Source organism: Mesoplodon bidens (genome assembly GCF_964165515.1).
Source record: "Mesoplodon bidens genome assembly, chromosome: X".
In the NCBI taxonomy this organism is placed as follows: Eukaryota; Metazoa; Chordata; class Mammalia; order Artiodactyla; family Ziphiidae; genus Mesoplodon; species Mesoplodon bidens.
In genome coordinates this window covers 10,731,136-10,803,224 of record NC_138163.1, presented here as the reverse complement: position 1 = coordinate 10,803,224, position 72,089 = coordinate 10,731,136, and the positions used below count along the sequence as shown (strand labels likewise).

Genomic DNA, 72,089 nt, shown 5'->3' with positions numbered 1-72,089 from the left:
AGCCTGGCGTGGGGCTCAGAACCTTCACTGCAGTGGGTGGACTTCTGTGGTATAAGTGTTTTCCAGTCTGTGAGTCACCCACCCAGCCATTATGGGACTTGATTTTACTGTGATTGCGCCCCTCCTACCGTTGCATTGTGGCTTCTCCTTTGTCTTTGTATGTGGGGTATCTTTTTTGGTGAGTTCCAGTGTCTTCCTGTTGATGATTGTCCAGCAGCTAGTTGTGATTCTGGTGTTCTCACAAGAGGGAGTGAGAGCATGTCCTTCTACTCTGCCATCTTGGTTCAGGCCCTGGAAGACTTATATCCTTTTTTTTTTTTTTTTATCTGCTCATTGTTCTCACAGATTGCTAGCCAACCTGATTGCAGTGTTGGATAAGCACGTTTGCTGCTTATGTTACCAAATAAAAACAATTTAAACTTTCAGAAAAGGAAGCTTTTACAATGCACTCACAGTCTCTCCTCAAGAAGAAAAACATTGTGTATCATGATTGTCATTGGACAAAAAAAGGGTCAGGTTGGCCTTGGCAACACTAGTGTCCAGCATGCATAACCCCTTTAGAGATCAGGATGTTTGCCCAGTCTGATCATTAGCTCCCTTCTGTTTCATAGCAGACAAAGCCAGGAAGACATATAATACAAACTCATCAACGGAAAATGAAAAGACCAATGAGAGGTAAACTACTCCACTACAAAATATAGATGGAATAAAGTCACAACTTCTGGAAAATGATGCAAATCTCTAAATCCAGGAGGAAAAAAAAAAAAGAAAACATTAATGTGCAAAACAAATTTCGAAGAAATAATTGAGCAATTTGCAGTACAGAGGTGCTAGAAAGTCTTCACTATTCCTTTTCTGAAAGTTTCTGAGGGAGCTGATAACAAAATATGACATGGTTTTTTGTGAAATTCTTGAAAATATTGTGGCTGAAGATGACTTTTTTAAGCAGGGGAAGGATTTAGCAGTGCCTCTAAGGAAAGGAACTCAGTCCAAGATTACTAGTCCTGATCATGTTCTTCATCACCAGATATTTTTATAGTGACAAAATTTAATAAATCAAAATATATTTATTTCCAGTCAAGAAATTCAGGATATTTTGGGAAGGGGTTGGAAGTAAAGACCTCCAGAATTTCAACAGAGTTGCACTTTGGCCTAATAACTAGTTGTCATAGAAAGTGTTGGAATGTGAATATATCTATAAGAACCAACTAATATGCAAGTATTTTGAGATCCTTATTTAGATTGACTTGAGTTGTCTATTTACTGACTTTAGAGGTAATTTTCCTTACTTAGGAAGCAGGAAGCTAATATTCTAATTTAATATTCACAGCAACCTGTTGTGATTAAGGGAACTCTCATTAATATATCCATTTTAAAGTTGAGGAAACTGAAGTTCACAGAGGGTGAGCTATTTACCCTGTTCCCACAGTTAATTTATGCAACAAACATTTTTGAGCCTCTAATATAAGAAACTGTGATATGCAGATATGAAGATGAATGACTCCAAAAAGCCTAGACAAAATGCTTAAAATGCTTGTCCTCAAAGAGATCATCTTCTATTGGGAAAGATACCAGTAGAAAAGTAATTGCAATACAAAGGTGCTATTATAGAGGTATAATATACAGGGAGCAAAGAGAAATGGGAGTACTTAGCTCTATATTTGGGGGAAAGTAGAGGGATCTTTAAAAAGACTTCACAGAAGAAATGAAAACTGATCTAAATTGTAGAGAATAACAAGACAATTGTCAGGAAGACATAATAGGGAAGGCATAATAGATGGAATAGCCCAAGAGATCTGTGCTTCTTAAACTTTAATATGCACATGAATTACCTGTGGAGCTTATCAAAAAGCTGATTCTGAGTCAGTGGGTGTGAGGTAGGGCCTGAGATTGTGGATTTCTAACAAGATCCCAGGTGATGCTGATGCTGTCTGTACTGAGAACCCACTTGGGAATAACAAGGCACTAAAGCACAGAGGTAGACTTTAGAAGTCCTCAGAAAGTTTTAGCCTAAGATCCACCAGTGGTAGACCTCTGCATAAGGACAGAACCCCAAGGAAGACTAAAATATAAGGTTTGAGATGAAGGAAAAGACATTAAGAAGCAGTAAACTGGTAGAAGAAAACCAAAAAGGAATGGTGTTTTAGAAGCTAAAGGCAGAGAGTTTCAAGAAGGAAGTAGTTAACTGTCTTAACTGTTCTATAACATTCAATAAAGTAAGAATATTAAAAATGCTCACTGGAGAATTCCCTGGTATCCAGTGGTTAGGACTCCATGCTTTCACTGCCGAGGGCCTGGGTTCAATCCCTGGTCAGGGAACTAAGATCACACAAGCCACACAGTGTGGCCTAAAAAAAAAAATGCTCACTGGATTTAGCATGTAAGTAATCAGTGTTGACCACCTCAAACACAGTTACTGTGGAGTGCTCTTAGCCTGTGCTGCCCAGTACAATATCTCTCTGGTAATTTTTATGCTGATTACATGCTTAAATGACAATATTTTTGATATATTGGATTAACATATATTAACCGTAATTTTACTTGTTTCTTCTTATTATTTTAATGTGGCTATTAGAAATTTAAAAAATGGCCATACTACCCAAAGCAATCTACAGATTTAATGTGATCCCTAACAAATTACCCATGAGATTTTTTTCACAGAGCAAGAACAAATATTCCTGAAATTGTATGGAACCATAAAAGACCCAGAATTGCCAAAGCAGTGCTGAGGAAGAACAATATTGGAGGTATAACCCTCCCAGATTTCGGACAATACTACAAAGTTACAGTAATCAAAACAGCATGGTATTGGTACAAAAACAGACGTATGGATCAATGGTGCAGAATAGTGAGCCCAGAAACAAACCCACACACCTACAGTCAATCTTTTTTTTTTTTTGCGGTACGCGGGCCTCTCACTGCTGTGGCCTCTCCCGTTGCAGAGCACAGGCTCTGGACACGCAGGCTCAGCGGCCATGGCTCACGGTCCCAGCCGCTCCGCGGCATGTGGGATCTTCCCAGACTGGGGCACGAACCCGTGTCCCCTGCATCGGCAGGTGGACTCTCAACCACTGTGCCACCGGGGAAGCCCTACAGTCAACCTTTGACAGAGGTGGAAAGAACATACAATGGAGAAAAGACGGTCTATTCAGCAAGTGGTGTTGGAAAAGCTGGACAGCAGCATGTATATCAATGAAGTTAGAACACACCCTCACACCATACACAAAAATAAACTTAAAATGGCTTAAAGACTTAAATATAAGTCTTAAAACATGACACCATAAAACTCCTAGAAGAGAACACAGGCGAAAGATTCTCTGACATAAATCATAGCAATGTTTTCTTAGATCAGTCTCCCAAGGGAATAGAAATAAAATAAACAGGTGGGACCTAATCAAACTTACAGTCTTTTGCACATCAAAGAAAACCATAAACAAAATGAAGAGACAACCTATGGACTGGGAAAAAATATTTGCAAACAATGTAACCAACAAGGGCTTAATGTCCAAAATACACAAACAGCTCATACAACTCAATAAGAACAACAGCAACAAAAACAAAAACAAGCAACCCAATCAAAAAATGGACAGAATCCCTAAATAAACATTTCTCCAAAGAAGATATCCTGATGGCCAATAGGCACATGAAAAAATGTTCCACGTCACTAATTATTAGAGAAATCAAAACTACAATGAGGTATCACCTCACACTGGTCAGAATGGCCATCATTAAAAAAAAAACTACAAATAATAAATGCTGGAGAGGGTGTGGAGAAAAGGGAACCCTCTTGCACTGTTGGTGGGAATGTAAATTGATACAGCCACTATGGAGAACAGTATGGAAGTTCCTTATAAAACTAAAAATAGAACTACCATACGACCCAGCAATCCCACTCCTGGGCATATACCCAGAGAAAACCATAATTCAAAAAGATACATGCACCCCAATGTTCATTGCAGCACTATTCACAATAGCCAAGACATGAGAACAACCTAAGGGTCCATGGACAGATGAATGGATAAAGAAGATGTGGTATATATACAATGGAATACTACTGAGCCATAAAATAGAATGAGAAAAGGCAATTTGCAGTAAAATCGATGGACCTAGAGGTTATTATACTGAGTGAAGTAAGTCAGAGAAAAACATATCATATGATGTCACTTACCTGTGGAATCTAAAATACACTATAAATGAACTTATTTACAAAATAGAAACAGACTCACGACATAGAAAACAAATTTATGGTTACCAAAGGGGAAAGGTGGGCAGGGGGAGGGATAAATGAGGAGTTTGGGATTAGCAGATACAAATTAGTATATATAATCTATATTTTTTGGCTGTACCATGCGGCATGCAGGATTTTAGTTTCCTGACCAGTGATTGAACCTGTGCCCCCTGCACTGGGAGTTTGGAGTCTTGACCACTGGACCACCAGGGAAGTCCCACAAACTACCATATATAAAATAGATGAACAACAGGAACCTACTGTATAGCACAGGGGACTATATTCAATAGCTTGCAATAAATTATAATGGAAAAGAATATGAAAAATAATACACACACACACACACACATACACACATTGGGTTGGCTGAAAAGTTCGTCCAGGTTTTTCCTTAAGATCTTACAGAAAAACCTGAATGAACTTTTTGGCCAGCCCAATATATAACAATCACTTTGGTGTACTCCAGAGACAAACACAATGTTGTAAATTAGCTATACTTCAATAAAAAAAGTACATGTGTGGCTCACGTATGGTTCACATTATAATTCTATTGGACAGTGCTGATCTAGGCAGATAAAAATTGGGCTAGGAATAAAAGTAAGCAAGGATGTGGATACAGTGAAGAGAGTGAAATGTAAGATCAATGCAGGAAAGCATTTTTATATATGAAGGGATTCAGTGTATTTATATATTAAAAGTAAAGTGCCAATATAGGGAAAATGTTAAAGACAAAGAAGAAAGTTTATCATTGATAAATGATAGAGTGGTTATAGAAAAGCATAGACATGGGAATACGTCAGACTTAAGGCTTAATTCCTGGCTCCACTACTTCTTAACTCTTTGACTTGGGCAACTTTACTTAACCATTCTAGGATTCATTTTCCTTACCTGTAACTTGGAGATGATAATAGTTCTTAAGCCATAGGGTTGCTGGAAGGAAGGATTAAGTAGATTAATAAACGTTAAGCATTTCGCACAGTGCTTGGCACACAATAAGTACTTAATAAGTGTTAGTTATTATTAATGATACATTTTAAAGGCAGAATATGTCAGGTGCAAGAATTTATCTTGGACTAGAAGAAGGAATTCTAAGTTTAGGACTTCTTATGTCTGATGACTAATTACTTCCAGTTGATCAGTGAAGTAAGAAGGAAATAAGGTCATTTGCTTAGAAAGAAAGGTAAACAACAATACTGAGAGATCTGATCAGGGACATGCTTCCAAGTAGTGTTGGTGGCCAGCTAAGGTTGGAGACCATGGGTTTGTGGTGGCATCTAACTGTAAAGTGCATGGTTTGTGTGTGTAGCGACAAAGAGGGCAGGTGGTTGAATTGGTTTGGATTGGAGGTTTGCTGAACAGGCACAGTACCAGCACAAAGAAATAGAGTGGAGTATGCTAGCAAATAGTGGTTTAAGTGATACACAAAAGGGTCTAGGTAAGTTAGATAGTGAAAGAAGTGTGATGAGGGAAGAGATAAAAGCACTGGAGGAAATAGAAGAGGGTAAGGAATGGAGGAAATGAAGTTAAAGAACGAGTAGAAAGGGAGCATTGGAATAAGAGCGTAGGAGTGGTAGAAAGTAATGGTTAGAGAATCACATATTTGAATTTAAGATGTCAGCAGTGGACCTTTTCCAGATGATGACAAAGTCTAGAGTATGAAGTAAAGGTAAAGATTACTGGAATCAAGGAACCAAGACAATGGTGTTGGTTGACTTCTTCCTCCAACTTCCACACCAGTATTAAATAGAAATAGAGATAGTGATGGTCTTTTCTCATCATAACTTTAATAGGAATCTCTCAACTGTTTGATCACTCAGTGTGAAGTTAGATGTGTGTTTGACACAGGTATTTTTAAGAAAAATATGGTAAGAAATTGTCTTTCTTTACTACATATGAACAGACATCTTTTATCAGGAAGGGATGTTAGATTTGTGTGTGTGTGTGTGGTACACGGGTCTCTCACTGTTGTGGCCTCTCCTGTTGTGGAGCACAGGCTCCGGATGTGCAGGCTCAGCGGCCATGGCTCACGGGCCCAGCCACTCCATGGCATGTGGGATCTTCCCGGACCAGGGCACAAACCTGTGTCCCCTGCATCAGCAGGCGGACTCTCAACCACTGCGCCACCAGGGAAGCCCTAGATTTTATCAAATATTTGAATTTTTATCATATTGGCATCTATTGAGATGATGATATGGGTTTTATCCTTTGACCTATTACTGGTATAAAATAAACTAAGAAATTACTTAATACTGAACCATTCTCAATATAATAATACTGAGGGAAATTTATAGCAGTACAGGCCTACCTCAAGAAAGAAGGAAAATCTCAAATAAACAATCTAACCTACCATTTAAAGGAATTAGAAAAGGAAGAATAAAGCCCAAAGTCAGTAGAAGGAAGGAAAAAATAACGATCAGAATGGAAATCAAATGGAAAAATCAGAAAAAAACTACAAGTAGACAAAGTAAACAGTAATTGGGGCTAGAGTGACCTATCCTAGCTAACTCCTCCTGGAGGGAAGTAGGAGAAGGGAGTTTTGGAGAGGTACATAAGGCAAAAAAAAATGGTATCATGAGTAGGTACTTAATAAAGAGTTTACCTGGGTTTATGATTCTGAGAGGATGTCCACATACTTAGGGGACTGTCGCTTCTCTCTCTGATTTTGCTAGAATCTGTGTGAGGTAAAAATTATATGATTATATATCCACATTGTGTCACTGGCCTACTCTGGCACCACTACTTTGGAAGAAACTCTAGAAACTAGAGAACTTGGACTAGGAAGAGATGCTCACTCTCCTGATACACTGCATGGAGGTCACAAAGTTTAGTTTGCTCTCCATGACTATCATCACCCTGGGTCAGGCCATCCAAGCAGGGGAGTGAGGAGTAGAACAGGAAATATACACATATTTTTCAATTAATCTTTGTATAAGACTGTTCAGAAGTCTGGTGTTATTCAGGTACCAGTAGAAATGCGTGTATCCAATCCAATGGGGAGAAAAAGAAAAAAATAGCTAAAAGAAATTGAAATATAACAGAGCATAGATAAAGTGCTAATACATAAAAATCCAAAATGGAATTCATTGGGGTTCTACACCATGATGTTATAGCAACATTGCCATTGTAGGCACAGATTCCCATATCTAGCAATGTATTTATTCCTTAAAAACTATATCTCAGGACAACAAATGATTAGTAGAGCTTTTCCTCTCTTTATTCAGCATTCTTTTTAGCTAGGGGAGAATACCACACCTATACACAATAATTACTATCAATCTGGAGGATAAAAACCTAGTTTAATCCATCAAGAGTAAATAATAATTGCATTTATACATGCACCCAACATTGGAGAACCTAAATAATAAAGAAAAGAAAATATTAACAGATCTGAATGGAGCAATAGACAGTATACAGTAATAGTGCGGTACCACAATACCCCACTTTCAACAATGGATAGGTCATCCAGAAAGAAAGTCAACAAAGGAACATTGGATATGAACCATACTTTAGACCAAATGGAACAGATATATACAGAACATTGCATCCAACAGCAGCAGAATACACATTCTTCTTAGTGCCCATGGAACATTCTCCTGGAGAGATCAATGAAAGGTCACAAAACATGACTTAGCAAGTTTAAGAAGATTGAAATCATACCAGGTATATTTTCCAATCACACTGGTATTAAACTAGAAATCAATAATAGAAGGAAAGCTGAAAAATTCACAAATATGTGGAAATTAAACAACACAGCTGAACAACCAAAGAGCCAAAGATGAAATCAAAAGGGGAATGAAGAAATATCTTGAAACAAATTAAAATAGAAGCACAGCACCTCAAAACCTATGGAATGCTGCATAAGCAATTCTAAGAAGGGGTTTTATAGCAATAAATGCCTACATTAAGGAAGACCTCAAATAAACAACCTAACTTTACACCTCAAGGAACTAGAAAAAAGAACAAAGTCCAAAGTTAGCAGAAGGAAGGAAATAACAAAGATCAAAACATAAATAAATGAGAGAGCACAAAAGCAATAGAAAAGATAAACAAAACTAAGAGCTGTTTTTTTGAAAGAATAAACAAGATTGACAAACATCTAGCTAGATTAACTCTGAAAAAAAGAGAGAATACTCAAATAAAATCAGAAATAAAATGGGAGACATGACAACTGATACACAGAATTACAAAGGATCTGAAGAGATCACTATGAACAGTTATACACCAATGGATTGAATAACCTAGAAGAAATAAATTCCTAGAAACATACTAACTCAGTAAGAGTTTTTTCTATCATGAAGAAGTAGAAAATCTGAACAGACCAATGGGAGGTGATTGAATCACTAATCAAAACCTCCCAACACAGAAAAGCCCAGGACCAGATGGTTTCACTGGTGACTTCTACCAAATATTATGGAAGAACTAACACCAACCTTCACAAATTCCTCCCAAAAAATGGAAGAGAAGGGACCACTCTCAAACTTATTTTATAAGGTGAGCATTATCTTGATACCAAATCCAGATATGAACACTGCAATAAAACTACAGACCAATATCTCTAATGAATGTAGATGCAAAAATTCTCAACAAAATATTAGCAAAGTGAATTCAACAGCACATTGAAAGGATTATAAACCACAACTAAATGGGACTTATCCATGAAGCAAGGATGCTTCAACATATACAAATCAATAAATGTGATACACCACATTATTAGAAAGATAGAAATCATATGACCATCTCAATAGGTACAGAAAAAGCATTTGACAAATTACAACATCCTTTCATGAAAAAATGTGCAATAAATTGGGTATAGAAGGAACATACCTCAATATAACAAAGGCCATATATGACAAACTCACAGCCAAAATTGTATTCCATGGTGAAAGTTTGAAAGCTTTTCCTCTAAGATCAGGAACAAGACAAGAGTGCCCACTCTCACCACTCCTGTTTAAAATAGTACTGGAAATACTAACCAGAACAATTAGGCAATTATTAGAAATAAAAGGCATCCAAATATGAAAGGAAAAAGTAAAATTGTCTTTTTTGTAGTTGATATCTTATATATAGGAAATTCTAAAGACTCAACCAAAAACCATTAGAACTAATCAATACATTCAGTATAGTTGCACGGTACAGAATCAACATACACAAAATTAGTTGTATTTATATACATTAACAACAAAACATTTGAAAAAGAAATGAATAAAACAATTGCATTCACAATAGCATCAAAAAAGTAAAATACTTAGAAATAAATTTAATCAAGGAGGTGAAATATCTGTACATTAAAAACTATAAGGCTTTGATGAAAGAAATTTAATAAGACACAAACAAATGGAAGGATATCTGGTATTCATGGATCAAAAGAATAATATTGTTAAAATGTCAGTACTACCTAAGGCCATCTATAGATTCAATAAAATCTCTATCAAAATTTCAAGAGCATTTTTCATAGAAATAGAAAAAACAATCCTAAAGTTAGTATGAAGTCATAAAAAACCATGAATAACAAAAGCAAGCTGGAGAAAGAGCAAAGCTGGAGGCATCATACTTCCTGGTTTCAAACTATACTACAAAGCTATAGTAATCAAAAAACTATGGTATTGGCATAAAAACAGACATACAGACCAATGGAACAGACTAGAGAACCCGGAAATAAACCATTGTATATACAGTCAACTAACATTTGACATGGGGCTCAGGATACTCAGTTTGAAACAATACTCTCTTTCAATAAATGGTGTTGGGAAAACTGGATAACCACATGTAGGATAATGAAATTGGACCCTATCTTACACCACTCACAGAAATTAACTCAAAATGGATTAAAGACTTGAAAATAAAACTTCTTGAAGAAATTATAGGAAAAAGTTTCTTGACTTTGGTCTTGACAATGATTTTCTGGATATGACACCAAAAGCACAAGTAACAAGAGCAAAAATAAATACATGGAACTATATCAAACTAACAAGCTTTTTTTTTTTTTTAGAAGATGTTGGGGGTAGGAGTTTATTAATTTATTAATTTATTTATTTTTGCTGTGTTGGGTCTTCGTTTCTGTGCGAGGGCTCTCTCTAGTTGTGGCAAGCGGGGGCCACTCTTCATCGCAGTGCGCGGGCCTCTCACTATTGCGGCCTCTCTTGTCGCGGAGCACAGGCTCCAGACACGCAGACTCAGTAGTTGTGGCTCACGGGCCTAGTTGCTCCGCAGCATGTGGGATCCTCCCAGCCCAGGGCTCGAACCCATGTCCTCTGCATCAACAGGCAGATTCTCAACCACTGCGCCACCAGGGAAGCCCCAAACTAACAAGCTTTTGCACAGCAAAATAAACAACAAAATGAAAAAGTAACCTACAAAACAGGAGAAAATATTTGCAAATCATATATCTGATAAAGCATTAATATCCAAAAATATGTAAAGAATTCATACAACTCAATAGAAAAAACAAACACACAAACAAAAACCTGATTAAAAAATGGCAGAGGAACAGAATAGACATTTTTCCAAAGAAGACATACCCATGGCCAACAGGCACATGAAAAGATGCTTGACATCACTAATCATCAGGGAAATGCAAGTCGAAATCACAATGAAATAATCACCTCACACCTCTTAGAAAGCTATCATCAAAAAAGACAAGAAATAACAAGTGCTGAGGAGGATGTGGAAAATGTAAATTGGTGCAGCCACTATGGAAAACAGTGTGGAGTTTCCTCAAAAAAAAAAAAAAAAAACTACCAGGTGATCCAGAAATCCCATTTCTGGTTATATATCCAAAGGAAGTGAAAACAGGATCTCAAAAAGATGTCTGTGCCCCCATGTTTACTATTCACAATAGCCAAGATATGGAAATAACCTTGTCCATGAGTCGATGAATGGTTAAAGAAGGTGTTGTAGATATACGTACTGCCATTTGTGACAATTTGGGTAAAACTTGAGGGCATTATGCTAAGTGAAATAAGTCAGGCAGAGAAAAGCAAATTGGTGTCACTTAAATGTGGAATCCAAAAAATGCCCAGCCCATTAAAATGGAGAGTAGAGTGGTGGTTACCAGGGCCTGAGGAATGTAGGAAATGTGGAGATATCGTTCACAGGGTACAAGCTTCTAGTTGTAAGATTGACAGGTTCTGAGGATCTAAGGTACAGCCTGGTGATCATAGCTAATTACTAATGCATTATATACTTGAAAGTTGCTAAGACAGTAAATCTTAAATGTTCTCCCCACAAAAAAGAAATGGTAATTGCATAATAGGATGGAGGTATTAGTTAATGCTATGGTGGTAGGTAATCATTTTGCAATATATTAATGTATCAAATCAACATGTCTTACACCTTAAATTTACACAATGTAATATGTCAAATATATCTCAATGAAGCTATAAAATATGTAAGTAAATAAAAGGCAAATGTGAATCCTAGGATAAGAATGTTATAATATGATGGTCTAGGCTGGAGAAAATGCTAGATATCTGGAATTTATTTGTACTCCTAAATTTCCTCAGGCTGGGGTAACATATCTAATTTTCCATCCAACTGTGTGTTATCTGAGTGATGTGCAAGGTAGAAGTCAAAGAGAGAGTTATATCTTTGATGAAAGAGGGAAAGGATTCTGCTTCCATTGTTCCCAAGTTTATTCCATGAATAAATAAGATCAATACCTATGTTAAGGTAGTATGGCCCCACTGCATCACTTAATCTCAAGGAAAACAATCTATTACATATTTAAGAATAGTCTGCCAGACTAAAGCCTCTGGTTGACAGAGTAACCATCAAAAAATTCTTTATGTGGGTGGAGTGGTGGAAAGCTCCTACCTCCATTGATCAAAAAGAAAGTTTAAAAATGGTGTTAAGAAAAAGCTGTTACAAACTTTAAAATAAATAACACATGTTAACATAAGAACATAGAGGTATAAGAACCTCTCATATAAGAACGAGAGAGGTGATTTCTAGTGTTGATTTTATAAAATGAATTATTAATCTACAATAACATGTTAGGTGAAATATTTAGGGTAGTTTTAGTTCCCTTTTATGGTAACCTATACAAATAGGGAGATATTAGTTACAAATATCTGTGTTCATGTAAAAAGGAGCAGGGAACAAAAAAATGCTGTTATGAAATCAGTTTTAAAAAATTGATGTCTAATTCCAGCTAAATTGTGTGTATATTTAAATACAACTTTGGTAATCTCACTAAGTGTCAGTATTTTGCCAAGTAAAAGCTCAAGAGGAAAGAAATAAGATTGAAAGAACTTCCTCTTCTGGAAGACCCATGAAAGTCACATGGACAGGTATCTTTTCCTGTTTATAATTCAATTTTGTAGGGTGCTAGATAGACCTAGTGACGAAGGGGTGTAATTTGAGAATAATGATGCACAATGCATGGCTTGTGTGGCACACCATTTTCTGCCCTGTACTTGCATAATCATACTTTTATGCTGATTGACTCTACAAGCTTAATACTCAGGATGTACACTTTACTACCTTTTCTGGGTATTTTATTAACAAAAAAGTTATATCATGCTGATCCAATTTCATGTTTCAGAGATCCAGCTGCAGAATAGATGATGAAGCCACATAAGTTATTAGCTTAGCTGAATGCATAAAAATTTAATCAATAATAAGTTTGCATATTTTAATGGAACCAGTGCAATGACTGTGATAATAAAAAATACATATCAAACAAATTTATATTCTTAGTTTATTCTGAAGAGTAAATTAGTGCTATTTAGGCTGGTATTTTCAAAGTAAATAGATATTTGTGAACTTAAAAAGAGATAAATTCCAGAATTTTTCTTCTGCAATTTTTGTTATTTAATCCTCCCTCTCCCCCCAGAAAAAGTCTCCAGATATTAACACAGAAACTCTGTTTACCAGATGGGCAGCAGAACTATCCCCAAACCTATCCAACCATGAATTTGTCAAACATAGCAACTGGGACCTTCTAGAAGAACATGATTGACAGAGACTCAGGGATGTAGACCCTTTGTTTGCACTGCTGCATACTTGGACCAAGGCTGATTGATTTCTGACTAAGAGGGTCAGTTGAATGGTTCAGGAATAGTTTCTTCACTACACATGTTGATGCAGTCAGTTTTCAGGGTATTACGTCAAAAATCTCAAGTGATTGGCTTAAAGTTTTAACTTCTGGTATCTAATTCAGCAAGCTTCTATTATACTACTATGTGCCAAAAACTATTTTAGATATTGGAGGTGGTATTGTGATCTTGTTACCTGTCTTCCAGGACCTTATACTTTAGCAAATTATTTAGGAAGACGGATGCTTGCATAGCTAATAGAACGCAGAATGATAAGCAATAGCATATAACCCAGGGTTATAGAACATAGAGGATGCGTGTGAGAGGGTCTGAAAGAAAAGGTAAAATTTGAGTGGGCCTTGAAGGTTAGAAAGGTTACTGACTCCAATAGCTGGCAATGACAGGCATTCCAGACAGAGTGGTATTCTTCACATTTCTTGAACAGCAGAGTCCTTTTTCATTGAAACTGGAAAAAAGGTTTTTGTCAAGGTTAAATGTACATTTAGAGATACTTTCATCACTTTTTCACTTTATAAAAAGTAAGCTGACTGCTGCTAGAAATCAGAATCTTGACATATCTGTTGTTTTCAGGTTGCTGGTTGGACAGCACTGCTGCCTGTACTGTGCGCTTGGATAACTCCAGCTAAAACTAGGAACTGGGCCTCAGCCACGTATGCAAGAACAGAATAAATGAGGCAGATGTTTTCCTGACTTCTGCTCTTTTGAATCTGCTCTGTGCAGAAGGGAGACGTTGTTTCCTTCCAATTATTTAAGTACAGCATTTGTCACTTCTGTAATTCACTTACCACCACCAGAAATGCAGTTACTTTAACTGCGAGCCACTTGCATCTTAGTCAGTTTTACTGTCTAAAAATATGTCAGCTTTTATTTGAAGAGCTGAGATTGAAATTGTCACTTGGGGCCATACGAAAACTTCGCTAATTGTGCACTTTAAGTAGAGTAATATTTGAATTAATTTTCCTCTTGGATTTTAAGAAAAATAATTACTCATGTCATGTTTTTCATTTATAACTATCTTTTTACATTATTATTATTATTATTATTATTATTATTATTATTATTATTATTATTTTGTGGTACATGGGCCTCTCACTGTTGTGGCCTCTCCCGTTGCGGAGCACAGGCTCCAGATGCGCAGGCTCAGTGGCCATGGCTCACAGGCCCAGCCGCTCCGCAGCATGTGGGATCTTCCCGGTCCGGGGCTCGAACCCGTGTCCCCTGCATCGGCAGGCGGACTCTCAACCACTGTGCCACCAGGGAAGCCCTACATTATTTTTTAAGAATGAAAATTGGGAATTGGTTAACATGAAAGGCTACACAACTTGTTCTACTGTTGGGTCTTGACTTATGACTTTATCTGAATGCGTTCTTTCTTGATGACTTCCCTGAGGATTTGATTAACTTCAGCTTATACTATAATCCTCATAAGCCAGTACTGCATTGACTTCCCTATTCTTCAGGGAACTGAGACACAGAGAACAATATAGCTCTTCAGTGAATTATATCTTTTTTACACTAAATGTGGCCCTGAGAAATTGAATCCACCACTTATGACTGATTAGAAAACTTCTAAAGAATGGTTTATTCAACTTCAAGCTAGACAGTGTGACCTAGAAGGGTTTAGGTCAGGTGATGGTTACCCAGAATAGGTTAAAATATAGACATGACGAGAAGGAAGTTGGGTAGCTTCATCTAAAATATAAGGGCAGAGATTTAATGTTTACTGGGAACACAGGGTGGTTTTGATGACTCAGGGATGAAGGGCCTGGAATTCTTTGCCATCTTGGACTATTTCCAGGGTAAATGAACCATGGGATGTACCCACTTTGTTGCTCATCTCACCAGCTGCCCCTGTTTTCTTTGCAACTGGGTGTGGGCATATTCTTCACCTTAGTTGGCTGGACCCAGTGCTGACTTGGAGAAACTTAGCAATGCAGAGTCTGAGAATGCAAATCTTCATTCTATGCCTCTGTGTCAGCCTTCCTATCTTCCTTCAGTTCTTCTAAAACGCTATGCTCTTTCCTGCCTCAAAGGATCTTCACATGCTGTTTCAACTGTCTCTCCCTCTCTCTCTCCATCCTTTGCCTGATCAATGTTTTGTCACTCTCCATATCTTACCTCTAAAAGTCACATCCTCAGGGAAACCATCTCTGATATCCAGAGGAGGGCAGGCCCACTTTCTGTGATTCAGAGCATCCTGGTCTTGTCCTTTGTAACAGACTTAAAATGGTAATAAATAATTTACTTTATAATTATTTTTTAAAGTCCCCTCTCTGAAATGTATACTCCTTGAATGGAGGGACTGTGCTAGTCTCTGAACTTACTGTACCCCTGGCTTCCAACACAGTGGCTTACACATGGAGACCCCTTAGTACCTATTTGTTGAATGTATAGCACAGATTGAAAGAAGATCTGATATCAATCTCTGTTGCACAAGTTTTATCTCACAATATATTTCCATTGTTTTGCTTGATACTGGGAATGGATTAAGAGCTCTAAGGCAGATGATGCAGTTGGTTTACTGTAAGCTGTATAGTCTTAGTGGCTGTCAGATTTGGATTTGAATCCTGTCTCTTCCACTTCAGTCAAGTTATAGTGAGAAATACACTTCATATCCCTTTACTTCCTTTTTTATTTGCATTTCTAAAATGGGAATTGGAATTACATCCACAGGGAGTGTGTAAGGGACAGCCTATATTGTTGTGTTACAGTGAGGACATAGGATCTCAGGGAATGCTAACTGACTTCCTTCCTACCCTCTTTCTTTCATCCCAAAGCACATTTTGGTGTGAGACAAATTAAATGAAGTTTAATATTTTATCTTGGTCCTTTAAAGAGCACAAAAATCACATCTAAAAGCATTACCTTTCAAATCAGGAAGAGTATTTGTGTTTTCTGAACGTTGGCCTGTTTACCATGAAGACTTGGAACTAACTACTTAATTTCTTTTGAGGATTATCAAATATTAAAATGATGGATTGCATTGAACTGTCTCATCAAGAACTGACGAGGGGAAGCAAACTATTTTGAAACCAATGTCATATAATATTTACAGTCTTTGCTGAATAAAGGAAACCATTTTTAGTTTTCTGGTCAAATAAGATATCATGACCCTTGCAAAAGAACACCATATTTATGGCCAGTTATTAATTCAGTAACTAACTATCGAGCATCTACTATATGGCAATCATTGAACATGTAATGCTGAGTAAAATGCTAGGTCCTTAGTTAACTGTGATGTTAAACAGAGCGTGATAATCACAGCAATAGAGGTGCAAAGAGACAAGCTATCTATAGGGATAGATGAGAGATTGAGAGATTGAGAATTAGGATCCATTTAATTATAGGTACAAATTCTACTGCCACCAAGTTTGTTTTTCTAAGATGCTGCTGCAATAAACCTTTGACACACATTTTTTCCCTCCATTTTGGAGAAATAGTCTAGTACTACTCATGGCCTATTAGAACCAGCGTTTCATCACTGTGGCAAATTTTTTAATTGGATAAATGTAGCTATTGCAGCATTTGACAAGGGAAAGGAATCACCCATAACACACTACCATAATTAATTAGTGCATTTTGTTTTTGCATATTTTTTCATCTTTGTTGACATATATCTATGTTTTAATAGTCATAGTACACTCAATCATTTTTAATTTTGTCTCTGTGTTAGTTTGCTAGGGTTGCCATCACAAAATACCACAGACTGGGTGGCTTAGATAACATATTTATTTTCTAACAGTTCTGGAGGCTATTAGTCCAAGATCAAGGTATTGGCATGGTTTTTTCTTGAGTCATGAAGGAAGGATCAGTTCCAGGCCTCTCTCCATGACTTGTAGATGGCCACCTTCTCCCTGTGTCTTCACATCATCTTCCCTCTGTATGTGTTTGTGTCAAAATTTCCTCTTCTTATAAGGACACCAGTCATATGGGATTAGGATCCACCCTAAACACCTCATTTTACCTTAATCACCTCTTTAAATACCCTGTCTCTAAATGCAGTTACATTATGAAGTACTGAGGGTTAGGATTTCAATATGTAAATTGAGGGGGGCAGGCACAATTCAGCCCATAACAGACTCTTTTTTTTCCCAGTCTTTTTTTTTTCCAGACACTTTTCTCTTTTGTTGTCACCTCTGTAGGGAGCATGGATTGATGGGGAGCAGAGGGTTCCACTAGGTTGATGCATTGGAATGTGCTTAACCAGTTCATCAATGTTGGGTATTTTAGGTTGTTTCTAGCTTTGTTGCTATCATAGGTATTGATTTTTTAAGCATCTTTGTGCATATGGCTTTTGCTTTTCCTCAATTATACCCTTAGGTTGAATCCCCAAGAGTGGGATTACTGGGTTGTTCTTATGGCTCTTGATACATATTGCCATATTGCTTTTCAAATAGGCTATACCAATTTATACAGCTACCAGCAGTATTTGAATATACAGCTTTGCTACAATACCGGCATTTGGTGTTATGGTTTAAATTCGTTAATTTAATAGGTGTAGAATGTTACAACATTGCTGTTTTAATTTGCATTCCTTAAATTACTACTGGGGTTGTTCACTGTTGGTTTTCTGTCACAGATTAGAATGGTTCATATAAAATATCAGAAAACGTTTATCCAAACACTAATTGCAGAAGTCAAATTAATGCAAATTAATTTATTCATTAACAAAATTACCTTAGCACACTTTTGATGAGCATCTGTTCTGTGCCAGGTACTGTGTTAGGGGGTAAAAGATACAAAGGCAAATAGAATCCTTGTGTCTAGAATATGAGATACATGTTGGCCCTTACTGTCACTTAGAAGTTTCATGGAAAAGAGAAGTTTAATAGATATCCCAAACTGACACGTTAACTTAAAATTGATCACTCCCCTGTGTCAGGATCCCACTAGAAAGAGATAACACATTCAAAAATGGTATTTGAAGAGAGTTCAATGAAAGGACTATTTAAAGGCAAGGTAACCAATAAGGAATAATGAAGCATCATAGAATTTGGCAATGGTGGTAAGCCTTGAAAACCATTTTCACCCCTAGGCCTAAAGGGACAATGGAAGACAGCCATTATTGGAATGAAGTAAGAGCCATAGAAGAGGAGCCATAATAAGGGAGCTACAGCCTTAGTGCCTAACAGCACCGCCTGCCAACTCTCTCTCTTCCCTCCAGTATTCTGCTAGAGCCTCCCAGGGGCTGAACCCAAAGGGAAGCCAGGGGATAAGGGAGCCTGAATGAGCCATCTAAGTATGTCCGTCTACCAGGGCTTAAAGAAGGATGGAGAAAGGCAGAAAATGTATCTTGATGGGCAAACAGAGAATATCCAGCAGTGTCCATCCCACACCCCCACCCCGAAAAGGAATAACACTCTTTCATGTACAAACAAGTAAGTTTGCAACATATACTCAGAAATTGACCTAAAATAACTTGCTTGAAACTAATGATGTCCAGCATCACTTGGGGCAGATTGCTTTAATGCTGCATGCCACCAGTAAGTTTGCTGCTGCTAAAGAAATGTTGTTATTTGGCAAGAAATGGGAATGGCAAGAGAGAGAAGTCTAATCAGATACCATACTGCTCCTGACCCAAGTGGGCATCTTGACAATGTAATGCCACATTGGGATAGTTTAGGTGTTTTGATTGAAAGTTAGTCTCACACAGGTTACCCTAAATCATGGAGTTATTATAAATTACCATAGTAACCCTGCTCTGGGGCTCTGTTTCTCTGGGCCACCAAAGTGTCACTGTTGATACAGGGCTCTCTCTCTCATGGAATCTTGACTTCTTTCTCTTCAATTACAAATATTTTCTTCTGCTCCCAACAAGCAGGTTATCTTATTATCCAGTCAATTACTGGCAGGAAGGAGTTTGATTGTTCTAGCTAATTACCTGATGGGGTTAGCCCTCCTTGAATCAGATGGTCCACTTGTGATACAGTAAGCGCTATTCCCTGCTCAAGCAGCTGCCCAGTGATGCTTCCATTAGCAGGAGCTATGGAAAGAGCATTTTCCCTTAGAAGAGGACAATGAGAGTGACAATATTGGCACAAAGTACTCAGAGCTAACTGAAAAGCCATAAAACTTTCTTATCTGAAACCAATCTTTCCCATATTCACACCAGTCAAGATTAATTGCTCCTTCCTATGGGCTTCCATAACACTTTAAAATAAGTTTATTGAGGTTTAACTGACATACAATATTCTGTACATGTGTAAAGTGTAAAAGTGGATGATTTTTGACATATGTATACATTCATGAAATCATCACCATAATCAAGATAATTAATATTTACATCAACATAAAATGTTCTCTCTGTTATTCCATAGAGGGATAAATGACAAAGATCCTGCCCTGAAGGAAATGAATGTCAGGTGAAAAACATGTAAAGAACTCATTTCAGATGGGCTAGACAGAATGAAACTGCATACAGTGCATTGTGTTGTGTTTTCTATTCAAGATTTTCAATTCCTGAAAGAAAGAATGAATCTTATTTACTTGGTATGGATCCTGTGCCCACCCCTGGATCAACAACTGTGGCCAAGGGATCAGGATCTCATAGAATTAACATGACCACTGTTGGCCTATCGCCTCTGCATATAGGGGCCATTCCCAGAGAAAGGAGAATTGTAAGCTGGGGCACCATTCCAAGAGGTGTTTACTATAGGATGATAGAGGTTAAGAGACAACCAACATCAAACAAAATATGAACCTTAATTTCCTCTTTCCTACTCTACCACATCTGCATTATACTGTTGAACTTTCTGTCTGGTAGAAATTTTGATTCATAATGATTTGCCTTTCTCTAGGAATTTGAAAACCCTACTTTTTTGACATAAAATTTGTGTCTCTAATTAGCTGCCTTTAATTTCTTGTCATTCATTTTTGAAATTGTCCACTTCAGAGTTAATGCCACAAAATCTGCATGTCTACTCAATTCTAACCCTCAATGAAACACACACACACACACACACACACTCACACACACATGCACACATACAGCCTGCCTCTCTCCAGGATTCTTTGTGTATCTGTTTTGTTTTGTTTTTAACCAGGCAATTTACCTATGTGCAATTGTGGGCATGATATAATGACTTTGTGTGTGGAGAATTCAGTTTGTATCAATCTCCAAGTAGTTCTAAGAACCAGGAATAGAGAAAATATTATAGATTCTGGAGCTGTTCCTGTTTTGATCCTTAAACAGGATTAAAGGAAGAAAAATTAAAGAGACTGAGAATGGAGTGAACTAGGTTTTGTCTGGTCTGGAGATATGAGGATCGGAGTCATCTTTTTAAGGTTTTAAAGGGCATGAACAATTTCTACAAAAGGAATTGGGATTAGTTGTTCTTTTTGCAGCAAAACATCACAATACAAGGAACTGAATTTACATCAAAGCAGGAAAATTGTTCCTTAGTCATAGGAAGGAACTTTTTGCTTGTTGGTATGTTAAGTTGGAAGAATGGGTAACTGAGGGTAAGTGGCATTTCTGCTTCCTGGAGAGCTCTAGAGAAGGGCAAATGATCCTACACTGTACCAAACTGTACTGATCCTACACTGTACCAAAGTTGAGGAAAACAGAAATTTTCTCAGACTTCTTTACAACTCTTCAACTCTGTTATTCCTGATGATTTCCAAATGCTACTCCATTAGCGGCAAGTATTACTTAAAGACTAATCTGGAAAGAGAGACCTTGTAGGCTCTTTTCCAGGTCTTTTGTAGTTTAGTTGTCTCTCAAGTCAAGTAAACATTTCCTCACTGGATATTCACTTATTTGCACAATGCATAAAAATTAGAGATTTTTTGGATCTATTTATATATCACGTGTTGGGCTTAATTAGCCTGAAGTTTGAACAAATAATAGCATTTTCTTTTATGGCTTTCCACCCTGGGGATTGCAATAATTATTAATAGCAACAAGGGATTTCAATAGTGAAGATATTGGTTTAATAATAACTCAGAGTTCTTTAAAGAGACTCAGGGAGTCCACAGAGGCTCTCCCCTCCCTTCTCCAAAGTCATAAAATGACAGTAGCAGAAGAATTGGAGTGTAAAGAAATTTAAACTATCCTCTGGTGAAGAGCAGAGATGTAACTGTGGGTAGGCCTTGGGCTGGAGTTTCTACAGTGCCCCCACCAACCAAAAAAAAAGTATAATAAAACCAGTCTGTTTAAGGGAATGAGGCCTCCCCTCATCTCCACCATATGCAGGTGTCTTTCAAAAGACTTGACCAGCCTGTGGGAACAAAGTATTTGACCTCTGAGACACCATACTAGCAGTGTTTGAAGGAGCTTGCTAATCTTAAGGACCATGCCACACATCAAAGGAAAGGAAAATGGCAGCTTTTTGACAAAGTACTCTAAAGGGAGGCTACCATGTGGTCTTTAGAAAGTTAACATTTGGCAGAGCTTGGCTAGACTGTGAGATCTTCAAGGGCAGAGAAGTTATTTGGTTTCCCTCCCCATAGAGGATTATGGGAATGCAACATAATGGTTAAATTATAGACTGAACAAAGCCTAATTTGTGAGATAAGGCTATAGCTAACAAGGATGTATTCATGTTTTCCAAAGGCAATGGCTTCATTCACCCATTACTTACTAAGTACTTCTGTGTTGTGCAGTGTGTTAAGAGCTAGGGATTCAGTCCTGATTAAGACATTATTCCTGTCCTAGAAGGTCTTACCTGCTTGGGTAAGGGGTGGAGACTGACTAGTAAACGGGTGATTAAAATGCAGCTAGTCAGGTATTGCCGTATGGGAAATATGGGGACAGTGGGATGGAGTACAGAGGAGGGGCAAGCACTTTGCCAAGACTGGGCAGGGGAAAATGGAGGTAGGCATGGATTTTGGAGAATTTGCTATTTTGTATGCTCTGTGCCACAAGTCCTCTCTGTTAGAATGACTAAGAAATGCTGAATGAATTTTAATTTTCTTTAAGGTTCCAATTCTTTTTTAATATTTAACTAAAATTAATTTTTTGCAATGCACCATTACAGAGAAAGAAAGGAAAAAATTTCCAATTCCTTATTCAATAGGTAATTTCCTACATGAATGAGATGGTGTCAAATGAAACACATTCATTCATTAAAAAAATTACATCTTAATGCCTCAAGAAGAATGTGAGCAAGAATTCACCAGACAGAACTTGGAAAATACTGCACCAAGCCCCACTGAGCTGTCCTTGCCAAGGCGAAGGACAGGTAATTTGTCGTGACTAATTGAAAAACATAAAGAACATTAATATGAAAAATGAAAGCATAATCCATGGTATAACAGGCAGTGAAACCATTCTCATAACTGATTACTCTTCAAGGTAACATGTTCTTCCTCTCAGGAATCTTTTTCTTTGGCCCAGTCTTTTAAAAGCCTGCTAAAGTGACATCACTTGAAAGGTCATGGGAGCAGCTGTCTTTATCCTCATGTCCAGAGAGTGATACTGGGACACTCATAATTTGAGGAAAGAATTATTAAAGAAAATATTTAGAGACCTTGGTGATGTTATATGTTCCATCTGAACATCCTGAGACATAATATTAAGAAACAATGATTGTAATATTTGTGCGTTTTAATTTGAAACTTTGTAGCAGGCTATTAGAGGACCTAGGGTTCAATCTTAGCTCCACTGCATGTTAGCTTTGTGTACTTGGACAAGTCACTTATCTCCATGTGATTCTCAGTTTCTTTATCAGTAAATTGGAGATAATATGATCTCCTCTGCTTATCTTGCAAGGTTGAGAAAAACCAAATAAAAGAGCACTGGTGAAAGCTTTTAAAGACCATAAAGATTAATCATAAAAGGATTATTAGGAAAATCCTGACTAATTTCTATGTTGTTAGGTTAGGTCATACCAGCTTATCAAAGTGAATTGTTTTGTATATATTCTTCTTGAAGTTCAAAGAATAGAGCAAATGATGTCCCTTTATGATATGGAAACCTTTGATCTTCTGAAGGTAGTTATTTCCATAGAAACTCTAAATCTGCTGTGGAGCATCCCAAATGCTCATTTCCTCCCATGGCTTTGGGTGATAAAAGAGGCAGATACAAGGCAGAATTGGGAAACACAGTAGCCATTGTGTGTTGACAGGGCCAAGGTGACATTTTTTTTTTCAATGTGTTGTGGGCCTTGATAGCACATTAATGACTGGCTAGTGTCCTTACCCTGTGTAATCTTGTATGGACAATCTACCTGAAGTCTAGAGGGTGGTATATTGTAATGGCCAAGAGCAAGAGATTTAAGGGAAGGTAAATAATTGCTTTAGATCCTGGCTCTGCTATTTAGTAGCTGTGTGATTGAGAGTAAGTTACATAAACTCACTGAGCCTGAGGTTCCAGGTTCCATTAAAATGGACATGACAGTAGTATACAACTCACTTAGGGATGTTGGGAGGATTGAATGAGTTAATATATGTAAAGAGGCTGAGCAGAGCCGCTGGCAGGAGGGCAGAGGGACCTAAGGAGGGGAGCAAGATGGCGCAGACTCAGGGCACCAGGGGGAAAGTCTGTTACTACTATGATGGGTTTTTGTGAGAATCCAGTAAGAAAATGAATGTGAATGTGCTTTGACACCATAAAGTGTAACGATGTGCAAGAGGTGAACTGTGACTTACAATAATTCTGAGTAGTGATGGTTATTTTTCTGTTGTGGGAGTGAATTCCCTGGAGATATAGTGAGGGGATGTTGGAAATTACATTGGATGTAGTTTCCAGTTATGTTGTATATTATGGACAAGGCCACCCAATGAAGCCTCACTGAATCTGCATGACTCACAATTTGCTCCTTAACTATGGCCTCGACTGAAAGATGGAAATTTATCACCCTCACAAAGCCAATGCTGAGGAGAGAACCAAGTACAACACTGATGACTACATTAAATTCTTGCGCTCCATCTGCCCAGGTAACATGTCCGAATACAGCAAGCAGATGCAGAGATTCTACGTTGGTGAGGACTGTCCGGTATTTGATGGCCTGTTTGAGTTCTGTCAGCTGTCTCCTGGTGGCTCTGTGGCAAGTGCCCTGAAAATAAACAGCAGATGGACATCACTGTGAATTGGGCTGGGGGCTTACACCATGCAAAGAAGTCCAAGGAATCTGACTTCTGTTACGTCAATGTCAATGATATCGTCTTGGCTATCCTGGAACTGCTGAAGTATCACCAGAGAGTGCTGTATGTTGACATTGATATTCACCATGGCGATGGCGTGGAAGAGGCCTTCTATACCACAGACTGAGTCGTGACTGTGTCCTTTCATAAATATGGAGAGTACTTCCCAGGAACTTGGGACCTACGGGATATTGGGGCTGGCAAAGGCAAGTATCAGGCTGTTACCTACCTGCTCCGAGATGGGATTGCTGACGAGTTCTATGAGGCCATTTTCAAGCCGGTCATGTCCAAAGTAATGGAGATGTTCCAGCTCAGTGCAGTCGTCTTACATTGTGGCTCTGATTTCCTGTCTGGGGATCAGTTAGATTGCTTCGATTCGACCATCAAAGGGCAAGCCAAGTGTGTGGAATTTGTGAAGAGCTTTAACCTGCCTATGCTGATGCTGGGAGGAGGTAGCTACACCATTATAATGTCTCCTGGTGCTGGACTTATGAAACAGCTGTGGCCCTGGACATGGAGATCCCTAATGAGCTTTCATACAATGACTACTTTGAATACTTTGGACCAGATTTCAAATTTCACATCAGTCTTTCCAATATGACTAACCAGAACACTAATGAGTATCTGGAAAAGCTCAAACAGCGACTGTTTGAGAACCTGAGAATGCTGACCCTCATACCTGGAGTCCAAATGCAGGCCATTCCTGAGGATGCCATTCCAGAGGAGAGTGGTGATGAGGATGAAGAAGACCCTGACAAGCACATCTCACTGTGTTCCTCGGACAAACAAATTGCCTGTGAGGAAGAGTTCTCCGACTCTGATGAGGAGGGAGAAGGAGGTCGCAAGAACTCTTCCAACTTCAAAAAAGCCAAGAGAGTCAAAACAGAAGATGAGAAAGAGAAAGACCCAGAAAAAAAGAAAGAAGTCACAGAAGAGGAGAAAACCAAGGAGGAGGAGGGTCTGAACAGACCTCTCCAGTTCTGGCTTCTTGCCAAGTTCCCCACCTTTATCTTGCACCCCCTCAGGTTTTATATTTTCTATTTCTCTGTGTATTTATATAAAAATATATTAAAATATCCTCAGGGACTAGACAGGAACCAGGGCCCTGAGCCCAGGGCACATGTGTTAGGTGAAGCTTTTCTAGTAGCTGCCTCACCACCCATCCCTCCTGAATTCTTAATTTTGAACCATAACGGGTGCCAGGTCTGGCTAGAAGGGATACACTTAAGCACCCATAGGACAAAATCTTGAAGTGCCTGCTTAGTAGCTTTGAAAAGGTGCCCTTATTGAGCATTTTGGAAGGGGTGACTGGATCTTCAGGGACTCCCTGGTCTTTTCAGACTTCTTAAAGTAACATCAGCCATTTTTAGATTGGTTCTGTTCTCATACCTTTCTACTGGCCCCCAGTAAGCCAAGAAACTCACACTGCCTGCCCTCTCTGTCCTCCCACAATTCTGCAGGTGAAGATTGGTAGTCTAGTTTCCTTTTTGAGATACTGTTTTCATTTTTGTGAGAACCTTTGTAATAAAATGGTACGTCTATACACTAAAAAATGTGTATATACAAAGAGACTGAATCCTTGGTATTCAACAAATATTAACTGTTTTATTAGTTAGCCCTCAACATCTGCAATGGACGGGAACAGTAAGAGGTTGTTTCAGGTGAGGACCATCACATCGAATTATGGATATAAGAGTAATGGAGCTAAAAGGATGAATAGAAACAGTGATTGAAAACATAGTTCTGGCATCGTAGAGTCTAGGTTCAGAGTCCAGCTCTGTGACCTTAGAAAAGTCAGTTAACTCTCAGAGCTTCACTTCAAATCATGAGGATCATGTTAATTGCTTTTTCACAGGGCGGTTTTGAAGGATCAATTATGTGATGCATATGAAATGCAAAAAAGGATTGTCCCAATCATGTGCATCTGTTATAATTCCTATCGTTAACTGGTCTTCTGTCCTTCCATCTTTCGCCATGGGCAGAACTGTGAAGTCCTAAACAGTCTGACCTCATGAGTTGAGTCCCACTGAGTTGGAATTAGTGCAAATGTACATGTAGACTCGTGTCCTCCTTTGTACTGTCCTTGAAGGATAGGTCTACTAAAAAGTGAAAGATACCATGCATATATAGCCAATTGATCAAATGTGCCAAAGCAATTTAGTGGAGGGAAAATAGTCTTTTCAACAAATAGTGCTGGATCAAGCAGATACCAATACAGGAAAAAAGTGAACATGAAATTTTACCTTGTGCCATACACAAAAATCACCTCGAAATGGATAATAAATGTAAATGGATTCTAAATGGAACCAAATATAAAACCCCAAACTCTAAAGTGTTTAGAAGACAACATAGGAGAAAATCTTTGTGACTTTGGGGTAGGGAAAAGTTCATAGATAGAATACAAAAAGCACAAAAGTATTTAAAAAATGATAAATTTAATGTTATCAAAATTAAAAACTCTTGCTCTTTGAAAGATATTGTTGAGAAAATGAAAAGTCAAACCTTGGAAGAGAAGAAAATATACACAGCACTTATATCAGACAAAATACTTATATCCAGAATATATAAATGCCTTTTACAGCTCCTTAGTGAGAAAACAACCAATAAAAATGGGCAAAAGATTTGAACAGATATTTCATGAAAGAAGATGGCCATGAATAGCCATAAAATGAATGATACAACCTAGGCTGAATTTAGGAGGGGTGTTGTATGGACTCCATAACAGTTAGGCTGGCATTTGAGGGGATGGGCAGGAAGAGAGGGCAACCCTGCTTCTTCCCACCACCTCTTCCCATACATTTCTCTGTTTTCTCCTTTCCTTTTGCTTCTTATTATCCTCTTGTCCTGAGGAGAAAAGCTTTTGGAGGGTTCAAGTTCAGTGGTCTATATTTGTCCTAAGGTCATACAGCTGGTTGTAGGCAGAACCAGAAGCCAAAGCCTAGCGTCCTGACTTCCTGGATGCAGATTCTTCATGGGCCAATGAAAGGAGTGTGGCCTGGGGTGCCATGGGCCTGGTTGGTTTCCCTTTCTTTCCACCTTCAGATTAAAGTTGTGTGGTTCTTTAAAACTGGCAGTCCAGCAGAAGTAGAGCCAGTGTTAGTTGCTGAGATCTAGTAGGTGTTTCTGTTTCACCCTGAGTGGCAGAATTACACCTTAGCACTTTGGGCAAAGATCAGCATTGGCTTTTGGCCCCCTGAATCAAGGCATAAATTTATATAGCTGTAGCAGAGTTATCCTTTCAAGCTGATGTTCTCAGTTATTTGTAAAGTTTTGTAAAACGTTTCTCTCTTGCCGGTCTGAAAAAAAAATTGTTTCCCCAGAACTGCCTAGAATCATCTGCCACTAACTAGCTGTGTGACCTTGGGCAGTCACATCCCTCTCTGCACCTCAGTTTCCTCATGAGTAAGACTGGGGATTGAACTAGTTGATCTCTGAGGGCCCTTCAGATTTGACATTTTCTACGGTCTCTTGTTCCATGATTCTGTCAACTGCCTTAACATTGAAATGCCGCCAGCATATATTTAGATATATTTTTTGCTGTCGATTTGCAGTCTCTGGGATTCCTCTGCCTTGTTTATTGCTTCCTTAGAGCTGTATTGCATAATTTGCCTGCTTATGATCTTGCTGTTTCCTATAGATGGTGTCTGAAAGGTGAAGACAAGAGTATTCAGTGCAGGGGCCCAGCCAGAGACCCCTCCCTTTCTGACAACAAAGCTATGTGTTTCTCCCTTTTCTTCTCCTCTGCCCCTCTTCCAGTTTGTTCCATTGCTACATTTGGGTTTTATGATTACATCTGCAATAGCAGGCACAGATGTTTTTCTCACTCAGTTGTATGGTTAATGGTGAAATGGATTTTTTGAGCAGATGCTCACATGTGGGTGCTATTCTTTTCTCTCCTGATACATTCTCTACACAAACAGCAGATTGTGTGTCTGGTGTGAGTTTGAGCCTACCAAGAGAAGAATTCAAGCTGAATAACACTGGGCTGATTTTCAAGCTCCTAAAAAAATAATGCAGGCACTAAATTTGACAAACTCTTTGTAGCGCCCCTGCAGCCCAGATCCAGACCTGTATCTCCAGCCTTTGCCAGTTTTACATGAGGAGGCCGAGATTAAGCATTTGTCCTTTGAAGGGCTGCCTTATGAAGGAAAACGATAACAGATTCAATTTCAAAACAGCTGGACTCAGTTGCTCTGTCACTGTGACTTCTGAGACTCAAGGCATGTTATTTAACCTCTGTTTCTTCATCTATGAGAGGGAACTGACAATACAAAGCTGGTGTGGATCATTGAAAGAATTGCCAAGTAGCAGAGGTCCCTACTTAAGTCTAATCCGTGTCCACTACTGGGCATGTACAGCTAATTGGAACTGACTGACCAGAAGTCTATTTGCACAAAGGACTGAGAAGCCTCCAGGGAGAGCGGCACATCTGTGGAAGGGTTAAGAGTTTGGGTTTAACCCAAATTTCAGTAGTGCCAGGGTTTCTCATCCTGGGCACTATTAAAATTTTGGGTCAGATAATTGTTTATTGTGATGGCTGTCCTGTTCATTGTAGGATGCATAGCAGCATCTCTGGCCTCAACCTAGCAGTGCACCCCAGCCCCCCTCAAAGTTGTGACAACTAAAATTGCTTCCAGATATTGCCAAATGTGCTCTAGCGTGGTAGGGGTCCAGCTGAGAACCACTGCCTTAGAGGCACTCAATACTGGCTTTAAATTCACTTACTCAATGTCATGCAGCTAGTAACCCCCTGGGCTTCAATATTCTCATTTGTAAAATGGGGGCTTAGCTATTTTGCAGAAGTGATTGTTGAGTGAATTAAAACAACAGATTTGTACAAACCTTGGCACATAGTAACACACTAACTCCCTACCACCATAGGACCTTTGGTTGTTTCTTTACCTTTGTCTAAGATACACTCTTTCTCTCACCCTGTGTCTATCTTGTTGTCTCCAACTCATCCTTCAGATCTCAGCTAAAGAGCCATTTCCATGGGGAAGCCTTCCTTGAGTCCTCAGACTATATCAGAGTTCAGAGGACTTGTAGCACTTATTTTGTTGATATTATACATTATAAGACTTGGGGGATCACTTCATTAACATCTGTTGGACTGCTAGACTGTAAGCTTCATGAGGGCAGGTGCTATGTCTCTCTTATTCACTGTTGAATTGTCAGAGCTCAGGACAGAGCCTGAAACAAAACATGCATTTAATAAAATATTACTGAAGGAAAGGAGGAAGGAAGAAATGAAGAGCTCAACAAACATTGCAAATATCATTAAACTTTAATTCCTCTAAGGAGTTATAGGCAGCTGATCAGCCCAGTAAACAGAATTCAGTGACAAGAGAAGAACAGTAGTTTTGTTTGTTTGTTTGTTTTTATTGAAATATAGTTGATTTACAGTGTCATGTTAGTTTCAGGTGTACAGCACAGTGATTCAGTTTATATATATATATATATATATATATATATATATATGTATGTGTATGTGTATATATATATACTTTTTCCAGATTATTTTCCCTTATAAGTTATTACTAAATATCAAGTATAGTTCCCTGTGCTATACAGTAGGTTCTTGTTGGTTATTTTATATATAGTAGTGTGTATATGTTAATCCCAAACTCCTAATTTATCACTCCCCCCCTTTCCCCTTTGGTAGTATGTAGTATAAGTTTGTCTTCTATGTGTATGGGTCTATTTCTGTTTTGTATATAAGTTCAGTTGTATCTTTTTTTTAGATTCTACATATAAGTGATATCATATGATATTTGTCTTTGTCTGGCTTACTTCACTTATTATTATAATCTCTAGATCCATCTATGTTGCTGTAAATGGCATTATTTCATTCATTTCTATAGCTGAGTAGTATTCCATTGTATAAATATACCACATCTTCTTCATCCGTCAGTGGGCATTTAGGTTTCTTCCATGTCTTGGCTAGTGTGAATAGTGCTTCAATGAACATTGGGGTGCATGTAACTTTTCGAATTATGGTTTTCTCCGGATATACAGTAAGTCCCCTACATATGAACAAGTTCCATTCTGAGAGCGCATTCATAAGTCCAATTTGTTCGTAGGTCCAACCAAGTTAGCCTAGGTACCCAACTAACACAATCGGCTATATAGTACTATACTGTAATAGGTTTACAATACTTTTCACACAAAAATACATAAAAAACAAACACAAAAAATAAAGCAAACATTTTTGATCTTACAGTATAGTATCTTGAAAAGTACAGTAGTATAGTACAACAGCTGACATATAGGGGCTGGCATCGAGTGAACAGGCAAGAAGAGTTACTGACTGGAGGAGGGAAAGGAGGTGGGAGGTGGTAGAGGTGAAGGATCATCAGCAATAGGAGATAGAAAGCAAGCTGCAATTTCACTCATGCCTGATGTTGATAGAACACACGTTCACATCTTTTGAAAGTTCACAACTTGAAGGTTTGTATGTGGGGGACTTACTGTATGCCCAGGAGAGGGATTGCAGGATCATATGGTAGCTCCATTTTTAGTTCTTTAAGGAACCTCCATAGTGGCTGTACCAATTTACACTCCCACCAATATTGTACGAGGGTTCCTCTTTCCCTACACCCTCTCCAACATTTATTATTTGTACACTTTTTGATGATGGCCATTCTGACTGGAGTGAGGTGATACCTCATTTTAGTTTTGGTTGCATTTCTCTAATAATTAGCAATGTTGAGCATTTTTTCATGTGCCTGTTGGCCACCTGTATGTCTTCTTTGGAGAAATATCTATTTAGTTCTTCTGCCCATTTTTTGATTAATACACGGAAATCTGTTGCATTTCTATACACTAATAATGAAAGATCAGAAAGAGAAATTAAGGAAACAGTCCTATTTACCATCACATGAAAAAGGATAAAAGGCCTAGGAATAAACCTACCTAAGGAGGCAAAAGACCTGTACTTTGAAAACTATAAGACGCTGATGAAAGAAACTGAAGATGACACAAACAGATTGAAAGATATACTGTATTTTGGAATTGGAAAAATCAATTTTGTCAAAATGACTATACCACCTAAGGCACACTACAGATTCAATGCAATCTCTATCAAATTACCAACGACATTTTTCACAGAACTAGAACAAAAAATTTTACAATTTGTATGGAAACACAAAAGACTCCAAATAGCCAAAGCAATCTTAAGAAAGAAAAATGGAGCTGGAGGAATCAGGTTCACTGACTTCAGACTATACTACAAAGCTACAGTAATCAAAACAGTATGGTACTGGCACAAAAACAAACATATAGATCAATGGAACAGGATAGAAAGCCCAGAAATAAACCCACGCACCTATGGTCAATTAATCTACGACAAAGGAGGCAAGACTATACAATGGGGAAAAGACAGCCTCTTCAATAAGTGATGCTGGGAAAACTGGATAGCCACATATAAAAGAATGAAATTGGAACATTCTCTAACACCATATACAAAAATAAATTCAAAATGGATTAAATACCTAAATGTAAGGCCAGATACTATAGAACTCCTAGAGGAAAACATAGGCAGAACTTGACATAAGTCTCAACAATATCTTTTTGGATCTGTGTCCTGGAGTAATGGAAATAAAACCAAAAATAAACAAATGGGACCTAGTTAAATTTAAAATCTTTTGCAAAGGAAAAAGTAAAGGAAACCATAAACAAACCCAAAAGACAACCCACGGACTGGGAGAAGATATTTGTGAACAATGCAACTGACAAGGGATTAATTTCCAAAATATGCAAACAGCTCATACAGCTCAATATCAAAAAAGAGCAGTAGTTTTAAGGGAAGTCTGTCACTCAAAACTCTCTCCAGCTTGGTTCCCATAGACTTTGTGGGATTTGGTGAGTGCAGTAAATGTAATACCTCTTTTCTACCCCAGTTTGGAACTAAAAGATTCAGACAGATGGAGATCAACAATATCATCTTCATTCCTAAAAACAGCTGGATTTAGAGAACAAAGTTTAGGTGTGCAGCAAGAATGAACCTCCTAATTCTGCACCCCAGAATTAGCTAGAGTTACCTAGTCAAAGGCTGCACTCAACAAATGCAGCACACCCCATCCAGTGGGGCCGTGCATCTCTAAAACTCATGGTGTGCCAGAACTAAGACTGTTAGCTTCCTGATGGCAGGCCTGTCCAAAAGGGAGAAGCAAGAAGTGTTAAGCTGAGTGAAGACTGTCCTCCTCCTGGGGAGAAAGGCCAGTGGTATTACTCCAGTGTATGTCCCCCCATTTAGGAACATGATACCATGGGAAAGAACATCACTCCACCTCCACTCCTGCCAACAGATTTATATCTGTATCCAAAGGAAATAGAGAATTGGCAGCAAAAACTGGCATGGGTATTTCATTAAAGAGCCTGTAATATATTGAGACTCAAGAAGTATTGCTCTGGGACTTCTCTAACTAATTACAGTGTAGAAAGGTAGAGAGGTGATCTTCTCCATTTTTCCACAGAACTCTGCAGCTGTGGCACATTGAAAGCTCCAGTACATTGATCTCACCAGTTGTTTCTGGGAGAGAATGCAGCCCCCATGGAAATGGTAGTGGGTTCCTCCAAATGTGGGTGTGATCTGTGGATGAAGTAGTACTCAGTGTAGGGCTTTCTAGTTCAGGAGAAGAGGCCGTGCTTAGTTGGCAATTTTCAGAGGCTAGTATTACAAGGACCAATGAAATTATGCATGCACCCCTATTGCATTTTATTAAAAATTTTTTTGAACTTTAGTTTTTCTTTTACTTTTTATTTTTTGTACCATATTCAAAGATTACTTTCCATTTAACATTATTACAAAATATTGGCTATATTCCCTGTGTTGTGCAATGCATCTCTGAGCCTATCTTACACCTAATATTTTGTACTTTCCACTACCCCACCCCTGTGATGCCCCCACACACACACTGGTAACCACAAATTTTTTCTCTATATCTTTGAGTCTGCTTCTTTTTTGTTATATTCACTAGTTTGATTTATTTTTTTACATTCCATATATGTGACATCATACAGTATTTGTCTTTCTTTGTCTGACAGTTTATTTAGCATAATGCCCTCCAAGTTCATCTGTGTTGATGCAAATGGCAAAATTTCATTCTTTTTTATGGTTGAGTATTCCATTGTATATATATACACTGCATTTTCTTTATCCATTCATCTGTTGATGGACACTTAGGTTGTTTCCTTATCTTGGCAATTGTAAATAATGCTGCTGTGGACATTGGGGTGCACCTATCTTTTCAAATTAGTGTTTGTGTTTATATATATATACACCCCCCCATATATATATATATATATATATATATATATATATATATATATATATATATATATATATATAACCAGGAGTGGAATTGCTGGGTCATATGATAGTTCTATTTTTAGTTTTTTGAGGAACCTCCATACGATTTTCCACAGTGGCTTCACCCATTTACATTCCCACCAACAGTGTATGAGGATTCCCTTTTCTCCACATCCTCGGCAACATTTGTTATTTGTGTTCTTTTTGATGATAGCTATTCTGACAGATGTGAGGTGATATCTCATTGTGGTTTTGATTTGCATTTCCTTGATGATTAGTGATGTTGAGCATCTTTTCATATGCCTGTTGGCCATCTGCATTTCTGCTTTGGAAAAATGTCTGTTCGGTTTTTGTGCCCATTTTTTAATCGGGTTGCTTGTTTTTTTGATGTTGAGTTGTATGAGCTGTTTATATATGTTGGATATTAATCCCTTATTGGTTATATCATTTGCAAATATCTTCTCCCATTCAGTAGGTAGTCTTTTCATCTTGTCAATGGTTTCCTTTGCTGAATGTACCCCTATTTAAAACCCTGAGCTATGTAAATCAGGCAGATTTGTACATGAGTGCAAAAGCTCTGTAAGCTGTAAATCCATTCAAATACGAAGGGCTATTGAAACTTTCCTTTTCATGGTTTCATTTGTTGCATTTCTAACCTGATACACTTTTAGGACCTCAGGTGTTCATGATATTTTAGTGCCCATTTGCTGTGGTGTGGCTACTTTTCAGAATCAAGACATGGGTAGGTAGGCGTGGTGGCTTGAGAACAAAATAGAATGATCCATGCCAGTACTCAACGAAGCCTTGGTGTTCTTGTACAGTCAGATACATTAAAATAGTTATTCACTAATTTATTCATTAAACCTCAACTTACTAAGTAGCCTGTGAGAGGTTTGCTTTCACCAGTTTTAAACTGGGAATAATACCAATAGCTCATTCTCAGCACTGTTAATGCGGATTTAAATGAGGTAATGAATGCAAGGTACTTACTGTAGTTTCAAGCACATGTTTGTTTGTTTTAATCCATAACACTTATTACTACCATTATATTATACAATATATTTCTTTGTATATAGTCTACCTTCCCCTGCCAAAATGCAAGCTCTGTGAAGGCAGGGACTTGATTTTGGTTTTGAATCTCCAGAGCCTTGCAAAGTGGAGGTGCTCAATAATTACTAGTTGAATGAATTAATGAACATTCAATAAATAAGTTTCCCTAAATTCCAGACTCGTGTGCTATGTCCTAATCTTCATTTCTGCTTGAATGACCAATAGACAACTTAAACCTATGATGTCCAAACTAAACCCTTGGTTCCCACTGTACCACCTTCCCCTCAACGACAAATCAGCTTCTCTTTGTGTTTTTCATTTTAGTAAATGGTAACTCCATCATTCCAGTTGCTCTAACCAACAACTTTAGAATCATCCTTAGGTACTTTCTTTTTCTAATCCTTCACTTCTAATCTATCAGCAAGTTCTGTTCCCTCTATCTCCAAAATATATCTAAAATATAACCATTGCCTAGAGCTTCCACTGCTATCCACCTAGTCCAAGTCACCATCATTTCTTGCCCAGAAAATTGCTTCTATGATTATCATCTAATTGTGTCCTTCTTATCATATATTTATTTTTTAAAATATAAATATGATCATATCACATCTCTGCTCAAATGTTCTGAAAACCTCCCAAGCCACTGTACTTAAAATACTACTCCTGCACTTTATTCCTTTACTCTACTCAACTTGTCATAATATATATCACTACTTGACTTTATATGATTTGTTTGGTTATCTATTGCTATCCAGTAGAATATAAACTCCAAAGAGTCTTTGTAATTTTCTTCATATATCCTTCAGTCTAGAACACTGCATGGCAACAATGATGACTGACGTCTGTCACGTGTGTGACTGTGTGTCTGTGTGAATGTGTGGCTGTATCAGTGTGAGATTATGTGTGAGTGTGTGAGTGTGACTGTGTGAGTATATGTAGTAGTGGATGAGAGTGAGAATGTGTGAGAGAGAAATTAAAAACTTTACAGACAAGCAAATGCTAAGAGAATTCAGCACCACCAAACCAGCTTTACAACAAATGCTAAAGGAGCTTCTCTAAGCAGGAAACACAAGAAAAGGAAAAGACCTACAATAACAAACCCAAAACAATTAAGAAAATGGGAATAGGAACATACATATCGATAATTACCTTAAATATAAATGGATTAAATGTTCCCACCAAAAGACATAGACTGGCTGAATGGATACCAAAAAAAAAGACCTGTATATATGCTGTGTACAAGAGATTCGCTTCAGACCTAGGGACACATACAGACTGAAAGTGAGGGGATGAAAAAGATATTCCATGTAAATGGAAATCAAAAGAAAGCTGGAGTAGCAATTCTCATATCAGACAAAATAGACTTTAAAATAAAGACTATTACAAGAGACAAAGAAGGACACTACATAATGATCAAGGGATCAATCCAAGCAGAAGATGTAACAATTGTAAATATTTATGCACCCAACATAGGAGCACCTCAATACCTAAGGCAAATGCTAACAGCCATAAAAGGGGAAATCGACAGTAACACACTCATAGTAGGGGACTTTAACAGCCCACTTTCACCAATGGACAGATCATCCAAAATGAAAATAAATAAGAAAACACAAGCTTTAAATGATACATTAAACAAGATGGACTTAATTGATATTTATAGGACATTCCATCCTAAAACAAGAGAATATACTGTCTTCTCAGTGCTCATGGAACATTCTCCAGGATAGATCATATCTTGGGTCACAAATCAAGCCTTGGTAAATTTAAGAAAATTGAAATTGTATCAAGTATCTTTTCCGACCACAATGCTATGAGACTAGGTATAAATTACAGGAAAAAATCTGTAAAAAATACACACACATGGAGACTAAACCATACACTACTTAATAGCCAAGAGATCACTGAAAAAATCAAACAGGAAACCAAAAAGTACTTAAAAACAACTGACAATGAAAACACGATGACCCAAAACCTATGGGATGCAGCAAAAATAGTTCTAAGGAGGAAGTTTATAGCAATACAGTCCTACCTCAAGAAACAAGAAACATCTCAAATAAGCAACCTAACCTTACACCTAAAGCAATTAGAGAAAGAAGAACAAAAAGACCCCCAAGTTAGCAGAAGGAAAGAAATCATAATGGTCAGATCAGAAGTAAATGAAAAAGAAATGAAGGAAACAGTAGCAGAAATCAATAAAACGAAAAGCTGGTTCTCTGAGAAGATAAACAAAATTGATAAACCAATTAGCCAGACTCATCAAGAAAAAAAGGGAGAAGACTCAAATCAATAAAATTAGAAATGGAAAAGGAGAAGTAACGAATGACACTGTAGAAATACAAAGGATCTTAAGAAATTACTACAAGCAAATATATGCCAATAAAATGGACAACCTGGAAGAAATGGACAAATTCTTAGAAAAGCACAGCCTTCCAATTCTGAACCAGAAAGAAATAGAAAATATAAACAGACCAATCACATGCACTGAAATTAAGACTGTGATTAAAAATCTTCCAACAAACAAAAGCCCAGGACCAGATGGCTTCACAGTCGAATTGTATCAAACATTTAGAGAAGAGCTAACACCTATGCTTCTCAAACTCTTCCAAAATATAGCAGAGGGAGGAACACTCCCAAACTCATTCTATGAGGCCACCATCACCCTGATACCAAAACCGAACAAAGATGTCACAAAGAAAGAAAACTACAGGCCAATATCACTGATGAACATACATGCAAAAATCCTCAACGAAATACTAGTGAATAGAATCCAACAGCACATTAAAAGGATCATACACCATGATCAAGTGGGGTTTATTCCAGGAATGGAAGGATTCTTCAATATATGCAAATCAATCAATGTGATACACCATATTAACAAATTGAAGGAGAAAAACCATATAATCATCTCAATAGATGCAGAAAAAGTGTTGGACAAAATTCAACACCCATGTATCATAAAAGCCCTCCAGAAAGTAGGCATAGAGGGAACTTACCTCAACATAATAAAGGCCATATATGACAAACCCACAGCCAACGTCGTTCTCAATGGTGAAAAACTGAAACCATTTCCTCTAAGATCAGGAACCAGACAAGGTTGTCCACTCTCACCAGTATTATTCAACATAGTCTTGGAAGTTTTAGCCACAGCAATAGGAGAAGTAAAAGAAATAAAAGGAATCCAAATTGGAAAAGAAGTAAAGCTGTCACTGTTTGCACTGTTTACATGTATAGTAATACATGGAGAATCCTAAAGATGCTACCAGAAAACCACTAGAGCTAATCAATGAATTTGGTAAAGTTGCAGGATACAAAATTAATGCACAGAAGTCTCTTGCATTCCTATACACTAATGATGAAAAATCTGAAAGAGAAATTAAGGAAACACTCCCATTTACCATTGTAACAAAAAGAATAAAGTATCTAGGAATAAACCTACCTAAGGAGACAAAAGGCCTGTATGCAGAAAACTATAAGACACTGATGAAAGAAATTAAGGATGATACAAACAGATAGAGAGATATACCATGTTCTTGGATTTGAAGAATCAACATTGTGCAAATGACTCTACTACCCAAAGCAATCTACAGATTCAATACAATCCGTATCGAACTACCAATGGCAGTTTTCACAGACATAGAACAAAATAACATCACAATTTGTATGGAAACACAACAGACCCTGAATAGCTAAAGCAATCTTGAGAAAGAAAAATGGAGCTGGAGGAATCAGGCTCCCTGACTTCAGACTATACTACAAAGTTACAGTAATCAAGACAGTATGGTACTGGCAGAAAAACAGAAATGTAGATCAGTGGAACAGGATAGAAAGCCCAGAGATAAACCCACACACATAAGGTTACGTTACGTTTGATAAAGGAGGCAAGAATATACAATGGAGGAAAGACAGCCCCATCAAAAAGTGGTGCTTTTAATACTGGACAGCTACATGTAAAAGAATGAAATTTGAACACTTCCCAACACCATACACAAAAATAAATTCAAAGTGTATTAAAGACCTAAATGTAAGACCAGACACTATAAATCTCTTAGAGGAAACATAGGCAGAACAGTCTGTGATGTAAATCACAGCAAGATCCTTTTTAACCCACCTCATAGAGAAATGTAAATAAAAGCAAAAATAAACAACTGGGACCTAATGAAACTTAAAAGCTTTTGCACAGCAAAGGAGACCATAAATAAGATGAAAAGACAACCCTCAGAATGGGAGAAAATATTTGCCAACGAAGCAACTGACAAAGATCAATCTCCAAAATTTACAAGCAGCTCATACAGCTCAATATCAAAAAAACAAACAACCCAATCCAAAAATATGCAGAAGACCTAAATACACATTTCCACAAAGAAGATATACAGATTGCCAACAAACACAAGAAAGGATGCTCAACATCACTAATCATTAGAGAAATTCAAATCAAAACTACAATGAGGTATCACCTCACTCCAGTCAGAATGGCCATCATCAAAAATTCTACAAACTGGGGCTTCCCTGGTGGCGCAGTGGTTGAGAGTCCGCCTGCCGATGCGGGGGATGCGGGTTCGTGCCCCGGTCCGGGAGGATCCCGCGTGCCGCGGAGCGGCTGGGCCCGTGGGCCGTGGCGGCTGGGCTTGTGCGTCCGGAGCCCGTGCTCCACAATGGGAGAGGCCACAGCAGTGAGAGGCCCATGTACCGCAAAAAAAAAAAAAAAAAATCTACAAACTGTAAATGCTGGAGAGGGTGTGGAGAAAAGGGAACCCTCTTGCACTGTTGGTGGGAATGTAAATTGATACAGCCACTATGGAGAACAGTATGGAGGATCCTTAAAAATCTAAAAATAGAACTACCATATGACCCAGCAATCCCACTACTGGGCATATACCCTGAGAAAACCATAATTCAAAAAGAGTCATGTACCAAAATATTCATTGCAGCTCTATTTACAATAGCCAGAACATGGAATCAGCCTAAGATTAATTGATAGATGAAAGGATAGAGAAGATGTAGCACATATGTACAACAGAGTATTGCTCAGCCATATAAAGAAGTGAAATTGAGTTATTTCTAGTGAGGTGGATGGACCTAGAGACTGTCATACAGAGTGAAGTAAGTCAGAAAGAGAAAAACAAATACCGTATGCTAACACATATATATGGAATCTAAAAAAAAATTGTTTTGAAGAAACTAGGGGCAGGACAGGAATAAAGACGCAGACATAGAGAATTGACTTGAGGACACGGGAAGGGGTAAGGGTAAGCTGGGACGAAGTGAGAGAGTGGCATGGACATATATACACTACCAAATGTAAAAAGATAGCTAGTGGGAAGCAGCCACATAGGACAGGGAGACCAGCTCGGTGCTTTGTGACCACCTAGAGGGGTCGGATAGGGAGAGTGGTAGGGAAACGCAAGAGGGAGGAGATATGGTGATATATGTGTATGTGTAGCTGATTCACTTTGTTATAAAGCAGAAACTAACACACCCTTGTAAAGCAATTATACTCCAATAAAGATGTTAAAAAATTTAAAAAAAAGATAAAAGCCACCGTATAGGGAGCAAAATATTGAATAAAACCTGAAAAAGAAAATAAGGGATATCCAGCCTGGCATTATCATGCATAGAGTAAGTATTATGTGAAAATCTTGACTATAATAACAATAATTTCACTGAAATAAAGGCAAGAAAAAATTATAGAACAGATATACAGTAAACTATAAATTATTTTATATTATTAATCATGCGTATATTGTCAGCCCACCAACAGAACATCCAGACATGTATAATATATTAATTCTGTCACATTTGATATTTTCCCTACATTTAGTAATATAAAAAGCATATATTTATACATTTAAAAAATTCTCAACATGAAGGTAAGATACCGAGGTAGAATATATCGTATTTAACATATGTGGACTTCTATTTAAACTTTTTTCTTAGCACCACATATTTTAGGGGTGGGCCTGTCTAATACTGCTTCCACCCAGGTCAAAGCTACCCTCAGGTCTCATCTGAATTATTGCAGTAGTCTTCTCACTGTTTTCCCTGCTACATGCCATCACGCCATCTATTCTTAACAGTGTAGTCAGGGTGACTGCTGAAATGTAGTCAGATTGAATCATTCCTATATTCAAAACCCTTCAAAGGTTCTTAGTGTCTTCAAAGCATATCTTCAAAGCATTACAATGGCTTACAAAGGTCCCACAGCCCCTTGTTATCTCTGAGTTTCATCTACTACTACCCTTCCTAGCTTATTGCCTTCTCTTTTACTTAGTTTTCATACTACTGTTCAAGGCACACTTCTGCCTCAGGGCTTTTTCATTCATTCCAATGACACTTATGAGCAGTGATTCATCTGAGAATGTGTTAGATCCCCCTCATAGGGGTTCCCATAACCCTCTGAACTTCCATGTCAAACATTTGCCATAATTTATTATATCAGTTTAGGTATTGGTTTCCGTAAGTGGATTTCGAGGGTCCTGAGAACAGGGAACCTGAGAGCCATATCCTCAGTGATTAACACAGTGTCTGGCAATAATAAGAGGTGTTTTAGTGTTTGTGTACTTTTCTAAGCACTGACTATATATTAAGTGATTAATCCTAACAAATCATTTGAACAGGTATTATTACTCCCCAATTTACAGACGAACAAGGCACAGAGATTAAGCAAATTGCCCAAGGTCACAAAGAATAATTGCTAGAGCCAGAATTTGAACCTAGCCTGACTGCCCAGCTCCAGAGCTTTTGCTCCAAACCAACATATTGTACTGCCTCTGGAGCAAGATAAATGTTAACGCTGCAATACACGTTTTATAAATGAATGCACAGAGGATAGGGCACGTGTAGGCTCAGTGGATGGCACTTATGGAAGACAACCTGTCTTGTCTAGAGAGGCTAAAAAGACCCCTGTGCCAGTAGGCAGTGACTCTGAACCCACTGAAAACACAAGGGTGACCCATAGACACCTGATTTTTCTCCATGATCGTCACAACTAGCTGAGTGTGCCATATTCTTCTTTCCTGGAAGCACTGCTTACATTACTAGCAGAGTATTCTTAAGGAAACCTTCCTGTTCCTGACATAGTATCCTTATTTGAAAGTAACAAGGCCATCATTGTAAATCAGAAAAAGAAAAATGCATTGTTCATGAACCTTAAAAATAATGAAAGGGATAAATAAGGATGAGAGATGGAAAGGGTAGTTTTCTTCTCAGAAAATTTTTAAAAATCATCACACTACTCTTAGTTGAAGCAACAGTATGTGATTTATATATTAGAGTGTTATGAGTAGCCTGCTTACTAATTCTTAATATCTTATCATTCTCTTATCCTATTCATTGTTTTGTATGAAGCTCATTTACTCAGAAGAACTTTGTCCAAACACAGTAGAAAAATATTCTTGAAATGTTTGGCAGGCCACAAGTGCAGAATATTTGAAAGAAAATGTCATGTTGTGCCCACCTGGGTATATTTTTATATATCTTTGTTCCTTCTGAGCCTACCGATGTGAACTCCACCTGTCTTCAGTAGCTGTTTGAAGAGACTAAAACAGTTTAGACACCACTAGATCTCCATGCCATCAGACAATCTAGGGAATTGGTTGAGAAAGTCAAACCTGAGTGTGTGCTACAAGGTATTCACTGGAGGGTAGATAGGCGTTTCAGAAAACAGACTTATCTTGACAGCCAACCTCTCTCTTACAGAAGTCACTCATCGTGGGTTACTTAGGGAAGACAGTAAGTTTTATATAAGGGGGGATTTTATTTTAGGTCTTAGGGTAATTTAATAGGGGGGAGAACTCTCACACCCTTGTTAATTCACTGATAGACGGTGTTAACTGTCCATACAGGCAGTTGATTTAGTGACACAGTATGCCAAAATAGCTCTGCAGTTTAGCTGAAAGTCGCCAGAAAAGAGAGAATACCATTCCCACAGACAAACACATAACCGCTTTTCTGACTTAGGCTATCTTAAGGATTTCATTATTTTTTATTTATTTTAAACATCAGTTTCTTTTCATGTCATTGGGAAGATTAATATGATTCATAAAGACTTGATGTTGTAGCTAGGGTGAGGCTATGGAATAGTACACCGTTTTGTCAGATCAATTAGGCATTAATTAATGACTTACTGAGCACATAAACATTCCAAGTTTTATTTAAAGTTTGGGGGAAGCGGTGGTATATGTGTGCACAATACATTTCTGTGAAGTACCTCTTCTATTCTCCAGAAACCTAGAGATCAAACTGCGGTACTGAAAATAGGCTGATTAAAAGTTCACTCTTTCCTGGACTATGGTGGTAATCTCATTGGTCTCTCCACATCCACTTTTTCTCACACTTAATCCAGCCCCAGAGTAATTGAAGTGATCAGCCTGTAACTAATAAGATTATGACATTTCACTGTTTAAATCTGTATAATGGCTTCAATTTTATTGATAGAGGAATTCAAATTCTTTATTATGGAATGAAGTGAACAACATCATTGTCACCTGTCATAGCTTCTTATGCCTATCCTCACATAACCAAAATATAAACCACACTGGACTATTCTCAGAAAACAGCTTAGACTTCTAAATTCCGTGCTTTTGAACATTCTCTTATCATTCCATGAATGCCCCTGACACAGATTTCATGAAGTCTTGGCTCTAGTTGTATCCTAGAGAAACTCTCAGTCTACTGTGAAAGACAGACAGCCAAAATAGACAATTACTCTTCTGATTGCAGCAGAATGGTAAAGAGAATTGAAAATACTCCTGTAATGAACACCTAGTAATGCTTAATTGGATATAACAGAATTCTTTTATGTACATAGTTGAGATCATAGTTTCTGGTGTCAGAAATGAAGAGAGACCTGATAACCGGAGCAGAAAGTACATGACTTAATGCTGTAACTATTACAGGGATAGGAGTGATAAGGGGTTATGAGTGTCAATAATCTAAGGGTTAGGGTTTTTGACATTTATCTAAGGAGAGGAGATTAGGCCTTGGGCTCACACAAGAGAAACAATTTGAAGTTAAGATGCTGATCTAAAGATAGGACCATGGAAAAGCTACAGTTTTGGCTAAAGGATGAATTATGGGGGAAAAAAACGACACAAAACAAATCAAGATTCCCAAAGCCCAGGAAGAATTTTTGTCTCTATGTCTCTGGGTAGAAAATTTTCAAAGTATCTCTCTTAACAATTCAAAATGCTAGGTCTGCAACACATGTGGATTTGGGTTAACAGGTCCCCTTCACCTGTGTGATGTAAGAAGTTCCAAGCCAAGAAATCAGCATAAGATTGGGGATAAGCTTCTGCTGTCCCTGGACATTGGCAAACACAAAATCATCCTGAAGAGATGTGCCTATGGGCCAGGTGATCCACAATTCCTTCATACACAGTTGTACAGAAAATAACTCACAATCCAAAATTTAAAAACACAGAAGGAAATGATCCATCATGAGTGAGAACAGCAGACACAGCAAAATGGAAGCTTCATACCCTTCCCTCATTCCACTCAGTAGATCTTAAAATAATCTGATAGACTATAAAATAAATGTTTATGATAATTAAAGATCTAGTTGGAATAAAACCCATGAGATAACAAGACAAATTGAGATGATTTTCATACCTTACAATTCACCCTTTAAATGTGTACAGTTTTGGGCTTCCCTGGTGGTGCAGTGGTTGAGAGTCCGCCTGCCGATTCAGGGGACATGGGTTCGTGCCCCGGTCCGGGATGATCCCACATACCGCGGAGCAGCTGGGCCCGTGAGCCATGGCTGCTGAGCCTGCGCGTCCGGAGCCTGTGCTCCGCAATGGGAGAGGAACAGTGAGAGGCTCGCGTACCGCAAAAAAGAGGCTCGCGTACCGCCAAAAAAAAAAAAAAAGTGTACAGTTTTATCCACAAAGTTCCTTTTCACTTGTAAGGTAACATCCACAGATTCCAGGGATTGGACATCTTTGGGTGGCCATTATTCTTCCTACTACAACTGTCAAAATATTTTAAGGGTTATTTTTGTTGCTGTTGTTTGTTTTGTTTTATTTTTGCATCACAGAAGAGAAACCAGAGAATAGTTTCCCAGAATCCCCTCTCCTAAATTGTTCTGGATTAAAGTTTGCCAATGAGAGGCACTTGAATGAGATTTAGAAGGTGGAGCAGTCTATTATACTCTGGCAGCAGTTGCAGCCAGATGCATAGGCAGATGTGAGATTCACAGGAGATTCCTAGTAAGCTCTTGAGAGACATCTGCTTTGTAGTGGCAGACAGGGATAGACATTGGGAGCTTCCTCGAGATCCTTGAAAATCACAACAGCTTCCCAGCATATAAGTAACATATGATAGGAAACAAGCATCATTTCTATACCTTGGCAGATTATCATACTTCTTTCTAAGTCTGGATCAGCTCCTTTGTATTTTCAATACTGTGAAATTTTTCTGAGTTCCTTTAATGTGAGTGTCATTTCTTCTGTGACATTTTCATCCTTTCCATTACAATCACTCTCCTGTTTCATGTTTGGTTTTATTTTATTTTTTTTTTGTCTTCTGGCTACACCTTCATTTGTTGGCCAATTCCATTTTTCTATTATCCATTTTTATAAAATGTCACATGGCTTTATCACTGGGAGGAAAGTATGTAACACATTTAGCATGCATGCTCTGCTGTCTGTGTCTGAACTGGGTATCAGATGTTTAGTGACCAATCACTGACAGACTGTGTGAGAAGTGATGTGACTGGTCATTTATCATGATGTGTATTTGTTATTTACATAGTGATATGTGGACTTAAGAGTTTAGCAGCAAAATCTGTACTTTATGCAATTGTTCAACTGATATACTGTGGTAACTGAAATTTGAACCATATTTTTGGGGCAGTGGTGTTAATAAGGTTAACCATGGTGTATTAGTTTGCTAGTACCACAAATTTATAGCTTAAATAACAGAAATTTATTTTCTCATAGTTCTGGAGGCTGGAAGTCCAAGATCAAAGTATCTGTAGGGTTGGTCTTCCTGAGAGCCATGAGGAAAAGATGTGTTCCAGGCCTATCTCCTTGGCTTGTAGATGGCTGCCTCTTCCATGTATCTTTATATCATTTTCTATCTGTATACGTCTGTGACCAAATTTCCTCTTCGTGTAAGGACATTAGTCATATTGGATTAAGGCCCACCCTAATGAACTCATTTTAACTTAATGACCTCAGTGAACATTCCCTGTCTCTGTATAAGGTTACATTCTGACATACTGGGGGTTAGAACTTCAAATGAATTTTGGGGTGAGGACACAATTCAGGCCACAACACATGGTAACTGAGATTTGTACAAATACAAATTGTACAAAAAGAGATTATCTTCTGTTTACCTGAATGGACCCTGAGAGATAGAGCTAAAATGTGAGCTTTAGCAGTATCTTCCAAAATGACTCATGAGAGTTATGCTTCATTACCTCTTCCCAAGTGCTAAAAACACTCTTTGTCTTTATTATTGAATGTCAGATTTGTTATGTTTAGAATTTTGTGTCAGCTTTTCTTTTGTTAAGGTCTTTGAAGATAATACTGCACAGTCCTTTTTTCCAAAAATTAGGTATATTTATATAAATTAGAAGGCATAGATCTTAAGTGTTCAGTTGGATGAGTTTTTTTTTTAACATCTTTATTGGAGTATAATTGCTTTACAACGGTGTGTTAGTTTCTGCTTTATAACAAAGTGAATCAGTTATACATATAAATAAGTTCCCATATCTCTTCCCTCTTGCGTCTCCCTCCCTCCCACCCTCCCTATCCCACCCCTCTAGGTGGTCACAAAGCACCCAGCTGATCTCCCTGTGCTATGCGGCTGCTACCCAGTAGCTATCTATTTTATGTTTGGTAGTGTATATATGTCCATGCCACTCTCTCACTTTGTCACAGCTTACCCTTCCCCCTCCCCATATCCTCAAGTCCATGCTCTAGTAGGTCTGTGTCTTTATTCCTGTCTTAGAACCCCTAGGTTCTTCATGACTTTTTTTTTTTAGATTCCATATATATGTGTTAGTATACGGTATTTGTTTTTCTCTTTCTGACTTACTTCACTCTGTATGACACACTCTAGGTCCATCCACCTCACTACAAATAACTCAATTTCCTTTCTTTTTATGGCTGAGTAATATTCCATTGTATATATGTGCCACATCTTCTTTATCCATTCATGTGTTGATGGACACTTAGGTTGCTTCCATGTCCTGGCTATTGTAAATAGAGCTGCAATGAACATTTTGGTACCTGACTCTTTTTGAATTAGGGTTTTCTCAGGGTATATGCCCAGTAGTGGGTTTGCTGGGTCATATGGTAGTTCTATTTTTAGTTTTTTAAGGAACCTCCATACTGTTCTCCATAGTGGCTGTATCAATTTACATTCCCACCAACAGTGCAAGAGGGTTCCCTTTTCTCCACACCCTCTCCAAAATTTACAAGCAGCTCGTGCAGCTCGATATCAAAAAAACAAACAACCCAATCCAAAAATGGGCAGAAGACCTAAATAGACATTTCTCCAAAGAAGATAAACAGATTGCCAACAAACACATGAAAGAATGCTCAAGATCATTAATCATTAGAGAAATGCAAATCAAAACTACAATGAGATATCATCTCACACCGGTCAGAATGGCCATCATCAAAAAATCTAGAAACTGTTGGGTGAGTTTTAACAATTGTACAGAACCATGTAACCACCACCACAGTTAAGATATAGAACCCTTTCATCACCCTCAAAATTCCCCTCGTGTCTCTTTGTAATCAATCCCCCTTGAACATCCAGACTCAGGCAACCTTTGTTCTGCTTTCTATCACCAAAGAGTAGTTGTGCCTGTTTTTGGATTCCATATAAATTGAACCATGCAGGTATGGCTGGCTTCTTTCACTCAGAATAATGCTTTTGGGATTCATCTCTGTGTTGTGTGTATTAGTAATTTGCTGAGTGGTATTGATTATAGGGATGTGCCACAATTTATTTCATTCATTTTTCTGTTGATAGACATTTGGGTTGTTTCCAATGCTTTATGAGCATTCTAGTAGAAAACTTTTGTGAGCATATGTTTTTATTCTAGGAACAGAATCCCTGGGTCATAGTGTTGATATGTGTTTAAGTGCAAGAATTTACCAATCAGTTCTCTAGAGTGGCTGTACCATTTTACATTCTTACCAGCAGTGTATGAGTATTACAGCCATTCACATTCTCAACATCATTTGGAATTACCAGTTTTTTTTAAAAAAATTAGCAATTCTAAATGAGTATAAAATAGTATCTTACTGTATTTCCCATATACTAGTGTTGTTAATCACCTTTTCATATACCTATCGGCCATTCCTATGTCTTCTTTTGCAGATTAGTTTATTCAAGACTTTTGCCCATTAAAAAATCGAGTTGTTTGCCTTTTGTTTTTAATGAATAAGCTTTAATTTTAGAGCAGTTTTAGGTGTACAGAAAAATTGATCAGAAAGTACAGAGTTCCCAAATTCCCCCTGCTTCTCTCCCACAAGTTCCTCCTATTATTAACATCTTGCATTAGTGTGGTGTATTTGTCACAATTGATGAGCCACTAGTGATACCTTATTATTAATTAAAGTCTGTAGCTAACATTAGAGTTCGCTCTTTGTACATTCTATGGGTATCGAGAAATGTACAATGACATGTATCTATCATTATATTATTATACAGAATAGTTTCATTCCCTACAAATATTCTGTACTCTGCCTATTCATTCCTATCCTTCACCCTACCCCTGGCAACACTAAACTTTTTACTGCCTCCATAGTCTTGCTTTTGTCAGAATGTCATATAGTTGGAATTATACAGTATGCAGCTTTTTTAGATTGTTTCTTTTGCTTATGCAAAAGACTTTAAATATGCATTTAAAGTCTACCGTGTCTTTTTTTGGTTTGATAGCTCATTTTTTATTGCTCAGTAATATTCTATTGTCTGGGTATACCACAGTTTATCCACTCACCTGTTGAAGGACACCTTGGTTGCTTCTAAGTTTTGGCAATAAAGCTGCTATAAATATTCATGTGCAGACTTCTGTTTGGACATAAATTTTCAACTCATTTCAGTAAATACCAAGCAATGCAATTGCTGGATTTTATGGTATGTTCAGCTTCGTAAGAAACTGAAAAACTGTCTTCTAAGAGTTGTTTGTCTTTTTATTGTTGTTTTTTAGGAGTGATTTATATATTCTTGATACACATGTTCTATTTAAATACTCTACAATTTATTTACCTATATTGTATATTAGTTCTTGGTGTGTATATGTGTGTATATATGTTCAGTGGCTGTCTCTTCATATTTGTAACAGCATCTTTTGATAAACAATATATTTTTCATTTTTATGAAGTCCAATTTATAATGTTTTTCTTTCCTGGATAGAGGCTTCATAGTTTTAACTTTTACTTTGGGTCTATAATCTATCTCAGGTTAATGTTTAATTATGGAATGAAGTAGGGCATGAGGTTCATCTTTTTCCCATATGGCTATATAGTTGTTCCAGAAGCGAAAAATCTGTAATACCAATAACAATTTGCATTCCTAACCCTGACATCTTTATTTCTGAAAACCATTCTCTGTTATAGGGAATGAGGGTCCCTTGGAGAAATGGCTATTTCCAGAGCTGGGGCCAGAAAAGTACAAGATGAGCCTGGAATATCTTGTCGTCCAAGAAAGAAAGAAAGTTCTCAAAGAATAAGGTAAGCATGTCAAAAGGGCATAGGAGCCAGCTTAAAACTGTTCCCACTGGACAAATCTTGGAAATTTTAGCATCGACATGAATAAAGATAGTAATGGGTCATAATCTATGGAATAAAATAGGAATCCAATAAAAATAAACATGAATAAAAGAGGATGGAAAAATCTCCTTTAAAGTAGAATGTAAATTAATGTTAAATATTTCTTAATAAGTACAAGATAATTGTCTTAACTTTGGAGTGGGGAAACCTGGCAGAAACCATCTTAACCAATTGCTAAAAGTTACCACCACAAAAGGATACTGTGTGCTTTCTGATATGATGCATTGACAAAAACACAGTGACACTTCCATGGTATTCCTGCCCCAAAGGCATACTATGAATCTAATAATGGAGAAATATCAGGACCTGAGGAACACTTTGCAAAGTTACTAGAAAGCCTGCAATCTCGAAAACTAAGGTCATGTCAAGGAAAGACTGGAGAACTGTTCCAGACAGAAGGAGACTAAAGAGACATGACAACTAAATGTAGCACATGATTCTGGATTGGATCCTGGACCTAAACATTTCATTTTGGGGACAATTGGAGAAAATCTTAATATATATGATCAGTGGATTAAATAATAGCATTATATCCCTAATTTTGATAGTTAGGCTGAGGTTCTGTAGGACAGTATGCTTGTTTATAGCAAATGCATGCTGAAATAATATGTGGAAACGAGCCTTCATGCTTGCAACTCTAAGTGGTTTAGGAAAAAAGATAGTACAAACACACACATATACACACACATACTGACTATGGGAAACAGATAAGCCAAATATGGTAAAATGTTAACAGTTGTTTCACCTGGGGGAAGGATTCGCAGGAATTTGTAAAAATCGTACAAGTTTCTTGTATGTTTGAAATTATTTCAAAACAAGTTTAAAAAGAATGAATATTCAGAATTAATGTGTGAAAAACACTTTACCCTTTAAAACTTATTTTCATATTCATTTTCTCATTTGAGACTCACACCTGCTCTGTGAGGGGGCACTTTTTATAAATAAGGAAATTGGATTTTAGAGATGCTCAAGGGCTTGTCTGAAAGAACATGTCAGATGTCGAAGCTGAGCCAGGGATTCTCACCCCTAGTCTAGTCTTTGTACCATTCCACACTGCCTTTAAAGATAATATCTTATGTTTGCCTTGTGCATGTTACTCCTCTCCCATGGACCTTCATTTCCCCATTTGAAATCTGAAGTATTTTTATTAGTGGGCCACTCTGCGGGTTCTTCTCTCACTTAACAACATTGGAGCCCTTAGAATGAGAAATTGGCACTGTCCCCTCCAACTCTGAACTTCTGTGATTTCCACTGCCATTTTGCACAACAGCTGGTGTACTTGCAGGAAGCAGTATGGGATTTGAGAAGGATGCAGGGATTACTCTTATACATCACATGCCTCCTCTTCCCTAGGGAGGACTTTTTACTCAAAGAACCCATTTTTCTGTACTGAGAGAAATAGTCACTGAGTGGATAAAGAGGAGACAAGGGACCTGAAGGAGGCTAGCAGGAATCCCTAGGGAACCTGGGAGGAGAGGATGCTGGGACTCAGCTGAAGGATGACCAGAGATGCTCCAAGGGCTGAGAGAAACCTTGTTTCCTGTCTCTCAGATGCCGCTGGGGCTGCTGGTCTCTCCCAGGGTGACCACCATGGTGGCACAGTGATGAAAGAAAGTTTTTGGAAGTACAGTTGCCTCTTTACTCTGAGAGAGCATCATGTATCCACATCACAGATGTAGCACAGGTTCTTCCAAGACTGAGAGAGGAAATAGAAAATGTTACAGGTTGGCTTTAAGAATGTTAGAATGGACACTGGTTTTCCCTAAAAACAAAAACAAAAACCTTATGTCTCATTATTATGAGAGAGCATGTTTTGAACTGACAGAAAGCAAGACCAAAATGAAACCTTATTTTATTCTTCCAACTACTTCTTATTCAAGCGTAAACATTTTTTTTTAAATTTAAACATCACAGTTAAATTTATAGACACCAGGATAAAATAAGAGAGGTGAACTATTAAATTTAAATTAAATTTTAATTAAATTTAAATTAAGAGAGGTGAATACATTAAATTTAAAATGCAGGTAGTAGAGTCACCTCAAGACTAGTAAATTGCAATTCTCCAGTGAAAAATAATATGCAATCTGTGTATAGCACTTTGTATTTTGACAAATACTTCTGTATTTTATCATTTGATCTTCACTGCAGCGTTATGATTTAGATCCTATTATTATGCATATTTATTGAAAAGGAGTCTGAGACAGAAAAATTAAGTGACTTGCTCAAGCCGCACAGTTAGTAAGCAAGAATATGAGGATTTGAACCCAAATTTCAAACTTTCTTTTCTTTTCCTAATGCTTCCCTGATATGTGCTTCACTGCTTTTACATAGGCATACATATTCCTTGGAGAAAACAGGGTCAGTTTTGATTCTGTCTTTGTCATACTGTGACACTGCCAGTTCTCACTACAAGTAGCAACATGGGTGGTAGAGGGCAGCAATACGTGTATGTCTACTTGGATACAGACACTCACACAATGACACAGATGTGCACATGCACATGCACTCTCCTTAGGAGTTCCCTACAGGAGACGATTATTTTGGACTTTTCTCAATTGTACCCACAGAATTTTAATTTATGGAGGTGACTGAAAGAAGACATGGAGAGGTCAATGCCATTAAGAAGAGGGGACATGCCTTGTCAAGCAGGGACACATGGGGAAGCACCAGATTTTAGTCAAAAGGCAGAAAGGAGTGAGGGCGAAGACTTAGGCCAGACACTTTATTGGGGTTTTCATGGGAAAGGCTAGGCAAGACTAGGTAAACAGTTTAGGATTAGCTAGTTTAAACAATTCCAGTGAGCTGTGGGGAATAGGGACTGTCCCTAGTTGTCTGGTACCTGGCCCTGAGTTGATTTAAGTCAGGGGAAATATTGATTTGGTGTGTGTGAGTTAGGTCAAGGGGATGGTTTCAGAGTATGAGGTCTGGACTTCAGGGGAGACATAAACAACTTTGGCTGTTAGTTTGACCCTGCAATTAATGAATACCAAATAGACAAATACAGCATTAAGAAAACAGGACAGGACTGTAGATTCATAGCATAGTATCAGTTCTTAGATATGGGGTTCATGCTTTTGTCTGCAGCATATCCTGAGTTTCTCCATGTTTCAGTTCTCTACTGCCATGAAACAAACCATCCCAAAACTTTGTGGTTTAGAGCAACTGCCTTTTTATTTGCTCATGATTCTGTCGCCTTGGAGTTCATGTAGTTTTGGAATTCATGATGTTTTTCTGGCTCTCTTTATAGTCAGCTGGAGTCATTCACACAGCTGCGTTCAGGTGGTGGCTCTGTTGGGCTGGATGTTGAAGGGGGAGCTTCATTCTCATGTTTGTTGGCTGCCTACTGCTCTTCCAAATGACCTCTTTTTCTCCATGTGGCTAGCTTGAGCTTCCTCAAAGCATGGTGGTCTCAGGGTAGTTAGACCTCTTATATGGTGACTGGGTCCCAGTAGGGAGCATTCCAAGCGGCAGACAGAAACTTCAGACCTTTAAGGTTTTGCCTCATAAGTTATAAATTACTTCTATTACAATTTATTTGTCAAATCAAGTCACAATGCCAGCCCAGATTAAAGGGGCAGAGGAGATTGTTTCTACCTTTTGAAAGGTTAAGTGGCAAAGAATTTATGGTCATCTTCAATTCACCACACCCATTCTGCCTCAAGAAAAATTTAGTCTAAATCAAAGTAACTAGCCAATTTGAAAGAGAAGTCTAAACTACATTTAAAACAATAAACAGAAATTATGTCAGGCCACACTCAATATTTATAACAAAAAAATTTATAATAATGCCAGATACTTTCTAAAATGTATGAAAATGCCAGAAACAAACCAACTGTATAAGGTCTTGTATGTTCAAGGTTACTAATTATATTCAAATAACTAGGAATGAGAAACATGAGAACAAAAATCTAGTGCAATATACTGTGGGCAATAAATTCTGTATTACAGCAATATAAAAACATACATGAAGAATACCAGCTACTTAATAATAAGACATTAACTCACAGAACTCATAATTCAGTTATAGAAATCTGATTTTCCAGTTCTACATCTGAGGGACTGTGAGTGTATTTGGTGCCATCCTTCATCCTGCATCATCTGAGGAACTGAGCTAAGTTGGGCCTCTTTAGTTCTGAGGCAGGAGCGTACCTGGGAAATGCAGGTGGAGTATTTATTATGCAATTATTAAGAAGACATAGCTCTGTGCATCCTATCTCTGTCTCCTGACTTGTAAGGGGATTTGACATATATTTGTTAGCAGAACTATGTGTATTAGGATTCTATAAACACTGTGTGTGTGTGCGTGTGTGTGTTAGGATTCTGTAAATGCTATGTGTGTGTGCATGTGTGTATATGTATACACACACACATGTATATATATACAAATATCCACACACACATGCACACACACACATACAATGGAAGGAGGCAAACCAAAGTTTGGATTTTCAACAGTCCTGTTAAGTGAGATCTGTAGGGAGAAGGAAAGCTATTGGGGATGTTTCCTTTTTATTTTAACATGCCAGTATTATTTAATTTCTTTTAACATAAGAATATATTTTTCAGTACTTAAATAAACATGTAAAAATGTTTCAGGGCACTTTGGTAAGCTGGAGAGGATGAATATATGAGGAAGAAAGCTGTACCTTCTTATTTCTCTCTTCAGGCTAGAGGTCTCCATAGCCCTCTAGATGTGGTTACTGTCAAACATAGCCCCAGGTGCACCTGCTTAAGAAGAAGGTGGGGGAGGGGTGTAGGGCAGAGGCCCAGATCATAGTGACATCCATCTGACCCTCTCACAAACATCCCCTTCAAAGCTGTTTTCTGCTCCTGGCTGCATATTCAAGTGTCAGGATGGTTTTTGCAATCTGTACACATTCCTCTGGAAGATGAAATATCTAGGGACGTTTTCATGTTTATTTCACGGGAATCTTACAGTCTTGCTGCTAGGTGTATACCAGGGCAGGGTTTGGAGCTTGGAAGGTGGTAGAAGTGATAGGCACCAGGGATCACTCCCTTGGCCTTGGGCCCGTGCTCATGCCAAAGAGTGGGGTTTGAAGCCCCCTTCGGGACGTTCTGGGCCAGAGCTATTCTGATAAAGTTTCTGAGTCTGAGATAAGTCCCATGGTGTACTTATCTCTGCCACCAGCATCTTCACACACCTGTAAAGGAACATTCAAGGGTCACTTGAGAGGAGAAAGGGGAATAAGGAAGGCAACATACAGTCGTAAGCAGGGTGAATGGGCAAGGAAGGGCTGGTAGGCCTAGACATTGGTGGGAGAACCTCCTGGGCACTGCAAAGCTGGTTAACATGAACATTACAATTCTATATAATTTATATAGTGATACTGCTCACGTCTTCCTCACTGCTTCCCTTGTGAGTCACTGATGAACTGCCTGTCCCTTTTCCCTCCCTCCAAGTTGGAAAGCACCTCACAAAATCACTGCTCAGCTCTGTGGCCAGTTCTGGCCTGGGCATTTCTTGTTGCCTAGGAACTCAGAGGCCCCTCAGAGGTAATACTAGTGGTTGCTTCCTATGGTTTCCTCCCTGATTCCCTCTGTCATGGGGTTGTAGGAAGAGGACTAGGGCAGCACGGGCCTAATCATCTCTGGGTCCCCATCAGACCTTCTTGATTCACAGAAGTACAGTGCATAATAATTTTTCAGTGGAAACACATGGGCATCAGAGTCAGAGAAGCTGAGACTGTGGTATCTAACGTATCACCAACATATTGCTCTCCTGGGTTTAGGCTAGTCTTTAACTCCTGGGTCTCAGGTTCCCAGAGTGCCCATCCCCATCTGTGGTCCTTGTGCAAGGGTCAATGAGGCAGCCCATGTCAATCGCCAGATCTAGTGCCTGCCATAGAATGTGTGCTCCTTGGAGTAGAACTCTGGACATGTCCTCCTGGATTAGGGTCTAGACCTGGTAAGTAGAGATGGATACTTGCACTGCTGCCCCAGGCAAGTCCGCCTTTTACCCTGAGTTGTGAATGAGCAGGATGGCGAGAAACCTACCTCTGACATTTCCTGTCCCTTCATTCCAGCCACTGAACGTTTATGGAGCACCTAGTAAGTGCTTTCAGATGTAGAAGATGAAAGGATGAATGAGAGAGGGTCCCTGCTTGGCCTCTAGGGCCTTCTCAACCAGTGGGGGAGCTCATATCCCAGGATAGTCCAAGGGTTCATATTCCCTCCTACCTGATCTTTGCCCTGCTCACCCTCTCAGCACTGCGATCCTCCTCCTCTCCCTACTTGGACCTTGGCCTTGTTTCTCTCCTCTTTGTCAGCTTCTCACTTCCATGGATGCCCGTTCAATTCTATTGTAAAAGAACTGAGTAGGGTTTAAAATTTTTATTTTGCCATTTATTACAATGGAAACTATTCATGATCAGAGATAGAACATACTGGACAATTTGAAGAGTATTTCTGAACACTTTGTGCAACCACTACTTCTAATTTTTACCTTAACATCTGTACCCTGTGAGATTCTTTCATCCACCAAATATTTATGGAGCTTCTACCATGGGCCAGGCACTTTTCTTGCATTAGGGATAGAGCAACCAACAAAGCAAAGCCTCTGTCCACATATACTTACATTCTAAAGTGGAGGCAGACCAATAAACAAAGTGCTGTATGATGTGATGGCTGCTGGTATGATAAATGCTATGTAGAGGAATGAAGCAAGGTAAGGGGTTAGAGATTACTGGAAGAGAATGGGGTGCTCTGATAGATGAGGTCGTTAGGAAAGTCCTCTTGGAAAACAGTGGGAGAAGGAGTCAGGCAGTTAAATGAGTAGAGAGCCTTGCAAGGCAGAAAGGACAGAAGGTACAAAGATCCTGAGGACAGAGCTACTTGATGTGTGTGAGAATCAGCAAGGAGGACAATGTGATTAGAGCAGAGCAGAAACCGGGAGGAGGCACAGGAGGTGAGGCAGGGCCTGCTAGGCCATTACCAAGACTTTGGTTTTTATTTTGAGTGAGAGGGGAAAACTATTGGAGGGTTTTGAGTAGGGGAGTGAAGTGACCTAACTTTTGTTATAAAGGATTCCTGCGCCTACTCTGGAGAATATATACACTATAGGAAGAGAAGAGAGGAAGCCAAGTGATTAGTTGCAACAGTCTGTCAGAAAGGAGGGCTGGGAGCAGGGTGGTAGTGGTAGAAGTAAAAAGAAGTGATTCAATCCGGGATATATTTTATCTTTTTATTTTTTTGCGGTACGCGGGCCTCTCACTGTTGTGGCCTCTCCCGTTGTGGAGCACAGGCTCCGGATGCGCAGGCTCAGCGGCCACGGCTCACGGGCCCAGCCGCTCCTCGGCATGTGGGATCTTCCCAGACCGGGGCATGAACCCGCGTCCCCTGCATCGGCAGGCGGACTCTGAGCCACTGCGGCACCAGGGAAGCCCCGGGATATATTTTAAAAGGAGAGCCAACAGAATGTGTTGGCCCTAAGGTCCTCATTCCGACTCATTTGTCAACTATTTGAATAATAACATTCAAAGTAGAAAAATAAAACCATTTTAAAAACACAAGTGTTCATTGTTAAGCAAAGAATAATACCCAGTAGTCAAGGAACACTAACATTAGGACAGGAAATAGAGTCAAAGAAGGGATGCTAAACTTTGCAGAACTTTTTACACTTTGCTATTTACAAAAATAATTTTAAACAAAGGGATAGAGGTACACAATATTATTTTCCAACTAAAGAAGAATCCCTGTTTAAATACTGTTTTGTCATGAAAGACAGGACCCCTATATATATGGAATCCAAAAAAATGGTTCTGATGAACCTAGGGGCAGGACAGGAATAAAGACACAGACGTAGAGAATGGACTTGAGGACACGGGGAGGGGGAAGGGTAAGCTGGGACAAAGTGAGAGAGTGGCATGGACATATATACACTACCAAACGTAAAATAGATAGCTAGTGGGAAGTAGCCACATAGCACAGGGAAATCAGCTCAGTGCTTTGTGACCACCTAGAGGGGTGGGATAGGGAGGGTGGGAGGGAGATGCAAGAGGGAGGGGATATGGGGATATATGTATACATACAGCTGATTCACTTTTTATAAAGCAGAATCTAACACAACACTGTAAAGCAATTATACTCCAATAAAGATGTTAAAGAAAAAAAAGAAAGGACAGGACCCCTGAGGCTCTTTCATAACTCTTAAAGGATGTGACTCCCATGGTGCAGCCAGCATTGCTAATAGTTCTTTGGGTGAGGGAGATTTAAATAAGCAAAAAATGTGTTAAAACCACGCCAATGGAATCTGGTGGCCACAGACCCACCAAAAACACTGAATTGTATGAGTCGGCTGGGTTGAAGGGTGGTTGATCCTTTAAACTTGAGCAGGTTGAGCCTCTCAGAGATGGGTCTTTAGCGCTCGCTCGGTCCTGGCTAAGGCCGGGCTCACATCCAGGACTGGGTCTCTGCCCACCGCCCTTATCCACCGGCCTGGAGACACGCTCGCAGCCCGTGACCCAGCCCGCGCCACCCCGGCCCCGCCCCCTGCCTTCCCGGGCGCCCGCCCCTCTCTAACCGGGCGGTGCCGGCGCGCCGGCCGTCAGAGCGGCTGTGTGGGCGGAGCTTGCGTAGCCGCCGGGACCCCTGCGCGTACCGCCTCTCGCCCCTAGCCACGGCGCGCCTCCGCGGACACGCACTTCCTGCGAGGCCTCCGTGCGCACCTTAGGCGAGCCGAACCGAGCTGAACCCTGCCCTGCACTTGCGAGCTGTTCGCCATGGTGGACGAGCTGGTGCTGCTGCTGCATGCGCTCCTGATGCGGCACCGCGCCTTGAGCATTGAGAACAGCCAGCTCATGGAACAGCTGCGGCTGCTGGTGTGCGAGAGGGCCACCCTGCTGCGCCAGGTACGTCCGCCGAGCTGTCCGGTGCCCTTTCCCGAAACGTTTGACGGCGAGAGCTCCCGGCTCCCCGAGTTTATCGTGCAGACGGCGTCTTACATGCTCGTCAACGAGAACCGATTCTGCAACGACGCCATGAAGGTGGCATTCCTAATCAGCCTGCTCACCGGGGAAGCCGAGGAGTGGGTGGTGCCCTACATTGAGATGGATAGCCCCATCCTAGGTGATTACCGGGCCTTCCTCGATGAGATGAAACAGTGTTTTGGCTGGGATGACGACGAAGACGACGAGGACGAAGATGAAGAAGATGATTACTAGGCCCGTAGACCCTCGGGCCTAGGGGGGAGGGCCCTGCACGCCGCCACCTCCCCCCTCCCCGCCTTGCCCCGCCCGGAGCCGCCGCGCTTCCCTAGCGCTCCGATCCCCTTCCCTACCCCTGCCTCTAGTTGTCTTCCTCCTTCCCCCTCCTGCCCGTAGTGCTTGTCTTTGTTCCGGGGATAGTGCTCCAGTTACCTGCTGCAGAGGCTGGGGCCTCTCTCTGAAGTGCGCTGCCTCCCACTCTGGCCAGCCCCAGGACCCTCTCCTGCTAACTTGAACTGTGTTCTGAGCCCCAACTCTAGGCCAGGCCCCTGTTACCAACTGGTCAGACTACGCACAGCTGTGCCGCACAGCCCTGCCAACTGTCAGGCCTACATCTTGCCCAGAGACCTACGCTGCCACCTAAGCACCCTCCACCACATTACAGCGACAGACCAGGCCTTTGGAGATAAGGAGCAACCTAGAAGATGCCATAGTTGGCTACACCTCCTGGGACACTGGTTTGGACTGGTCACCAACTTCCCCCGAGGGGCTAATCTTTGAAGCTAGTTAGTTCCCTGCTAACGCCCAAGGTCTTCTCCTGCCCCACCAGATTGCTGCAGGAGCCTGTTGTGCCTGGCAGCCAAATTGTTGACATTTCTCCTATGCACCAGTTTTGCACAACTGTCATTTATCTTTCAAAATTGCAGCAATCTCACAGATGTGTGCATTTGGACAAAAATACTAAAAACAAAACAATACAAACAAAAGCAGGAACTCAGCCCAACTCCTCAGTACTACCTGGAAAAAGCATTTGCGTTCTTTTCAATAAATATCAAGCACTACGAAAAAAGAGTGTCTTTTAATGGTTAAGGGCTGTCATTGGCCTCTGCCACTTACCCTGACTCCCATATTCTCATTGATATCAGGGAACCTAGTTCAGTCCCAGTATTCCCCACTGTCATGTGTAGGCTACAGAGGACAGCTAACATAGGGCTTTATGGGGAATCTGGTACTCCCCTCATCAAAGCATTTCTTGCAGCCCTGGTGAAGGGAGTGTCCTCTGGGGCTTCCAAGATGACATGGGTAAGGTGTGGCTGAGCAGGTGGCACACCATCCCAAACTGGGACGCTTTTGAGAGAGCTTAAAGGGGACACTATTAATTATTAGACTGGGACAGCAGGCATAAATCAGAACACACAATATTCCTGTCTTCCTGAGCTTCTGGGTTCTTCCCCAACACGGCAAGTTCTGCCCCTTAACCCTTAGTGCCTGTGGGGTGCTATTGAGTTCAGGCTTCATTTAACAACGTAGCACATTGTTTTAATACCCCTTTTTAGGTGCTCGAGCTAACATTAAATCCTAGATCCTGGGTAAATGCACCCATAATAAACGGAGCCTGATTTGAACATTTCATCTTCCTTGGGCAGATACCCTTAGACTCCCCACCCATCCATGTGCCCCAGATTCCTGCCTGTAGAAATGGACAAGATGCCTGGCTATCTCCTGAACTAGATCTTATACTGCTATCTGAGCTATGCTGAGATTTCTTTGTGGGCCTGGAGGGCTCGGAGGCACTAAGGGAGTGGGGTGAGTGCTGAGAAGAATCTGCATACCTTTGTGAGGCAGTTACCCCAGGTTAAGTCACTGAAATGTTAAATCAGGGAAGTTGGGTTAGGGGATCTGTGGGGCCTATCTCTGCCAGCCAGGAGCTGTCAGGAGCATTTGGGAGGTTCCGAGTTCTCATTCTTATCTCCATCTGCCCCCATGTCTTTATTGTACCACGTCTGGAGCCAGCTCTACCTTAGAACCTCTAATTAATTTAGGTAATACATTTTCTTGTTGTTTAAGACCTTTTGAGGTTGCGTATTGTTTTATTTGTATTGTGACGTAAACCTCACATTGTGGGTTAAATGAGATACTGGTCATCATACCGGCTACTTCAGAGGTGTGGATTCAATGAGATCACACCCATGAGGTATTTTGAACTGTCCCTGCTGCGTGATGAGCACTCAGTAAACATGGGCTCTTACTCCCAGGCCTGGGAACCGAAACATCATTCCAGAAACAGGTCTCTTGCTATGACCTTGGCCTTAGGAAAATGTCAGGAGTCAATAGGAGCAGAGCAGGCTCAGGAAGAGTGGAAATGAGAGCATGACAAGACCTCATTTACTCTTTGGGATCTGACATGAAGTCAGATAGAAAGCCGGTTTACTAAGTGAACAGGCAAAGTCCAGAGCAGGAGTCATTTTTCCAGTCTAAGAAAGTTGTTTCTGGAGGGTGGGACAGGGGTAGATATGATGTAGCAAAGGAGGTTGAGGTCCATACTGGGGGTGGATCTGGGGAAGTAGTGGGCAAGTGCTGAAAGCTAGGTGAGACCCAGTGAGACCAAAAATCAGTCATTCAAAATAATCAGTGGTCCAGGTAGACTTAGAGGAGTTAGAGATAGGGTGGTCAAAGAAAAGTGGTTCTTGCCCTCATGGTCATTCCAGTTTGTTGCTTTTACAGTGCCTTGGTTCAGAATTGGGATGATACCTTGCTACAGGTAAGGTCCAGAAAGAGAATCTAGACTGTGATTAGATTTGAGAGTGACCTTTCCAAGGTGGAAGTTGAAGGCATGAATAGATGAGATCTGCTCCCCACCACCAAACCAAGTGTGTGCATGCTCTGTGCAGAAGGAAGGGGTTTCTGGTCAGTGAAGATGCCAACGCAGCACCTGAGTAGCACTCATGACAGCTAGGCCAAGAGCTTCTGGAATCTGAAACGTACATGTCCTGGGCTTGTATGCATGTGCCTGAGCTGACTCAGTGTGTGTGTGTGTGTGTGTGTGTGTGTGTGTGTGTGTGTGTTAATGTCCTTCATGTATCATGGAAGAGTGGTTTATGCTGTGAGCTGCATAGAAGAACAGTGTTAAGAATCTGGCTACCTTGGCAGATTCTGCAATAAAAGCACAGATAGTGGCAAGGGCTTTACCACCACGGGAGGAATTCATGGTAGTGTGATAGTGGCATAAGGCACAGCAGAAGAGAATTGGAGAAGTAAATAAGCATATCTGAAGATAAAATCACCACTCAGGTGAAAACTATTAAAAGTAGGTGAAAATGTTGAAATAGCAAATATGAACTTCAGACTCCTGAATTCCCATCACACTGGACTTGAAACGGTTACTGAAATTGTGCTATTAATGAAATGAAATTAATAATATTGAAGGTCATAATCATTTAATCCTATTAAATCTTCCAATGTATGTTTGGATTTCTCTACTCACTTGAATAGGTAAATAATGCCATCCATTAATTCTGTGTTGCTGTGTTTTGCCGGATGATACATTAAGCTAGAGGTACATGATGCACATTGTGTTTGGTTATTTTCTGCTATTACAACATAGTGAAAACCTCAGCAATTTGGAAGTAGAGGGAGATGTCTTGTTAAAATTAGTGGAATATTTATTTTTTAACAAATGAATTTAAACAGTTTTTAAAGTTCTTGAAGCACTTAAAGTTAATAAAAGGGTATCAATTCAAGGTCCTGAGAATGTTTCCTTTGATGGATGATGAGTGTGGGGTAATTGTATGAAGTATATATATTATTTGCTTTGAAATATGAATTTTGCTAAAGTAGCATTAAAAGTGTCTGGTAGTTTGCATTACTCAGTAGTTAAGTATATTCGCTACAGTCTTATGCCTACTTAGTCCTAAAGGTAGATACAACCAACTATGTTTGGTGTCCTTTGACAGTGCTGGTGACCCCCTACTTCTTACTTCTGATCATCCCCCTTGCATTTTTTCCCTCCTGTCTGAAATGCCTCTGTTAGGATTTATTCCTTTATCTTCAAATATTCAATTGTCCAGAGACTTAAAAAAAAACAACAACAACAATGCAGTTAGCCTGTGATGGGTAATAGCTTGCTTGAAGTAATTATGAACAGCATAGCAAGATTTGTTAGAGGAGCAAAAGCCCTGCCCTGGATTAGTTGGGTGGGGGAGTGGTGTTGAGATGCTGCAACATTTGTGTACCTCCTGGTATCAGAGCTACGATCAATAACAAATTAATTTTTCTTATGATTATATCCACAATATTTTCATATCTTCTCTTCTCCCGCCCTAAATGACAAAGGATTTCATGCACAGAATTGCAATAATATAATTCTGTTTTAGCCAAAGTCCCTATACAGTCAGTTCAAATGACCAGTCAGTTCAGAGTCAGCCAGTCAGCTCAAGATAAAAAACTGTCACAAGACTGTTTATATGCCTCATTTAAAATTGTTACTTAAAAAAAAAAACTCATACCAGTAAAAGAAAGCAAAGAGAATTATATTTCAGTGGTAACTGAAGTAATTGGGATATTTCTGATTTATTTGTTCTCTAGACACAGATAATTGCACTGCCATACAGGACTTTTAGAACTGTTCATTTGAATGTATACAAATTTTTAACATGTTCATAAGTAGGGAGAATAATATAACGAGTCCTCATAGACCCATCTCCAGATTCAAAACTTACCAACATTTTTGCTTCACCTATCCCTTTTCTTTCTTATAATTTTTATGGAATATTTAAAATCAAATCCCAGATATCATATTAATTCATCCTTTAATACTTCAGTATGTTTCTCTAACAGATAAGGCTTTAAAAACAATCCATAATATCATTATCGTATGTACTAAAATACAATGACTCCTTAATATTTAATACTCAATCTGTATTCAAATATCCCGTGTCTTAAAATTGTGTTTTTAAGTATTTGTTTGAATTAGGTTTCAAAAATGTTGACACACTGCATTTGGTTTCTATATCTCTAAAACCTTCTTTTAACTAAAAACAATTGCTGCCCTCCATCCTTTTTCCCCTACAAATTATTTGTTGAGGAAACCAGGTCATTTGTCCTATGGAATTTCCTATATTCTGGATTTTTTTTTTTTTTTTTGCGGTACGTGGGCCTCTCACTGTTGTGGCCTCTCCCATTGTGGAGCACAGGCTCCGGACGCGCAGGCTCAGCGGCCATGGCTCACGGGCCCAGCCGCTCCGCGGCATGTGGGATCTTTCCGGACCGGAGCACGAACCCGTGTCCCCTGCATTGGCAGGCGGACTCTCAACCACTTCGCCACCAGGGAAGCCCTATATTCTGGATTTGCTTACTCTTTTCATATCCTTGCCCAAGTTTCTCTTGGGTTTCTGTGTTTCTCAATATTTTAGAGGCTCTTAATTTATTAGGGATCTGTGATATTTATTGCAAATATTTACTTATTTTTTTATTTTAATTTTTTGGCCATGCCGTGTGGCATGTGGGGTCTTAGTTCCCAGACCAGGGATTGAACCAGCGCCCCCTGCAGTGGAAGCATGGAGTCCTAACCACTGGACTGCCAGGGAAATCCCTTATGCTGCAAATATTTATGCCCAGTCTATCATTGGTCTTTTTATTTTCTTTATGATATTGATATTTCAGGCTGTTGTGAAAATGTTTAATATATTTCCATGTTTTCCAGTATCCTCCCATTTCTCTGCTCCCCAATTTATTATTATATTCTTTCTCTTAGTGTTTATACCTTTAATTCGTGTATATACCTCTATTATTTTTCAGATATGAGTGATCTATTTTGACTCTCAGCTATGAAAGATGAGGAACTCAACATATACATTAATACTATTTCCCTATCAGCTTTGTAAGTTACATTGTTTCTGTGTTGTCAGTGTTTGTAACAGTTACGTGTTTTCCCCCCTGAACATAATCCCTGCATGTGTTTCAATTTTAATATATCAGACAAATGAATTTAATAATAACTACCTTGTCCAATTTTCATTCAGTGTTTTTTGGTTAGCTAGTTTCTTTTTCCATTTTTAGTTATTTCTTCAAAAGGAAAAAAATTCCCATAAAACTCCTGTGAAATATATCGTCTGAGGTTTTGATGGTGAATGACAGTTTTGTTATGGGTAGAGTTTCTTTTCTTTCATTGCTCCGCTATCTTTTTAGCATTGAATGTTATTTTGTAGAAGTCTGAGGCCATCCTAATATTTTTCATCCATAACCGATTTGATACTTTTGTTGATTTCTTAGAGAATTTTTTTCTTTATATTTCAACAGGATATATCTAATTGTTGTTCATTTTTTGTCATTTTTTTGTGGAACCTGGTGTGACCATTTAACATGTAGATTCGAGACCTGATTCCTTTCTGCAAAGTTTTCATAATTATTTCTTTAAATATGTATAATATATATTGATATTTATTTATGTTGACTCTCCTTTACCTGGCCTCTGTATTTTAAATTTTCTCAGACTTTTCTTAATGTTTTCTTCATTTCCACTTTATTCTCTTTACTTTTATCAATCCTGTTCTCTCTGTCCTTTACAATGATTTCAGAAGTATTTGTCATTCTTTGTGTTGTTTCTAGTTTGGCTTCATTTTGGTGACAGGTTTGTTTCCCACTTCTTTGCCGAGTGCTGCCAGCTCATGCTTTAGCTTCTATTGACTCGTACATATTCCTGAATCACATATTTCTTATTTGTTCTCTTGTTGTGCAGCTATGGATCCTTTATATTTTTTAAGTTGATGGCAATGTGCTATGTTATGATATGATGGTGATATGAGTCACATCTCTTTCTTGGCAGTATTTTTCTAGAGTGTTATTTTCCATTTTCTTTCTTGTTCCTTCCCTCCTATGGGAGTGCTTCTAGGAGCCTTTCAGTACCTTGCCTCCTTCCTAGTAATGCTGCTCTTCCTCAGTAAAGAAGTTACAAGTCAGCCTTTCTTGTCTCTTTCAGTCCAGTCCCAACAGCATTTTCTCTGGCAGAAATAACTCAGTGTTAGTGACTTGTACATTTCATACTTCCCATTTTCCTGAAACGAGACAGATCTGACTCCCCACTCCCTTTTTCAAGCATTTCAATAGCACTCTCATGTTTTCACTGTACCTGAATGTACCTAAATGATTTCTGACATTATTTTCAGAGTCAACGTTCTGTACTTTCTGTATTCGCCCCTGCTGCTCAGTAGTTCTGATGTCTTAATTGCCTGGGATAATCTGTATCCTTGAGAAGCGTTGAGCTAACCTTTGAGAGGGACTGAATAAGATTCAGCTCTGGGGGTGGAAGAACCTGAAAAGTAAAAAATGAAATATTAATGACTTAGAATACTTCCTCACTACAGCTGTGTGTGTGTTTTAAAAAATAAGATCAATTTTATTCTCAGTTTTTGGAACAACTTTTTATCCCCCTGTGTAACAAGAAGAAAAATGGAATGGTTTTAGTTATCTGTGGAGAAGAGGTACCACATATGTAGGAGATCCCATCAATATGTATATGGGAAAAAAGAAAAAAATCTGTTGTTCATTGGAATAAAAAGTAAGGAGGGTGAAATTAGTATCAGAAAATGGGCCTTAGAAGAGATAGAAAAGCACATATGGAAAGTTCGGCTTGTAGTGAGCTGAGAATGGATTGTTCCTTGCACAAAGTTTGAGTTCAGTGAGAACGTGTTGGGGATCAGAAAGGCTGGTCCCTGTTGCAGCTTTGCCTTAGATTTGCTCTGCGAAGCCCAGACAGCTTACTTGACTTCTGTGATTCTAAACTTCTATACCTATATCATGGGAATAATTATATTTTAGGACTAGTAAAAGAAAAAACTGCCTAGTATCTTATCTGGTAGTCAATAAATGTTAACACCATTCTTCTTTTCTTTAATAGGTATTATTTAGTAAAATAAGAATGTAAGATTGGCTGTTATGGTAGTCTTGTGGGTTTTGGTAGAAAGACACTGATATTGGGGGATTTGGAGTGTCAGGAGGAAATGTGGTCAACACATTAAAGTGGTGGGTATTAAGAATGTATATTAAGAATTAATTGACATGTGAACAGCATTTGACACTTTAAAAGTCACTTTCATATTCAGTTTCTTATTTGGGACTCACGCCAACTCAGTGAAGAGATATTTTTATTTACATTTTACAAATCGGGATATATTTTTATTTACATTTTACAAATTGGGATATTAAGTCTCTGAGATGCTCCAGGACTTGTCCATGATAAAAATGTCAGAATCTGGGCTAGAATTCTCACTCCAAGTCCAGTGCTCTTTTTACAGTTTCATGCTGCCTTTTGAAAGTAATGCCTTGTTCAGGTTGCCTATCTCCCATGGACCTTTGTTTCCTCGTTTATAATCTGAAGTATTTTCATTAGTGGGCCACTCTGCAGGTTCTTCTCTCATTTAATAACAAAGTAGCCCTTAAAATGAGCAACTGTCACTGTCCGCTCCAACTCTGAACCTCTATAATTTATCTCCATTTTGCACAAACGCTGGAGTACTTACAGGAAACAGTACGAGATTTGAGAAAGATTCTGGGATTGCTCATTTTTTTAAAGCAACCTCCCCCCCAAATCCCCCCAAAACCTAAATGTCCATCAAAGGAGATAGACTTAATGATAAAGTACATCCAGATATGAGCTACTTCACAGAGGTAAAAATAATATTCTCTTTGTATTTTTTTTTTGCGGTATGCGGACCTTTCACTGTTGTGGCCTCTCCCGTGGTGGAGAACAGGCTCCAGATGCACAGGCTCAGCGGCCATGGCTCACGGGCCCAGCCGCTCCGCGGCATGTGGGATCTTCCTGGACCGGGGCACAAACCCGTGTCCCCTGCATTGGCAGGCGGACTCTCAACCACGGCGCCACCAGGGAAGCCCATTTTCTTTGTACTTTTGAGGGGAAGTTCCGATAGGAATTGTTAAGCATAAAAGTAATTCATAAATACATGTAGAGTATGATGATATTTACAGATATTTTAAAACCTATATGTGTATGCATGTGTGTATGTGTAGACATATATGTACAAAAGGCAAAAAGAACAGAAAGATAAATGCCAAAATGTTAACAATGTTTACCCTAGACAGGGAAGTAGTATGAAAGAAAATTTTTGCTCTTTTACTCTGTATTGCACAGATTTATTACAATGAGTACTAATGTAATTTAAAACATAGAATTAGTACTTATTCTGGATAGGTTTTGGTGAAAATGAAAAACAACTGTTGGTACCATTATAAAATAGTTCTCTTTTGGAAACAGTAATTCATGTTTTAGGAACCATAAACTTATTTACAGCTTGTTATAAAATAAGCATAATTGGTTTTATGAATCTGTTATGTTACTTCAATTCTTCTAAACAATTGATAATAAAACTCTGTTTTATCAATGAAAACAACCTGTACTCAAACTATTATTTCAGTAGTAAGTCTGGTCAGTGCAGTTAGAAATAGGTCATTCCTATAATACCTCTTCATTGTGTCCCTTTCTTTTAGGCAGTGACTTCCTTAGTAAAACCCTCATTGCTTGCCAGGTTTATTTGAATGGACTCCTAGATGACTTTTCTTCTTATTGGCTCTCTTCCTTCTAATCTGCTCTTTTCATTGCTGTTAGTGTTGCTTTTTTGAAACATAAACCTTACTACTTTTTTCTATTCAAAATCCTTCTGTGATCCCCATATCTTCAGAAAGTACTTAAATTCCATAACATAGCATTTATGTCTGGATTACTCTTTTTAAAAAATATCTTTTTATTGAGTTATAATTGGGCTGTCTTTTTTATTGTTGAGCTATAAGAGTTCCTTATGTATTCTGGATACTAGACCTAATTATTATTGGATGTATGATTTACAAATATTTTCTCCCATTTGATGGGTTGCCTTTTCACTTTTTGGATAGTATCCTTTGATGAACAAATGTGTTTAATTTTGATTAAGTCCAATTTATATATTTTCTCTTTGGTTAGTTGTGCTTTTGGTGTCGTATTTAAGAAACCATTTCCTAACCCAGAGTCACAGCAATTAACACCTACGTTTTCATAGTTTTTATGTTTTACCTCTATGTTTTCATCATTCTCGGAGTTTTAAGTTTTAGATGTTTCATTTTGGTCTTTGGTCCATTTTGAGTTAATTTTTGTATATGGTGTGAGGTAGTGGTTTAAATTAATTCTTTTGCATGTTGCTTTCCAGTGTCCCAGCACCATTTGTTGAAAGGAATATTATTTTAACCCCATTGAATTGTCTTGGCACCCTTATCAAAAATCAGTTGTCCATAGATGTATAGGTTTATTTCTGCAGTCTCAATTCTTTTCTATTGAGCTATGTACCTGTACTTCTGCCAGTATCAAACTGTCTTGATTACAGTAGTTTTGTAGTAAATTTTGAAATTGAAGAGCATGAGTTCTCCAACTTTTTTCTTTCAACAGTTTTTGGCTATCCTGGGCCACTTGCATTTTAGTATGAACCTTAGGCTCAGATTGTGCATTTCTTCAAAAAAGACAATTGGCGTTTCATACGGACTGTACTGAATCTGTATTAATTTGGGGTATATTGTCATCTTAATAATAAGTCTTCTACTCAGTGAACATGGAATATCTTTCCATTTATTTAGGTCTTCTTTAATATGTTACAGTGATGTTTTATTGTTTTTATTATATGTCTTCCACTTTGTTAAGTTTATTTCTTAGTTTCTTATTCTTTTTGCTATTATTCTAAATTGAATTAAAAAATTTTTTTCAGGTTGCTTGTTGTTAGTGTATAGAAATACAGTTGACCCTTGAACAACATGGGTTTGAACTGCATGGGTCCACTTATACATGGATTGTTTTCAGTAAATATGTACTACAGTACTACAATATCTGAACTTGGTTGAGTCTGTGGATGTGGAACCATGCATACAGAGGCCCAACTATAAAGTTATAAATGGATTTTCGACTGCTTAGGGGTTGACCCCCCCCAACCCTCGCATTGTTCAAGGATCAATTGTACACTTGATTTGTGTTTATTGATATCGTACAAATACAACCTTGGTGTACTTGTTTATTAGCTCTAATATTTTGCTTTGTGGATTGCTTAGGATTCCCTATATCCTAGATCATGTCATCTGGAAATAAATAGTTTTACTTCTTCCTTTCCAGTCTGGACGCATTTTATTTCTTGTCTTTCTTTTTATCCTTCATTCATTCATTTTTGCTTTATTTCTCTGGCTGGAGCCTCTACTACAATACTGAATAGAAGTGGCACGAGCAGACATCCTTTTCTTGATCTTAGAGGGAATGCTTTCATTCTTTCACTATTAAGTATGAAGTTAGCTGTGGGCTTTTCATAGATGCCCTTTATCAAGTTGAGAAAATTGTCTTCTACTCCTAGTTTGTTGAGTGTTTTTTTATCTTGAAGGGATGTTGGATTTTGTCAAGTGCTTTTTCTGTGTTTATTGAGATGATCATGTGGTTTCTGTTTTTTTCTTTTATTCTGTTAATATTGACTGATTTTTATATGTTGAATCAACCTTGCCTTCCTGGAAAAAAATCACATTTGGTCATGTAATATAATCCTTTTTACATGTTGCTAGGTTTGGTTTGCTAGTACTTTGTTGAGGATTTTTGTCTATATTCATCAGGAATAATGACATGTAATTTTTTTCTTGTGACCTCTTTTTCTGGTTTTGGTTTAAGAATAAGTTGGGAAGTTTTCTAAGTTAGGCCTCATAAAATAGGTTAGGAAGTTTTCTGCATCCATTGCTTTGCACTTGCTTTTTTCACTTAATTGTAAATTCAGAAGTAACTCTGTCAACTCAGAGTTACCTTCCTCATTTTTGTACAGCAGCATAATTAACTCTGTGGATTTGCCATAGTTATTCAGAATTCTCCTGTGTATGGTCCTATGTATGGGAAATACTTTGTTATTACAAAATTAAGATTCACCATTAATAACAATGTGCATATTTTGTTTTATATTTGTGGAGATATACCTTTACAGTAGGTGCCTAGGAAAAGGATTGCTAGATCAAAGGGTAAGAACATATGTAGTCCCTTAGATATTCCTAAATTCCCTCCCAAAACGTTTTTGGCATTTTACACACCCACCAGAAATGGATGAGACTGCCTGTTGTCCTGTAGCATTATCAGGATAAGGACTGTTTTGAATTTTTGACTATTTGATAGATATTTTTTAATGGTATCTCAGTGTAGTTTTAATTTGTACATCTCTGATTGTGAGTGACATATTTTTTATATGTTGAGGGCTGTTTTAATTTCTCTTTTCTATAGATTATCTGTTCATATATTTTGACAATTTTTTTGTATCTTATTTTTCTCCTTTTTCTCTCATTATTTCTGTTTTTTATTTTATTTATTTTTTTTTTTGCGGAACGCAGGCCTCTCACTGTTGCGGCCTCTCCCGTTGCGGAGCCCAGGCTCAGGGCGCACAGGCTCAGAGGCCATGGCTCATGGGCCCAGCCGCTCTGCGGCATGTGGGATCCTCCCGGACCGGGGCATGAACCCGTGTCCCCTGCATTGGCAGGCGGACTCTCAACCACTGCACCACCAGGGAAGCCCCTTCTCTCATTATTTAAAAGCTCTTTATGTACTTGGGGAATAGCCCTTTGTTTATAAGTCACATGGATTTCATTCCAGTTTTTCATTTGTCTTTTACCTTTTTATGGTATTTATTTTTATTCCAAAATTTCGCATTCTTATGTAGACAGAATCATTAGTCTTTTATTGCTTCTAGATTTTGAGTTATATTTAGAAGATTTTATTTCCCCATATCCAGTTATACAGGAATCTCCCTCAATGTTTTATTTTAATATTTCTGTGGATTCAATTTTTGAACTTTTACATTTCTGTTCTATTTGGTGTTTATTATGGTGTATGATGTATCCAATTTAATTTTTTCTTTCAAATGGCTCTTATTCTCAGTTATGTGATATGATTATCATATACTACATTTCCATGTGACCTTGTGTCTATCTGTGGATTTTCTTTGTGTTTTTCAGATATTATATTATGTGCAAAACTTCTTTTCCAATTATCATACCTCCAATCATTTTCTCTTGTCATGAAATTGTACTGAAGGTAGTGGAAATCCTTCCCTTGTTCTTCTCCTTAGTGACAATGTTCCTAAATGTTTCCATATCCACATATATATAAACACATATATACTTGTGTTGTGTGTGTGTGTGTGTGAGAGAGAGAGAGAGAGAGAGTGGGAGAGAGAGAGAGATGTTACATAACAGTGCTTAATTTTGTACAGCCTGTTTTCAGTATCTATGGAGAATATCTTGTTTTTGTTTACTTAGATTTATTAAAATGTTGGATAATGAATTTTTTAATATAAAAACATCCCTGCATTTCTGGAACAAATCGCCTTTGGTCATAATATCTCTTTATTTTTATTTTTAAAGTTTTGGCTGCACCATGCTGCTTGTGGGATCTTGGTTCCCTGACCAGGGATTGAACCTGGGCCCCTGGCAATGTAAGCGCCAAGTCCAAACCACTGGACTGCCAGGAAATTCCCATATCTCTTTATTTTTAATGTGTAGTTGGAATCTGCTTGCTAATATAAATCAAAATATTTCATTAATATTCATGCGATTGGTCTGTAGTTTTCCTATTTGTGTTTTTAT

At 38.7% G+C, this 72,089-nt stretch overlaps 1 protein-coding gene and 1 pseudogene across 2 annotated transcripts; both read left to right on the top strand.

Annotated features, from left to right (window-relative positions):
- The first annotated feature begins 23,734 nt into the window (after nucleotides 1-23,734).
- On the top strand, nucleotides 23,735-28,527 carry LOC308609277 (histone deacetylase 1-like; annotated as a pseudogene). Its single transcript has 3 exons — nucleotides 23,735-23,790; nucleotides 23,975-25,394; nucleotides 28,425-28,527. The product of its transcript is annotated as a histone deacetylase 1-like (transcript).
- Nucleotides 28,528-58,090: 29,563 nt separating this feature from the next.
- Nucleotides 58,091-59,529, top strand: LDOC1 (LDOC1 regulator of NFKB signaling). Its single transcript, XM_081222476.1, has one exon. It carries the CDS (start codon nucleotides 58,257-58,259, stop codon nucleotides 58,695-58,697), a length of 441 nt encoding a protein of 146 aa, XP_081078602.1. The 5' UTR covers nucleotides 58,091-58,256; the 3' UTR covers nucleotides 58,698-59,529.
- Nucleotides 59,530-72,089: the final 12,560 nt, after the last annotated feature.

What these genes read in the sequence shown, in the direction of transcription:
- LDOC1 (XM_081222476.1), top strand. Translation starts at nt 58,257, where the DNA reads ATGGTGGACGAGCTGGTGCTGCTGCTGCATGCGCTCCTGATGCGGCAC.